The sequence below is a fragment of the Dendropsophus ebraccatus genome, chromosome 11 (assembly GCF_027789765.1).
Source record: "Dendropsophus ebraccatus isolate aDenEbr1 chromosome 11, aDenEbr1.pat, whole genome shotgun sequence".
Lineage (NCBI taxonomy): Eukaryota > Metazoa > Chordata > Amphibia > Anura > Hylidae > Dendropsophus > Dendropsophus ebraccatus.
Window position 1 is genome coordinate 26,324,927 of NC_091464.1, and position 59,160 is coordinate 26,384,086.

General features: G+C 42.1%; 2 protein-coding genes across 2 annotated transcripts; one reads left to right on the top strand and one right to left on the bottom strand.

Annotated features, from left to right (window-relative positions):
• Positions 1-20,090: 20,090 nt before the first annotated feature.
• Positions 20,091-41,770, top strand: IRF6 (interferon regulatory factor 6). Its single transcript, XM_069944831.1, has 8 exons — positions 20,091-20,275; positions 27,012-27,188; positions 31,589-31,793; positions 32,952-33,062; positions 38,774-38,920; positions 39,034-39,426; positions 39,651-39,769; positions 40,868-41,770. The coding sequence occupies exons 2-8, from the start codon at positions 27,015-27,017 to the stop codon at positions 41,153-41,155; spliced, it is 1,437 nt and encodes a 478-aa protein (XP_069800932.1). The 5' UTR covers positions 20,091-20,275; positions 27,012-27,014; the 3' UTR covers positions 41,156-41,770.
• Positions 41,771-48,862: 7,092 nt separating this feature from the next.
• Positions 48,863-53,726, bottom strand: LOC138768148 (interferon regulatory factor 6-like). Its single transcript, XM_069946249.1, has 8 exons — positions 53,691-53,726; positions 53,296-53,472; positions 52,015-52,219; positions 50,881-50,991; positions 50,411-50,557; positions 49,892-50,284; positions 49,648-49,766; positions 48,863-49,438 (listed from the first exon to the last, which is right to left on the bottom strand). The coding sequence occupies exons 1-8, from the start codon at positions 53,697-53,699 to the stop codon at positions 49,136-49,138; spliced, it is 1,464 nt and encodes a 487-aa protein (XP_069802350.1). The 5' UTR covers positions 53,700-53,726; the 3' UTR covers positions 48,863-49,135.
• Positions 53,727-59,160: the final 5,434 nt, after the last annotated feature.

Sequence of the window (59,160 nt, forward strand, 5' to 3'; positions counted from 1 at the left end):
GACATTGCAGCAAGCTAGATAACCACAGGTCTAATATTGTGCAGCTAAGCTCCCATGACTGAAGACTAAAGGGTGGCTGAACACATCTATAAGCATATCCTGGATTACAATAATAAAGAGAAGGTGATCATAGAAAAACCTGTGACAAAGAGCAAAGGAATTCTGGGAAAGAAGTGGAAAATAGTCATTATGTAATTTATACCGCTGTGAACAACTAGAGATGGAACAAACAAAGCTCCGGCAAGAATATAGGATTACAAAAGACTACAAAAGGGAGGAACGTATCGGTGTGGGAGACTGCAAGTCCTCTTCGAAATTTGATTCGAATAGCCCTCGATATTCGTATATTCAAACTATCGAATATCGAATCGCATTATAGTCTATGGGGGACATTTATTAAGTCCGAAGTTTTCTGCGCCAGACTTAAAAATGTCCCCGCAGCTTCGGCACTAGGGAGATTTATGTAGAGACGGACTGCCTCTACATAAATCCCGTGCACACCGCTGCGCACGGCAGGAAACCTACGCCAGCTGAGAGCTGGAGTAGGTTTCCTGCGTATTTTATGGCGAAACTAAAGATGAATCGCGCGGACTCTGAGTCCACACCTCCGTTCCGCCCCCTCCGCACTTCCTCCCCGTCCCCCTGGCGCCCCGTCCCCCTGGCGTACCCGGTGGAAAGTGCCGATTTGCGAATATTTTATTCGCAAAACGGCCATTTGCGAATAAAATATTTGCAAATCGGCCCTTTCCACCGAAAAATAAAATACGCTGCTTGATACATGTCCCCCTATGGGAGAAAAATACTTGGACCTGGAAATGAAGATTCGACCACTAGCAGGTCACCAAGTGCACAATGACACCTCAGGAAATTATGCCAACACCTCTGCAATGCATATGGGACAGCAGGTGAAGCATGCCTGGCTGCACCTAACACTAGTGATGAGCCAACATCCCAATTTTCAGTTCGGATCCTGAACACAAACCAAAAAAAAATGTTTGTGATCGGTTTGTGTTTGCGTACGCTGACGATTCACGAACAAATTACGAATGTAAAGTACAAGCATACATTTCGGTCTAACGGTGCGCACTTGCGTACATATCAGGTGCAGTGTAAAATACGTAATAACAAAAATTAACGATAACTACAAATCAGTAGTAGCAAGACAACAGAAATTTTCCCAAAATCCCAGTATACAGCCGTATACCAGATATATAATTGTTTTTTACAATAATAAAATTAAAGAGCCGTTCAACGCCTTTACAGGGAGCAGACTCAGCAAGACGCAGATGCAGCAAATCAGTAGTAGCAAGATAACATGTATTATTCCACACTCACAGTATACAGCCGCATACACTAGCAGTAGATGTCTGAACACACTGCCTGTCTCACAACAGCTTCTAAATATATGGTTTTTATACTTTTAGCCCTAACAAGGGCTTTTGGGGGTCCCTTCCTACCTAACTTCACCTAAAAGCTTTCTCTTCCTGGTATACAGTCAGTCCCTCTCTAGCTCCAACCAGCAACTGACACAAATCTGAAATGACTATTCTTCTATTCAGGAGGTCACAAGTTTAGCCAGCCAATCACAGTTTTGTTTTGATGTTGGCTTTTGTTTCAATAAATAGTTTGAGATGAGAAAATCCCCTTCTACTTAACCCCTAGATGACCCGCCTGTCACCAGTCGATCAGTGCCGTACATGTACGGCATGAGTGTCTAATGTGCTATGAAGCTCCGCCAGAGGTCTCTTACCTTCCTCCGTGCGGTCTGCTCAATAAGTCTGCTACAGGCAGGCTGAATGAGCAGATTGCCAATAACACTGATCAATGCTATACCTATGGCATAGCAATGATCAATGTAGGCAGTCTAATGATTTCATGTAAAAGTCCCCCAGGGGACTTTAAAAAAAAGTAAAAATGTTTTTAAAAATACCCCAAAGCCCCTCCCCAATAACATTTTAAATCACCCCCCCTATACCATTATACAAATAAAACATAAAAAAAAAAAAAAATAAACATATTATATACCGTAGCGTGTGTAATTGTCCGATCTATTAAAATATAACAATTGTCTTCCTGTACGGCGAACGGTGTAAACAAAAAGAGGGGGGGGGGAACAGGATTACTAATTTTTTGTTACATTATAAATAAATAAAAATTATAAAGTGATCAAAACGTCTGATTTACTCAAATATGGTATTAATAAAAACTAGAGATTATGGCACAAAAAATGACACCCCATACAGCCCCGTAGGTGAAAAACTAAAACCGTTCTAATCGTTACAACAGGGCCGTTTTATTAATAATAATTGCAACAAAAAAAAAGGTGTCAATAAAAAAAAAAAACATTAGAGAATCTGTGTAAACCTGCATATGGCTGTGTTTGGACTGACCTATGGAATAATGGTATCGTCACTTTTACCGTATAGTGCATTACATAGACACAGGAACCCCCCAAACGTTACCATATTGCATTCTTTTTTTACGATTTGATCAATTCATATTTTCATAAATAATATTTTGGGGTTTCATCGTACATGTTATGGTAGAAAGAAAGACGCCATTACAAAGTACACTTGTTCTTGAACCAAACAAGCCCTTACATGGCCCTGTAGATAGAAAAATAAAAGTGCTAGAGCTCTTAGAAGGGGAGGAGGAAAAAACAAAAAACCCAAAATGAAAATTGGTGCGGTCATTTGGGTCATTTTGATCCTCAAGGGGTTAAATGCCCTAATTTCCTGCTATATCATCACTGGAGTGTGAACTTTTTACATTTTCCATAAATTTTACCCGCAAGCCACAATTGGTTGCGAAAGTAAAGTGTCATATGGTTTGTCAGTATACACACACACCTTTTTTCAAAGACCTCAGAGGCTGCAACACCATTAACCAAGAGGAACCACTAACCAAACAACACCATGAAGACCAAGGAGATCTCCAAACACATCAGAGACAAAGTTATTGAGACATACAACTCAGGGTTATAAAGACATCCAAATCTCTGATGAGTCCCTAGAGCATCATCAAATCCATTATCCATTATATAAGGAACATATGAACCACAAAAAAAAGAGAGGGCGCCCACCAAAACTTTCTGAGCAGGCAAGGGGGACATTAACCAGACAGGCAGCAGAGGCCAAAGGTAACCCTGAAGGTGCTGCAGAGTTCCCATGCAGAGACTGGAGAATCTGTCCGTATGACCACAATAAGCCATTCACTCCATAGAGATGGGCTTTATGGAAGAGTGGCCATCTGTTTGAGTTTGCCAAAAGGCATGTAAGAGATTCCCCAAATGTATTGAGGAAGGGGCTCTGGTCAAATAGAGACCAAAATCAAACTCTTCGGCTACCAAGGAAAACGCTATGCCTGGTGCAAACCAACACGTCTCATCACCACAAGAACATGGTGGTGGCAGCATTACGCAAGGGAGATGTTTTTCAACTGCAGGGACTGGAAAACTGGTCCAAGTTAAGCGGAAGATGGAGGGTGGTAAATACAGGGATATTCTTGAGCAACACCTGTTTAGGTCTGTCACTGAGACTGGGACAGAGGTTTAACTTCCAACAGGACAATGATCCAAAGAATACTGCTAAAGCAACACTCATGTGGTTTAAGAGGCAACGTGTAATTTATATATAGTCAAAGCCCAAACTTTAATCCAATTGAGAATCTTTGGCTAGACTTGAAGAACGCTGTTCACCAGTGAAAACCATCTATCTTGAAGGAGCTGGAGTGGTTTTGCCTTGAGGAATGGGCAAAAAAAAGTGGCATGCTGTGACAAACTCATAGTGACTTATCCAAAGCGAATTGCAGCTGTAATTGCCACAAAAAAGTGTAGCAGGAGGAGAGACGCTGTGCTAAACAGAGCCGAGTCGGGGGAGTAGCGCCCAAGGCTGCTTTGGAGATGGAGAAGACCATGTGCTTATCTGACTGAGACGCCAGGGAAGCCTGGAAGATAGCCCAGGAGTGCTCTGAGATGGAATGGAGGAGCCAGACAGCGTCTATGCAGTAGTGGCATTTGGTTAAGGGGGAGAAAATTCTTGTACATGTATGTGCTAGCACTAGGAAGCTATGGATGGAATGGATGCAAAGGGATACCAGCTTTCTAGCCTGGCCTTTTGGATGGTATAAGGGAAGGCTCAGTGACTGGGTAATTGCGATTTGAAAGTAGTTGCTGTGCAGAAGCTCCAAAAAGTAGTGGAAAACTCCTGAGAACAATTCACTTAACTCTTTTGTTAAAACAGTACTATACATTGTTACTCTTGGTAAAAGGCCTTAGTGAGATGGAATAGGAACAAAGGGGGAGTCTTATGAAAACCAGCATACTTTTACGTCAGTCTTAAATTAGGCCCCACCCCCTTCTTTTCCCTGGACGCAGTCACTAAAAGGCCCACGCCGCAGGTGTAGATTTGAATCATGATTCATGGAGCATGCCTCCATGCCTCCTTCTCCCTACCTTGCTGCACCCCCAAACCAAGCCCACCCACCGATCGAGTGCATAAACGCAGCTGCCTGTCATTAGCTCGATCAACACTGATGTGTGTGGGACCACTCAAATTGGAGTGGTCCTGCACACATTTAAAGCCCCTTCACTATAGGAACGTATATGAATGTTTGTACTGCATGGGGTAAATATATGGATTGTAGACATGGAGGGGTTAATGAGTGGTTGGACAGGGTAAGAATATTAGGGGGAAAAGGCCCATCGTCTTTATGGCTGTTTATGCAGGGAGTGAACTGGATCCTGATACATACTAAGTCATATTCCTACTACAATAAATGAAAAGGTGCCCTCTCAAGAATAGATTTGGTAGTGGGTCACAGCTATTAGGTATGAACCAAGAAGTATCTCGCCTATGCAAACAAATATGAAAAGAGAGTTTGGAGGTAAAGGGAAAAGGAGCAGCAAGAGGTATAAGATTTAACCAAACTTGGCTGACATTATGGAAAGATAAAAAAATATTTGAGGGGGAAAATTCAGATGTTTTTTGTGATAAATCAAAGTACGGCAGCAGAAGAGGTAATATGGGAGGCCTTGAAGGCTTATTTAAGAGGGATGCTGATAGAGAGAGTCATAAGAAGAAGAAAGGGTAAAAAAAAAAAAGATGACAGAAAAGAAGGAGATAAGTTTCACCCAGACAGGAAATGAGGAGGATAAAAAAATGGGAGACTGCTGTCATAAATTATAAAGAATGATTGGAGGTAAAGGCTAAAGGCTCTAATACATGGGCTGATCTGGAAGAGCAAACGAGCGCCAACCTGTCAGGTCAGCACTCGCTTGCTTCTCGTTCCCCGTTCACTACTGACACTATTACATGCTCCGACCTCGAGCAGGTAAGAGTGGGGGGGGGAGCCCATAGGAGATAGTGGCGGTCTGCTGCCACCGCTCCTATTATGGCCAGCAGACTGTCGGTATTACTCTAAATTTTATCAATAAATTGGAAGACAAGGATCAGCCGACATTGTGCAGGTTGGCTGATCCTTGCCTTTTAATAGGAGCTATGACGCCAAGTGATTATCCGCCATATTGGTGTAATAGGGCCTTTAGAATTGGTTAAGCGCTATGGAGTAGAAGAGATTTTTTGAAAGTGGTAGACCAGGTAGCTTTCTTGCATCTATGATTAGAGAAAGGAAAGATCCGAGAACTATAGCCTCTATCAGGAAAAGAGAAGGGAGATTAGGGAAGAATATCGATAAGATGAGTGAGGTATTTTTAGAATTTTTTAAAAAGGTATATACATCAAGAGAAATAGGAGAATACGTCAAAGTATGTCATTTATCTAGCTTGTCTAAACAGATGAAATATGGAAAGTAGTGAAAGAGGCACCTAGGTTAAAAGTATCAGGGCCGGATGGGATACCATTTGAGATTTTCCAGGAATTTGATGATGTGTCCATACCAAAACTTGTTCCATTATTTCACATTATACAGGAGAAGGGGAGGTTGACTACTTCTATGTATGAGGCATCAATTATTCTACTGTTAAAACCTGGTAAGGATGAGCTTGAACCGGAAACATATAGACCATTTGATAAAAGTCAATAAATTTGATAAATGTGGATTTATGCCAGGAAAATCAACAGAGAATATTCGTAGATTATTTTTGAATCTCCAGATGGAGGGTGGGGGGGACCGTTTCATCCAGTTGTCGGACGAAGTTAAGGCCTTTAACAGGGTGGAGTGGTCCTTCCTCTGGGAAGTCCTGAAGAGATTTGGCTTGGGACCAAAATTTGTGAATTGACTTCAAAATTTGTATAAAGAACGGAGGGCAGCGGTATTGGTCAATGGGGCTTTGATTCAGTGTTTTGGGTTCACAAGGTGGGGGGGATACATAGTTGTCCTCTCTTCCCCCTTGTTTTTGCCCGCTTTATAGAACCCTTAGACAAAAAAGTGACTCTGAGGAGATAGTAGGGTTAGGATAGGGTGGGGGTGAGGACAAAGTCATTCTTTACGCCGATGATTTACTGTTATATTTAAGGAATGCTAAGGACTCCCTCGAAAATCTATAAACCTTATTGAAGAATACGGAAAAGTATCAGGGCTCAAAAAAAACTGGGCGAAGACAGTTTTAATGCCCTGCGATGGAGAGGTGGGGTTCGAGAAACTGAAAGCCCTACCAAGAGACGGGATATTTAAATACTTGGGGATAGAGGAGAAAAAGTAAAATGAATAGGTATATGGGTCTGAAAGAGATACTGAAAAGACAGAGAGGTTAGTGGCAGAGTTAGGGATATAATTATAGGATGTCAGTCAAGTTTGGGGGACCAACACGGCCTCAGTCTAAGGAGAACATTGGATGTTTGTAGACTTTGATAAAGCAGAATGACTAAAGGTAATAAGTGAAATCCAAAGGAAATGGAATTTGTAAACTTTAATATTATGAGATTTGTAATTTAACGATTCTCATTACTGATAAATATTCTCTTTTTGTATGGTATTTATAGTTAATAAATAAGACATTTTTTTAAACTTTTTTTAAATAGTTTTTAACAAAGTTTTGTGAGTTGTCATGCAATGTGTGTACTAATAAAGATGGTATTTTTTTTTAATTAAAAAAAAGAAAGAAGTTAGGGGCCAATACCAAGATCACGGGGGGTACAGAGATCAGACAGCCCCCCACCCCCACCCCCGCGATCCCTTACTTTTCCTGTAAATGGGGGGAAAGTTAATCTTTCTCGGACAACCTCTTTAAGTGCAGAGTTCTACTCTCTGAATTTGGTTGTAGTTTGCAGATCATAAAAGTACAAAAAACAAGATTATGTGAAGGAAGGTCTATCAGGTATGTGGCATGTGCTTGAATCAGGAAAAAACAAAAAGTGTAAACTAGTGGAATCATCTGAATGTATTTACATTGCCACATCACACTGAACACTTCAAGTCAGGACTTAAAAATGTCACACTTCATTTGTAGATCCATGGCATTTGTTGCCAGGCCAACTCCATGCATTTCCTCACTTTCTTCCACCCGTGAAAAACCGAAGGCGTATTGTCACATTTTTTCCTGTTTAGTTAATTAACTGATCCATTATGGAGCGTCTGTTCGCTACTGGTTGTTTGAGAAGAACTGATTTATGTAGCATTCGAGAACGCGTAAAAAGTTCCTATGAAATGTCCTGAGAGTTCCGTACCGGAGCATTACTCTTTTTGACAGAACTCAAAGCACTTTGATGGCAACCCAACCTTCCATCAGCAGCTATGCCCGCAGGGTGATCTAGTTATTATTCATTATTCTAATGCTACGTTTACATGAAACGATAATTGTGACTCGCTTTTATGGACCAGAAAAAAATACAGATTACAGATGAAATTTTTTGAAAAGATTACAACTATTTCGGACTTAATCACAGTCTAAAAAATTCAGGGAAGCGTGAATGTAGCCATAATCTGCTGGAGATTTCATGCTGTGGATTTTCCGCCCCCAGATTAGGTGTGAACAACCCTTAATCTAGATTTGGGTTTATCCCTCTGCATCTGCAAAACCTCTAATCCTGAAATCAAACAGGAGGCCTTTGGGTGCCCTGCTGTTTGGCCCTGGTAATCTCTATTGTTGCATCCTGTGAAATGGTACTGGTCCCCAAGGTTAGGGGAAAAAAAGAAGGATCTTACCTCATCCTATTTCCATTAACTTTAACTTAAATAGAGATTCCAATCTGCTACACATACCAGGCCCTGTCATAGGGCCCTATTCCACCAAACGATTATCGTTTGCATATCATTAACGATTAACGATCTCAAACGACCACTATTGCGAAAGACCTGAAAACGTTCACTCATTTCCATTGAACGATAATCGTTACTTATGATCGTAATTGCGATCGTTTTTTCTTCGCTATTTATTCGCTATTGCATTCGTATCTATTGCGAACGACCGAACGATGTCTTATTCAACGCGAACGATTTGCGAACGAGCAACGATAAAAATAGGTCCAGGTCTTTTAAAGCGATCAACGATTTCTCGTTCGGTCGTTAATCGTTAACTGCATTTCAACCGAACGATTATCGTTTAGATTCGAACGATTTAACGATAATCTGAACGATAATCGTCCAGTGGAATAGGGCCCATAGGCAGGACCCTCACCAATCACACAGTCACAAATACAAAGCAATAACGTACAAGGAGAAAAAATGCCAATTGGCCGTACCCAAAGCTGCCAGCACTGCCCCAGTATATACTGTAGACTGCAGATACACTGTATCTGAGGAAGAGAAATTGTTCCCGAAACGCGTAATACCTGTGTGCATTATTTTACAGCGAATTTTATTTATTTTTACATCCTCGACTCTTCCTATTGTTTTTTAAGCAGTACTGTCAACTTTTAGTACGACCAATTGGCATTTTTTTTCCATGTATGTTACTTTACAGGCCCCTTCTTGGGAGCCGGCTCTGGCAGCCCCACCACATTACAGGAAATTCCTTTGTTTGGAGATACCATACCCAGGATCACCTGTACCACCTACTACAGGATGAAATGCACAAAGCACAAGGGGTAGGTGGGTATAGGGGACTTCCTGGAGGACCGCTTCATATCAGGCAAAAAAAAGACCTGTGAAAGACAGAGCAGTCTGTATGGAGTCGGTAGCTGTCTGTGGTAGGGGAGTAGAAGTAGTCTGTGTAACAGATAAGGATGGGGGTCAGTCTTGTAACAGAGGTGACATGTAGGAGCAGTCTGTAAGAAAGTAACAAAACAAGCTGAGAGAAGCGCTAGGTTAAGCCCTTCTCTCCATGTCTCGCTGCAAGAAAGAGACTGAGCCTTTTTCCTTTAAACAAAAAAGGAGTTCTTTGACTTTTGAGGGGTTTTACATGAAATAGCTTTTCACCATATTTTATTTTTGTATGGTCCATTTATATACTTAAAGCAAATTTACCATCAGGTACATTGTTTTAAGATTTTTACGTCAATAGACTGGCGTCAACACAGGGATGCTGATGCCGCGGTCCTCTTTTTGAACAGTGGCCCAGTTCCTGCAAACAGCGCCAGTCTTTTCCGGGCATCATCATGGGAGGGCTGACCGTCACACTGGGGGCTGGTGGGCCCGCCTACAGTGCTTCAGGCCGGGCCAGTGGCTGCAAATAGGCCAGCAGCGTACATGGGAATCGGACCACAGTTAAAAAAAAGGAAAGCGGCATCGACATCCCTGTGTCGGCGCCAGTCTATTGACGTAAAAATCTTAAAGTGATGTACCTCAAAGTACATTCACTTTAAGTAATTTAATCATGTTCCCCCTTAAGATGCTTATACACCTTTAATAACTGTTAGCTGAACAATCACTTGGTCAGCAGTTATCTCACCCAGCCTCCCAAACAAAGCCAAACAGTTTTGGCTCTGGCCTATCCCTTCAAAAACAAAAGGGTCAGGCAGCAGAGGGTGCGGTATAGGTGTATGGGCACATTTTAATGTCTGTCCCCAAGACAGTTTAATTCTTTCCTCATAATTAAGATCCTTCATGTCTCTTATAAGTTTGGTGGCAGATATATTTTTCAGCTCCTTTTCTGAACCAGTACCTAAAACTGAACAGTGTACTCCAGATGAGGCTGCACCAATACTTTATAAGGCTAAGTTCACACAACTTTTCAATAAATATTGGCTGTTGCAACACCGGCCACTATTTATTGAAAATTAAAATAACATTGTGTCCTATAGAATCCCGGCCGGAGTGTATACACTCAGTATACACTCCGTCCGAGATTCCATGCAGCCGCATAGAAAACTGACATGTCAGTTTTGTGTGGCCACTATTCGCCCGCATTCCAAATGAAAAGAAGTGAAGTTCATTCAGCTGGTACTGCTGTACTGGCTGGCGTGAACTTCACAAACAGTGGTCGTTCTGTGAAACTAAAACAGCTAAATGATTGTAGACGTTTAGCTGTTTCAGTGCAGTTCAGAAATGTCACTCACCATACTTACCTGTCTTTGCCCCCTCCCCCAGTGTCACCCACTTCCTGACTGAGTAGAGATTCACAGCCTGCTCAGCCAATCACAATCCGTGGCGCTTTCCCATCTCAGTAAGTCACTGATTGGCTGAGCAGGCTGTCAATCTTGTCCCAGGAGTGACAGCCCGCTCAGCCAATCACTGACTGAGACAGCACCACAAAGTCCTTCTACGAGTCTCTCTACTTAAAACATAAAAGTGGGGACAAACCCAGTCTAGTATACCCAGATAAAAAAAAGTAGTTACATATGTTTTAAACAAACATCTTAAAGTGTAATATCACAAATAACATACGTAAAGAAATCTTTTTAGGAAAGCATTCCTATAATAAGATAATAGTGTATTGTTATATGATACTGTATATATTGTTACTGGTCCTATTTTACATATCAAACAAAAGAATTTGGAATAATCTACAAAACAATAGGTTAAACATTTAGCTCAGCAGTTCACAAGCTCCAGTGTAGTAAAAAAAAAAAAAAAAAAAAAAAAAAAAAGATCTTAATGACATTGCCGCCCTCTCTACATGTGTTAAGAACCCTTGTTGGCCTCTAGGCTGCTGGGAAACAAAGGCTGTTTACACCTCTTGCAGACCTAAGGATTAACATTTTGCTCATCCCCAAAAAGACTTGACACTTCATCAGTATCACCGCAAGGATATCAATTTCGTGTTAAATCATTGTAATCCCATGTAGATATAGATGAAAAGTCTGAGGATACCCATGTCCTCATAGATGTGTGTGTGCACAGTGTCAGGATGGGGCCTGAGAGGCGGGGGAGACCTAGCAGTTATGCCAAGCAACTAGGATGATGCCAGCAGACCGGGCACTAGTAAGTGAATGAGTGACTTCTCATAGTGTATTATTCACATAGAACAATAAGCTGGTGAGACACCTACAGATCAGTCTAAGTACAACCTCTGCTCTCAAACATGAAGCGCCAAACAGTGCCACTGTGTACTGTAGATGGAGGCGCTGACTGCTCACATTCTTCTCTTTCAGTATAATGCAAGTCCAAACAAAGAATACATTCACAGGCTGGACCTACCATAGCTTTAACTCCTTAAGTGACTGAATAAACCTAGGTAAATTATAGTATAAATTTAAAGATATAGCAGGTAACTAAAAGACTATGGGGGAGAGTTACTAAGACTGGTGTTTTATAGGTCAGTGTTGTACTGATATAGATTAGAGTCTATTAGGAGGCAGATCATGGGTTTTCTTATGTCAGAAAATGACAGGCTAGCTATCATCAGTCACAGATTGGTCTTTTTCTGGCATGAAATGTAATATATTAACCTCGCCCACTGTTCTCATCACTTTTAAAAAGTCTAGGGAACAGTTAAAAGTTTTCTTGTGCAAATATAATGTGCAAAATGTGACTTTTTCTACATCAAGAAATTCCCACCATTGTGTTTTAGAGGGAATCTGTCAGATGTAATTCACATTCCAAACTGCTGTCCAGTTCCATAGAGTTATGGTGCGTTTGCACAGAGAGATTTATCTGACAGATCTTTGAAGCCAAAGCCTGGAACAGACTATAAACAGGGAAGAGGTCATAAAAGAAAGACAGATTTCTCCTCTTTTCAAATCCATTTCTGGCTTTGGCTTCAAAAATCTGTCAGATAAATCTGTCTGTGTAAACTTTACATAAGGGCTGCAGAAACCCGTCTGTACATGGATGGTGTCCTGTTGAGTGGACCTTGGAGCTCCATGTAGTGACAGAGCCACGTGGCCGCTATTATGGGCCCTATGATACGGATTAATAATCGGCAGAATCAGACCAATTCGGCTGATTAGCACTCTGTATATTAGAGAGATTGATCAGTCGATCTGACGGCTGAGCGGACACGGCCTGTCAGTTTAGAGACCGGAACAGAAGGCAGAGATGCAAACACCGGGGAAGACCTTCGTAAGGTGGAACGGTGAGGTAATACTTTATTATTTTACACTAAAGGCAAGGGTGGCACGAACATCACTAACAATGCCCATACAGCCTTTGCTGCCCGATAGTCGGCCCATGCAATTGCTCAGTAAACGAGGGCTGATCTAGCAGATTGGCGCTTGTTTACAGTTTATGATCGGGCCGTATAATGAGGTCCTAAGGCGATTTTAACACACAGCTGTTTTGTGGCTTTATGAACGGCCGTCATTTTGAGGGCAAAAGATGGCAGCAAATAATGCTCATTATCAAAAAGCTATCTTTTTTGGATACGGTCTTTTGATAATGACGGCTGTCGACTGCAAAATGACCATGGACCTAGCCTAAATATGCACACACATAATTCAGGGAATTCTCAGGACTGGAGATTTATGAGGTAAAGTTATGATTATAGTAACCAAGAGATTATTTATGGACTCCTAGTCAATAATCCTAATGCAGAATAAAACTATTGATTAAAACATAGTTACTTTTTTCCAGGAACAGCACCACTCTTGTCCTCAGTATGTGTCTGGTATTGCAACTCGATTCCACTCAATTGAATAGAGCAGAGTTGTAATATCACACACAACCTGAGGACAAGTGCAGCACTGTTTTAAGAAGCAAACTTGTTTTTCTTATTCTGGATACCCCTTTTATATTAGGCCTCATGGAAGAATAGAAAAGAGTAGATTTAGGCCATGTTCATACACTGAATACTAAAAGTGCTCACCTATACTACCACTGCAATTCCAATAGGCACCACAGCAAGGCAGGGAGGAAGCGTGGCCTCATTTATCATGATTTACGCCTTTATAAGGCTGGGTTCACACACAGTATATTTGAGGCTGTATTTGTGAGGCTGTATAGCAACCAAAACCAGGAGTGGATTGAAAACACAGAAAGGCTATGTTCACATAATGTTGTAATTGAGTGGATGGCCGTCATTTAATGGCAAATTTTTGCTGTTATTTCAAAACAACGGCTGTTATATTGAAATAATGGCAGTTATTTACCGTTATATGACGGCCCTCCACTCAATTTCAACATTGTGTGAACAGATCTTTTCTGTGTTTTCAAGCCACTCCTGGTTTTGGTTGCAATGAGGACCTGACATGAGGACCAAATACAGCCTGAAATATACTGTGTGTGAACCCAGCCATAGGCTATGTTCACATTACGTGAAACATCCGCCCGTTCTCAGCCCGGATCCTCCCGGACGTTACTTAAGTACCGGCCGGGTGATCTTTCCGTCCGCGGAGCTCTGATGCGGGATGCCGGAGCCGCTTGCTTCACTGTGTGAACTGACAGGTCCTTCTGCGGCCGGAATTCACTGAATTCCGGTTGCAGAAAACTGACCTATCAGTTTTTTCCAGCGCCGCACAGATCCCGGCCGGAGCGTATACGATGTGTGTACGCTCCGGCCGGGATCCCATTGATCAGTAGGCATTGTTCCACCCCGCAAAACTATGGCCGTAGTTCTGCAGCGAGTTCTGTGCTTTCTCTAATTCTGGATAACCCCTTTCAGCATTTCCCATCACGTAATAATATACAATGCAAAGTAAGCACATGCCAAACCACAGTGCCTCAGCTCTAGGCCTGTGCCTGGACTATTATGCACATTTGAATGTGAATACCCTGCTTCCAGGAATTGGAGGTAAATTAGAAGTGCGCATATGGTTCACAGACAGGTGACACAAGTCTTCTCCCATCTCAAGTCTTTATTGTCGAAAGACAACAAAATATTCTGACAGTAAGTAGAGCAGAGATGACAATGCCCTGATATATCCCATTTTAAATATGGAAAAAGTAGAGGCAATGGAATATTTTCATAGAATCAGTCATTTATAGTATATAGCATATATAACTTCAGCAGCCACCGCTAATCAAATGCCCAAAGTTCGGGTTCGGATGGACTCGAGCATGCTCCAGGTTCGCTCATCTCTAATCTATAGACATTTAAAGGGATTGCCTTGATGTCTAGATTAAAATAGTTTATTGCATGCCTTCCATCACTCCAGCCTGTCATTATGGCAGACACTTGCTCATCATACATCACCCAATTGGGAGGTTGAATTTGTTTAATGCAAAATACCTAAGAAGTTGCTAAGGAAGCTGAGTCAGTCCTGTCCTAGTCATAGTATAGGGAAAGCTGTTCAGGCTCATTTATGGCCTCAAGCACATGTAAGCAGAAACGTCTTTGGGTACATGCCAGGTGGGCACATATAGCAATGTTTCAATCATAAAAACCAAGACGCAACAACCAAGAAGTTGTGCTATGTCATCCAATGTGAGCAACTCATGTCTCATCATGTGTGATATCATAAAGCAGTGCTACAGTTCTCTGTGTATAATCTATATACATGGAGTAATCGCCTGTCTAGCACGGAGGTGTTATTAGTAGCGTCATGTAGTCATGTAGTACTACTGAACACGTACAGTGAGGCAATGAGTGATATATGGGATTATTCCAATAGTGTGTCTTTTGCTCATACTGTACGGCTGCATTAAAGGGGTATTCCGGGAAAAATTAACTTTCCCCTATACACAGGATAGAGGGAAAGTAGGAGAATGTGGGTGGTCCGACCTCTGTACCCCGGGTATGGCACGTGACCCACAGCTCGGATCATTCCTATGGAGCTGACGGAAAGAGACGAGTACATTGCTCTTCCAGCGTGTTCACCTCTTTCCATCGCTCCATAGGAATAAATAGGGGAAAAGTTATTTTTTCCTGGAATTCCCTTTAATATGAAAGCTATATTTCGTTTTGGAAATGGTATTGGATCCTGTCAGGTTATTTCAAAGAAACCTTGGCAAACAAAACCTTTGAGAAAGGTTTCCAAGCTTCGCCCGGACAGGATCTAATCCCATTGCTGGTACACAGCACCAATGTGCTCACCAGATCGTGACCTCCCATCCCTGCAGATATAATATTTGGGTAGGTTCACACTACGGAACCTAAGAGGGGAATTTGCGACAGATTCCGTAGCTTGTACCGGTTCACGGTCGCACACCTTTTCGCCGACTCCATAGACACCATTCTATGCACGGGCAAATTCCGCATTCTGGCGAAAGAATTGACATGTCAATTCTTTCAGCGGATAGCGGAATGGGGCCGCCCATAAAATGGTGTCTATGGAACCGACGGAAAGGCGTGCGGTCTTAAACGGGTACGAGCTAGAGAATCCACTGGAAATTCTCCACTCAGGTTTCGTAATGTCAACCTACCCTTAGACTAGAAATAGTGCTGACAGGAACAGACCCAGGAACCTGACCTGGTTTTAGTATTTGGTAATTCTGTCCCGTAGTGGCCTCTTTTTAGTGACAAATCCATTATCTTACGGTAAAGTATTCCCCAATGTCCACAGGATAGGGGATAACTGGCTGTTCGCAGGTGGTCCAACCACTGGACCTCCCCCCCCCCCCCCACACACACACACACACACATACATACACAATCTCGAGAATGGAGCAACAAGTTGTGTATGAGCACCACTGCTCCATTTGTTTTCTGAGGGCGCATTCACACTACGGAATCTGCGCGGATAATCTCATATTCCATGTACTCACACCCCACTACCCCCCTCCTCCCACCCCCCACCCGCGTGAACATCTGACCATCCCATATGCTCCATTCTATGGTGAGGCGGATTCCGCCGTCCGCCCAAATTGACATGTCAATTCTTTTTTGGGTGGAATGCGGAATATGAAGTCTATGGGATGGGCATATCTTCAAGCGGGAGCGCACTGAGTCCACTGAATCTGCTGGAGCTTTTCCGTGCGGATTCCGTAGAGTGAATGCGCCCTCAGGGAGCTGACAGAAACAGCCTTACACCAGACTTGGCTGTTTTAACAGATTCCATTAAGAATTAATGGAATTGCGGCTTATTCTAACAGAATATTGGGGTCCCCGTTCTAGAGATGGTGAAGGGCTGCAGTGGTCAGACAACTCCCCCTTCAGCTAACTATGCCTTACCCTGTGGATAGAGGATAACTTTGTCACATGGGAATACCCCTGAAATATTATTTCAGACTATAGAGGTCTGCAGGACTGACCCTAGAGTGCAGAATGATGCCTTATGGAGTCCTTGGCTTGAGTCCACCGCTGACCCCGATCTCCAGAGAGCTCCAATGATTTCCTCTTTTGTGTTGATTATTTTCTAGCTCTGCGATATGCTCTTCAAATACACATTTATAATCCGTCACCCTCAACATCCCAGCAGGGGGTTTCTTTCACATGTACTTACTACTTGCACTTCAATAAACTTTCCTTTCTTTTCTTACATTTAGGCTATGCTCACACACAGTATTTTTGCTCAGTATTTTGCAACATAAACCAGGAGTGGATTGAAAACACAGAAAGGCTATGTTCACACACTGTTACAGTTAAGTGGATGACTGCCGTTTAATGGCAAATAATTGCCCGTTATTTTAAAACTGCCATTGTTTTGAAATAACAGCAATTATTTGCCATTAAATGAGGACCATCTGCTTAATTTTAACAGTGTGTGTTTAAACTAAAAGATGCCTTTACACAATAATGCATTGGATTTGGTGATTTCTAAACAAGTCACCATTAGGGTATGTTCACATGCTGCAGATTCATTGCAGATATGCCTAATTTACTTCAATAGGGAATTCAAAACCTGCAGCAAATCTGCAACAAATCTGCACAATGCGAACAAACCCATTCTATGGGCCGGCTGATTCCGCATTCTGCCGAAACAACTGACATGTCGATTCTTTAGGCGGAATGTGGAATCAGCCGGCCCATAGAATGGTGTCTATGGAGCCGGCGGAAAAGCACGCGTCCATGAACGCATACAGCCGGCGGAATTCGGCGGAGTGGAATTCCGCCATCCGTCCAAAGAACCTGTTCGTTCTTTGGATGGGCGGCGGAATCCACCCGACCATAGAATGGAGTCTATCGCATGGGCGGAGATGCGTGGCCATGAGAGGGGGTGAGCTGTGAAATCTGTGGCAGGTGATCCACCCACGCTCCTCAGTGTGAACATACCCTTTGGGCCTTTTTAGATGGCAGGATGTGCCCACAAACAAGCACTCTTTCGGGCCCTGAACACAAGTCTTGCACCACTGGTGGTCTACCAGAACAGTTATAAAGGAACACTGTCCTCCCTGCCCTCGCCCACAGTATGTTCTTCCTGCCATTTCTTCCTTGTGTGTTTTTGGCATTAGCCATGATCATCCACATACAGTGCCTCAGAATATATTGTCACTTTAGGAGGCTTCACACACACAGCTTTTTTTATCAGTTTTTTTCAGCAGTTTTTCTAGCCCAAAGGGTGCGTTCACACTACGAAATCCGCACGGATAACCTCCATCAGAGTCCAAGGGCGCTGTCCCATAGGCTTCATTCTATGTTCAGGCAGATTCCGCACTCCGCCCAAAGAACTGTCAATGTCAATTCTTTTTTGGGTGGAAGGCGGAATCTGCCCGAATAGAATGAAGTCTATGGGACGGGCATATCTTCAACCGGGAGCACACTTAATCTGCTGGAGTGCACTGAATCTGCTGGAGCTTATCCGTGCGGGTTCCGTAGTGTGAAAATGCCCTCAGGGAGCTGAAAGGAACAGCCTTACACCAGACTTGGCTGTTTCCACAGATTCCATAAAGAATGAATAGAATTGCGGCCTATTCTAACAGAAGACTGGGGACCCCGTTCTAGAGATGGTGAAGGGCTGCAGTGGTCAGACAACTCCCCCTTCAGCTAACTATGCCCTACCCTGTGGATAGAGGATAACTTTGTCACATGGGAATACCCCTGAAATATTATTTCAGACTATAGAGGTCTGCAGGACTGACCCTAGAGTGCAGAATGATGCCTTGTGGAGTCCTTGGCTTGAGTCCACCACTGACCCCAATCTCCAGAGAGCTCCAATGATTTCCTCTTTTGTGTTGATTATTTTCTAGCTCTGCGATATGCTCTTCAAATACACATTTATAATCCGTCACCCTCAACATCCCAGCAGGGGGTTTCTTTCACATGTACTTACTACTTGCACTTCAATAAAGTTTCCTTTCTTTTCATACATTTAGGCTATGTCCCCACACAGTATTTTTGCTCAGTATTTTGCAACAAAAACCAGGAGTGGAGTGAAAACACAGAAAGTCTATGCTCACATACTGTTGCAATTAAGTGGATGGCTGCCATTTAATGGCAAATAATTGCCCGTTATTTTAAAACAACCACCGTTGTTTTGAAATAACAGCAATTATTTGCCATTAAATGAGGACCATCTGCTTAATTTTAACAGTGTGTGAGCATAGACTTTCTGTGTTTTCACTCCACTCCTGTTTTTTGTTGCAAAATACTGAGCATAAATACAGTGTGGGAACATAGCCTAAGTTTAAACTAAAAGATGCCTTTACACGATAATTCATTGGATTTGGTGATTTCTGAACAAGTCAACATTAGGGCATGTTCACATGCTGCAGATTCATTACAGGTATGCCTAATTTACTTCAATGGGGAATTCAAAACCTGCAGCAAATCTACAACACATTTGCACAATGCGAACAAACCCTGAGGGTATGTTCACACTGAGGAATTTGCTCGGAGAAGTTCCATGCGGATTCTATTGCTCACGTCCTCGTGCATTTCTGCCCATCCCATAGATTCTATTCTATGGTGGGTGGATTCCGCCGTCCGTCCATAGGACCTGTTTGTTCTGTGGACAGATGGCTGAATCCGCCCGACCATAGAATGGAGTCTATCGCACGGGCGAGGGGGTGAGCTGCAAAATCTGTGGCAGATGATCCGCCTGCATTCCTCAGTGTGAACGTACTCTTAGGGCATTTTTAGATGGCAGGATGTGCCCACAAACAAGAACTCTTTCGGGCCCTGAACACAAGTCTTGCACCACTGGTGGTCTATCAGAACAGTTATAAAGGAACACTGTCCTCCCTGCCCTCGCCCACAGTATGTTCTTCCTGCCATTTCTTCCTTGTGTGTTTTTGGCATTAGCCGTGATCATCCACATACAGTGCCTCAGAATATGTTGTCGCTTTAGGAGTCTTCACACACACAGCTTTTTTTTTATCAGTTTTTTCAGCAGTTTTTCTAGCCCAAAGGGCGCGTTCACACTACGGAATCCGCACGGATCACCTTCGTCGGATTCCAAGGGCGCTGTCCCATAGGCTTCAATCTATGTTCAGGCAGATTCCGCACTCCGCCCAAAGAACTGACAAGTCAATTCTTTTTGGGTCGGATCACGGATTCTGCCTGAATAGAATGGAGCCTATGTTACAGGCGGATCTTTAAGTAGGAGTGTGCACGGAATCCACTGGAGGTTATCCGTGCCGATTCCGTGGTGTGAACGCGCCCTCAGCCAGAGGTGGATTAAAAAAAAATGGGAATATTGTAAAGGAAGGACTTACTGTATACTACTACTACTCCATGATGGATCGGCTCAAAAACTGAATGAACTACCACAAAAAAGTTGTGCGAGAAACCCCCCTTATTAGATCAGATCGAGTCAATCGAAGCTCTGTGTATGGAAACAAGGAGAACATTCTATACATTACAGTCCATTATAGTCCTTGGTCTAGCTCTTGTATCCCTATTTACACACATAGGAGATTAAGCAACGCTGCCTGCTGTGCGCTCTCATGGTGCCTTGACTCATGCTGTGAGGAACAGAGTGGCTGGAAGCACAGGCCTCCTCCCTCACTAGGTGTGTCCTGTAGCCCTGAGCTAAGTGACGTCAGCCATACCTGAGCCAGGCAGCTAGGCAGGAAGGGGAGAGCAGTCATTAGCACAGGAATCAAAGGGAAGAGGAGGAGGAGGGTCGAAGGCAAAAGGGGGTCATATCCAGGGGCTTCTCACTGCTTTCCCCATTGTCAGTCATTCATCCATTGCCTGCACATTGCTAATAGCCAGGGATAATCTGTGTGGAGCCAGGTGGAGGTAAGACACAGCTTCTCCATTATGTTGCTGCATTTCCTGGTTGCATATTTGTGGTTTGCTGGGATCGCTCCTGTGTTAACTGATCAGCTGCCATTTTGCTGTTTTAGTTTAACTTTGGAACATTCTGCTGTCAGGATCTTCTATTGGTTATCGATATAACGTTTTGTTACTTAAAACAATTCACGTGAGTTTTTTTTTTTTTTTTTCTATAATAATTAGTATTATAGTCATGCGAAACTCCATACAACGCCAGGTTTGTTTATTGTGTTGAGGCAAATATTTTGACTTTTTTTCATAATTTGTTTTGATCTTCTTTATCCCTTTAAGGGGTTTCTGTCGTTCATACTGTCCCGTGACCGGGAAAATACAACCATAAAGTTTAGTATTGTGTAATAAAGCGGAGTTTTGTGCACATTGTAAAACCAATCGGCTCACACCCCTCTGTGTTTTCACTGGCCAGTCATAGGTTCTTTCCATTTCACTTCGCATGTGTGCGTAGAGATACTTGAAGAAACAAATACTGTGACGTTTAGATTCACTTTGTACCGTGTTGGTATTTGATCTTGTCAGGTTTTTTTTCTGGTCTATTTAAAGTGCTGCATATGAGATGTGACCATAGTATTGAGGTACTGCTGCTCGTAGCATAGCGGCTTTGCTGTTTGTCTCTTTTCTGTTAGTTTTTATTTATTATGGCACCGTTAACTTGTTAGTTTTGATCCAATTTGTGCCCATTTTCCTTACTATTGATTTTCCCTACCCTGTTTTATGAGTCTTTGGGCCTCACACCTGGTAGCTGTTGTATCATTCTATTTACCTGACACATCACTATGGCTGTGTTCTCACGTTGCAGTTTATACTTCGTCATGATGTAAACATGCAGCGTTCTGATTTAAAATACCGACAGACTTGCAACATTGAATTGGTGATTAGTGTATTTTCTAATGGTCATTTTACACGGAGCAATAATTCGCTCTGTCGATCTTTTAACGATTTTGAAGCGACAATTTGGTTTTTATGCTGATCAGCATTTAGACGAAGAGAGAAATCGGTTAAAAAAAAAAATGTTTTTACGATTGCTTTAAGATCGCTTAAGGCCATCCAACACACTAGGGTGAATTTTTGAAAGACTGTTTAGACGAAGCGATCTGCGAATTATCAGCGAGCGACCAGCGATGATTTGAGAACACGTTGAAAGAAAGACTAAGATGGACGATTTCTCGCTCATCGCATGATCGTTCACTGTGTTTACATGAGCAGATAGTTGCTCAAATGCCATAGTTATTGTGAAGATTTAAATAATTGCACAGTTTAAGCGGGCCATAAAGGTGCGTTCACACAGACAGATTTATCTGACAGATTTTTAATACCAAAGCCAGGAATGGACTATAAATGGAGAACAAGTCATAAAGGAAAGACTGAGATTTCTCCTCTTCTCAGATCCATTCCTGACTCTGGCTTCAATAATCTGTCAAATAATCTGTCTGTGTAAACACACCCTTAAGCAGTTCTACTATCCACAGCTACACAGCAACTGCTAGCCATAAGCTTGACATCCCCCCATAATTGTGCCAGGCCCCTGGACTTTGCGCTGCTTATCCATACATACGTTTTTTTCCAAGATCATTGACGTCCTGGAGAAACCATGAGCGTGGCATCAGTTTTTGCGGATCTACAAGATGGATAGGAGGGTAATAATAGGCCACGGGATGAAGCCTGACTAGGACTTGCTAGGCAATGCTTCAGTAGAAAATAGACGGGACAAGGATGGTGTTTGTCATCCCTTAAAAGTGGACCCATTGACTTCTATTGGAGTTTCCATTATGCACAAACTGACCGTGGTGCAGGTTCTACTTTTTTGCAGAACAGATCAGTTTTCAAAACGGATGTGTGGATGACCACATTGAAATCAGTGTGTCCTTTTTCTGTCCGTGAATCAGGATCCAGATTCATGGACAGAAAAAACTGATGTGTGGATGAGCCCTAAAGCTGCGAGGGGCATCTGCAGACTATTACCACCATGTATAACAGTGGCCTTAGGCTGGCCTCACACAAGTATATTCCAGCCACGTATACGCATCCTTATTATGGACACAAATAGAGGCCTGACTGCGGGTCTGATGACAGGTGTCAGTTTGTGTCATCAAAAGCACAGTCAGGCCAGGACTTTCATCCATCCAGACAGATGCATATATGAGCTGAAATATACTATGTGCATTGCGGTCACTGCAAGTGGCTGAACTGATGCCCCCATGCAGTCATCAATAGCAATGTTACTATGGCTATTGGGGACTGCTGTGTGGGAATAAGACCTTAGGCCCTGTTCACACATTAGTAATTCTGTCCGTAAATTGTGAACCAGGAAATACGGACAGGATTTGGATATATATCTGTCTCTGTTCGCGTTTGCACTGATCCACTGATTGATATGGGTGAATCATGGCCATTTCATGAATCTGGAGCAACAACGGATGTGTAAAAGGGTCCATTCAAATCAATAGGTACTATACAGTCTGCAATAAGGTATCTGTAACTTCAGACAGTATAAGGCTATGTTCACACACCATCAAAATGACAGCCATTTTTATTAGACAGCTGTCATTTACTGACAAATAACAACCCTTATTTTAAAGCAACGGCCGTTAGCCTATGTTTCAAATTCATATAATATGGCCATGTTCACACACTGTCAAAATGATGCTCAAAATATTATAGAAATAACAGCTGTTATTTGCCATTAAATGATGGCTGTCCAGTAAAAACTGCCATCATTTTGATGGTGTGTGAACATAGGGGGAGATTTATCAAAATTGGTGTAAAGTGAAACTGGCTCAGTTGCCCCTAGCAACCAATCAGATTCCACCTTTCATTCCTTACAGACTCTTTGGAAAATGAAAGGTGGAATCTGATTGGTTGCTAGGGGCAACTGAGGCAGTTTCACTTTACACCATGTTTGATAAATCTCCCCCATTGCCTATACAGTAATACCTCGGTTCCCCAACACCTTGATGTTCGAACACTTCAGTATTTGAACAAAATTTCCTCCTGAAGTTTTGTTCAGTACTTGAATATTGTTCGCTATCCAGACAAAATCAGGGAAGATAACTGTAGATAACAAATAGTTCAGTTGTCAGTTATATGAGGTGTTCGGGAACACCAAGGTTACAGGAGCGGGGATTCCTGTCATAATGACAGAAATCCCCGCTATAAACGGTTGTGTTCCCCACAGTGGAGGCAGAGAGAGAGAGGCAGGAGCAGGCGGCTGTTTGAACTTGCCACGCTGCCCTTTTCCTGGCCATAAGGAACACCTCCTCTGGCCTTCCCCAGCTCCGTGGACACTTCTCCAGGTCGGCAGATGGGTGTCGGCAACTAGGACAGGCTGGAGGAGCTGTTTCCTGTGGCAGGGAGAAGCAGCAGCAGCCCAGAGAGATCCATGAGGGGATTAGGTAAGTCCTGGGTGGCGGCGGGTGGCCTTACTTTAGTGGATGTAAAAGAAAAAAAGATACAGCTCATTAATAGTTGACTCTCTGCAGCAAAGCAAATGGCATAGGAAGGGGGCTCAAACTTCAGGGCGTTGGTCATGCGCCGTGTGCAAGACTTTAGCAGAGGAGGAAGGTGTGTGAAGTCGGCACTCCAGGACGTAAACTATTAAAATTTAACTTTTATTCGTGCATGTTAAAAACTGGTGGTATGCATAGCAGGACCTACGCGTTTCGCACTACTGCGCTTAATCATGGTCATGCATGCATTAAATTTTAATAGTTTACGTCCTGGAGTGCCGACTTCACACACCTTCCTCCTCTGCTAAAGTCTTACTTTAGTGGGGTGCCCTAGTTTAGAGTAGGGGGTGCCTTACTCTTGGGGGGATGCCTTACTTTAGGTTAGAGGCTAGAGTAGGTGGGATGTCTTATTTAAGGAGGGTGTCTTATTTTCAGGGAAACACGGTATAACCTCTCATCATGCTTAACATAGAACAAGCTTGTTAACAGCATTAAGCATTTCCACAGCCTTAAAGGGGTACTCTGGTGATTTATTTTTTTTTTTTTTCTTCTTCTTCTATTTTCAAATCAACTGGGGTCAGAAAATTTACATACATTTGAAAATTACTTCTATTTAAAAACCTCTAGTCTTCCAGTACTTATCAGCCACTGTATGTCCTGCAGGAAGTGGTATATTATTCCAGTCTGACACAGTGCTCTCTGCTGCCACCTCTGTCCATGTCAGGAACTGTCCAGAGCAGCAGCAAATCCCTATAGAAAACCAATCCTGCTCTGGACAGTTCCTGACATAGACAGAGGTGACAGCAGAGAGCACTGTGTCTGACTGAAAAGAATACACCATTTCCTGCAGTACATACAGCAGCTGATAAGTACTTGGAGACTGGATATTTTTAAATAGAAGAGATATACAGATCTGTATAAATTTCTAAAACCAGTTGATTGGAAAAAATAATTTCGCCAGAGTACCCCTTTAAACCTGCTTACTGCTCATGTCTTATTTTCACTTTCACGATCAGCGGCTCAGACGGGAGATAGATCAGAGGAATTTTTGCAACACCTGTTATGTTAATAAAGTGTGTTCTGTGAGATAATGTGCTATTACTATGTTTACACATGGAATGATATGTGGCCATATCATAGTTTACACTGGGGCAAGTACATAGTGACGTCTTTCTCGTAGCATATTGTTACCCCGCTTATTGTCTGCATTTTTCCATGTCCTGCGCTGACCAGATATAACAACAACATAAAAAGGGTCACTGCAATTAGATAGGATTTCCTACTAGCTGTATGTGGTGTAGACATATTGGGTGATGTCCCACTTCTCTTTTTCAGGTTTCTATCACCAGCATTAGAATTTTCCTATAATTTCAATTTTAGAAAATTGGTCAGGATCTATATACATTTCCTGTTATTTATTGGAGATTTAGGGCTATTGAAGTGCAACTTTACATAGAGTTAATTGCTGGTTGCCTTCCATCCAGCAGTTGAAAACATCAAAGGACATTGGGGATGCACTTCTCAGCCTTTCATGTCTTCTATAGAGCTTAAGCATTCTGTTACCTGCACTTTATACCTAGCTTTTCACAAGTCACATGCCCCTGTTACCAGCTACAGTGCTACCTACAGTGTCGGACTGGGGTATCTGGGGCCCACCAGAGGAACCATTGAGAAACGACATGTCAGTCAATGTTAGTGCAGGTTCTAAATCTGGGGGCCCACCGGTGGATTCTCCGGTACTCCGGTGGGTCAGTCCGACACTGGCTACCTGATCACATCATTCAATCTGTTGGTTTGGTTTTATTTTTTAATGAACGCCTTTTAAATTGGCGATAAATTAGCTTAAGTTCACATCTTATTTTTGGTCTATGTTGACAGTATACGGTGGCATACCTGCAAAACGCAAACTAGACTAAACATAGTTTACCAGTGACTACATTCAGTATTTTTAACTTGTACTATTATTGTGTAAGGTTTTTGGTAAACAGTCGCTAGTAGGCTATATTCAGTCCATTAAAGTAAGGAAATGCCATGGTAGGTGTTAGAATACTTTATTGCTGACATCCTGCCTTAGGCTGCATTCACACGTCCGTGATATGCGGTCCGTAAGCTACCTGTATATCATAGACTGAACTCTTGAACATTTTTATTATGATGCCGGGAGCTCCGCAACAGCTAAAGTTCTTTGCTGCTGGACTGACACGGCTCCATTGGTCACCATTTGAAGGAGCGGGCCAGCTCGGCGCGGTGGGGGTGGTGCTGGTGCTGTGCTCCTAACGGTGCTCCAGACCGAGGATTACACTGCTAACAGCACTAAGGAGGAAGGTAGGACACATACATTCCTCCTCGGCCCCCTGTGCACAATAGGGACATATCAGCAGGTTAGTTTAATCTAACCTGCTGATAGTTCCCCTTTAATTTCCTTCATCCACTGGATATTCCATAAATGCCTGATAGGTGTGAATCCACACCTCTGTGACCCGAACCTACTGGGACAGAGGGGGCCCCACAACTCTTGTTGTTTGATTCGGGCCAGATGCTCTCCCCATGCAAGACAATAGGGTGGTGACAGCCTCTTCACTGAAGTCAACAAAAGTTCCTTTTGTGACACACAGTTTCCTTGAACTTCAACTTGACCAGGTCTGGTTGACACAATGGAGCTGCACATATCTATTTGCTTGTAACCCATTGTGTTCAAAAGGGGCTTATCCCAATATGTAAAGACACAACTTATAGCAAACATCCACTCTACAGGAATATCCGTGGCAACTAACAGTTCATTTTATATATGCGGTGTACAGCCGTTGGGTATATGCGGTGTACAGCCGTTGGGTATATGCGGTGTACAGCCGTTGGGTATATGTGGTGTACAGCCGTTTGTATTGCTGATAATAATGCTCATGACCAGATTGTGACTCTGAAGTGACACAGAAGAATGTGTGCCAGGTATTTGATAGCTTGGTGTTTTAGACCTGTCTGATGGGTTAAAGTCATCTAATTGATGTTCTGGAATCCATGACCCAGCTAAATATTTATTCAGTGACTAGTATGATAGGCAGCAGTAAATTATGGAGCTACAATAGCTAAAGCAGAACTCATCAGGACGAGACAAACCTTATCTCCTATAATCTCGTCTTCGTTGACCTTGATTGTTCTGCTGGAGGAATTCAGACTTAGCAGACAGTAAACAGAAGGCTCGCTTCTCACCAAACATCTTACTATTGGTTTCTTTATTACAGAATATGGCCCTGCACCCTCGTCGTGTTCGTCTAAAGCCGTGGCTGGTGGCCCAGGTGGACAGCGGGATGTATCCTGGTCTTATATGGTTAGACAGGGAGGCCAAGAGATTTCAAATCCCGTGGAAGCATGCAACACGTCACAGTCCTCAGCATGAAGAGGAGAACACTATCTTCAAGGTAAGGAACATTCCTAATAGCAATGACCTGCTGGATATGGGTGGAGCTGGATATGGGTGGAGCTATCATGATTGACAAGCACCATATAGGATAGTCTGCATACACTTCATGCTATGTAAACAAACTTAAAGGGGTTATCCATTGCTACAAAAACATGGCCACGTTCTTCCAAAGACAGCCCCACGCTTGTCTCCAGTTTGGTTGGGGTTTTGCTGCTCAGTTCCATTGAAGTGAATGGAGCTTAATTGCAAACCGCAGCTGAACTCGAGACAAGAGTTGTGTTGTCTCTGAAAGAAAGTGGCCATGTTTTTTTTTAGCACTGGATAACCCCTTTAAATTGAGGAATAAGGAATGAGCAGCGGTTTTCTGTTTACAGCATCACAAGTCACCAGCAGTGATGTTTCATCTGGGACTGTCACCTGGATTTGTTTTACTGAGAGTCAGATACTGGAACATGTTCTCTCTCTCTCTTTTTTTTTTTTTTTTTTTTTTTTTTTTATTACATTATCAGCCAATTTGTCTGATTTGTTTTAACAAATTTAGTGGCATTCTCTGTGGCAACATAACACAATGGACATCTCTTAAACCTATTCTTTGTGTAGGACATCCTTGTAGACACCCTTGATGTTCAGTATCGTCTTTGACCTGTGTACAGGGAGGGGAGAGCAGAAATGTCATTGTCTTTGCTTTCTACCTATTGCTATAATGCTGTACATTATAAGTCTCAGCTTAAAAGGCAACTCCAGCGATTTTTTTTTTTTTTTTTTTTTTTTTTTTTTTTTTTTTTTTTTTTTCAAATCAACTGGTGTCAGAAAATTCCAGAGATTTGTAATTTACTTCTATTAAAAAATCTCAAGTCTTCCAGTATTTATCAGCTTCTGGATGTCCTACATATCTATGTCTATGGCATAAAACAGCTGATAAGTACTGGAAGACTTTAGATTTTTTTAATAGAAGTAAATTACAAATCTCACACCAGTTTAGTTGAAAGAAGGAAAACATTGCTGGAGTTGCCCTTTAAGGTGCTATTACATTGGTCAATTATCTGATCAATTGGGTGGAATTAGACAGAAATTGTCCTGTGTAATGGTGCATTTACACAGGCAGATTTATCTGACAGATTTTTAAAGCCAAAGGCAGGAACAGACCATAAACACGGAATGGGTTATAAAGAAAAAACTGAGATTTTTCTTCTTTTCAAATCCATTCCTGGCTTTGGCTTCCAATATCTGTCAGATAAATCTCTCTGTGTAAACGCACCATAATGAATAACAATCAGTCGAAGAACCAATCATCAGCTGATCATTGTCTTACAACTGGTAAAAAAAAAAATCATCTCACCATGCATCGCACCATGTAATAGAAGGTGAATGGGCAGCGGCTAATGAAAGTATATAGAAAATAATAAAATTATTACTTGCCTCTTTACGCTCCCCAGTGTCCTCCTGCCTTTTCCTTGCTCACCACAGCTGCCGCTGAAGCTTCTGAAGCCATCTCTGAAGTTGTGATACTGTCCCGTCTCAGCCATTGGCTGGCTGAGCAGCCTGTGACTGCACCGAAAGATCCAGAACCTTTAGCGGTGGCTGTGGTGAGCGGGGGGAAATCCGCGAGGACACCGGGGAGCATCGAGAGCTATTATTTTCTATGTACGCAGGAAGGTCTGCAGGGACATTGCTAGCAACATTGCTCCACGATCATTGAGCCATTTAAGGGTGCGTTTACACAGAAAGATTTATCTGTCAGATTTTGGAAGCCAAAGCCAGGAATGGATTTGAAAAGATGATAGATCCCAGTCTTTCCTTTATAACCTGATCCCTGTTTATAGTCTGTTCCTAGTATTGGCTTCAAAGATCTGTCAGATAAATCTGTGTGTGTAAACGCACCATAATAGGCTCGGTGGTAATTGTTAAAATGTAAGTGCATCCAATACTTGTACAGTGGTGCCTTGGATTACAAGCATAATTTATTCCGGGACCGTGCTTGTAATCCAAATCAACTCTTAAACTAAAGCAAATTTTCCCTCTAGAAATCATTGAAATGCAGACAATTGGTTCAACACCCCAAAAACAATGATTTTTTTTAATTCTGAATAACATGTAGAACAGATAAAACAATGAGAAACATCTAAATATGTGATATTTATAAGTTACTGTACAGTATAGCAACAAGCATGTGGAGTATATTGTATAGTAAGAGCATAAACCTGAAAAAACTGCAGCAGTTTGTAGGTACAAAATGGAGATTCAGTTCCCCACAATGCAGTAGTGTAGTACAACAGGCTAGAATAGAGAAGCAGGGCTGCTGTCAGAGGGCTGTGTGGTCACATGACAGCAATGGAAAAGGGGTGTGGCTTACAGAGACTACAGGGAGCATGAAGGAATGAGCGGGGAATATTTCGGCACATACATGCAGCACACTCTGTCTGGGGAGAGACGGGTTACAGCTATGGAGAGATTACCTCCACAGTCCTGCCCCCTGAAGTGGATCTGCAATGATTTAGAAGATGGAGACTTCCTGGGTCGGAGTACAGGGTTGTAGACCACCCTATGCAGACCATGACCCTCCCCCTGTGGTGGGTGCGCGTGTCTCCGCCCGTGTCATAGACTCCATTCAATGCACGGGCGGATTCCGCCCTCCGTCCAAAGACAGTACAGTAATGTTTGATCAGTGTCGTTACCTGGCTTAAAACAATGTAATCTGAATCAAACCTGACAAGTTGATCATTTTATCTGTAGGTCTGTTCAAGTGGCCATACGCTTTTACTAACTCACAGACAAATTGACGGCCATCGGTTATCTCTCCTGTCCTCTCTATACACAGGGTCGCTGTTGGGAAGGCCCCATTACACAAAGCAATTATCAGCCTTACTTGGCCAATTACCAGCCATTCAGGTTGATAATTGCTTCGTGTAATATCACATGTTGAAATGCAATGATCAGCCAACTTACATAATGTTGGCCGATCGTTGTCTTCTAACATGCTAAAAGATCCCGATCATGTCAGTGGCGGTCTGCTGCTCATTGCTCCGTGTAATAGCAGACTGCCGCTGACTTCAATGTGGAGTAAACCGCTGGGGAGGTAGATGTTAGCGGTACCCGGGCTGCCACTCTTAGATGTTATGGCCACGGTATTGGCACAAGGGTGCAGGGCTAGACCACGGAAACTTGAGCAAGCGGGACCCCAGCACAACTCTTCGTTGCCCTTAGTCAAGACACCAATAACTAGACCAATGCCAGGGTTCAGAAACAACAGGAGTTGTACGTTTATTAACACGGTGGTTGTCAATAACAACAGTCTCTCTGGATGCAACCAATGATAGGCAAACTTGGATATAACTGAGCAAATGGGTGATGTTGCAACAGGCCGTTGTGTGATAGTGTCACTTTGGGTGAGAGGAATCTTAACGGAGGATGAGGGTAGTAGTTCCCTGAGAATGATGCTGGGTGGAATGATACTGAAGAGAATACTTGCTGTGGAGGATAAGAAGAAGATAGCGACTGGGTAACGGCACCCAGATCTTGAATAGGAGGGAGAATCTTGAGGATGAGACTGGTCAGGACTGGACCAGAGTATGTCTCTGAGGTAGTTGAGAGGATCACACTAAGTTGCGGCCTTGCTGAGGAGCAGCAGAGAACACGTCCTTCCCTCTTGAAGGTAGAGGGAGAACAACCCACTAGAAGGGGAGTGACTAACTGACCCCAGCCAAAAGCTCAACGGCTATTGGGGTTACTATGGCAGCCGGGGAAAGTCACGTGACACTAGGCCGTTTGCATCACCACACCATGTGACATGGACCCATATCCAAATCAATATACATAAGAGAATATGAGGAACACAGAGAATAATACCAAATTTGAACACTGGGGGGGCGCAACATAAGCTGAGCTCTTTGCAGTGGCCATTAACCCTTTCAAGTACTATAATATATAGAACCTTTCCTGTACTGGGACACTGCATATGCACCACCCAAACAATCAAAGGGTCATTCAGGCTGCTGCTTCCTGCCGCCCCTCCTGCTGCTCTCTACTCACCTGAAGAGCACTGGCACAAGCAGGGCATGTAGGGTGAGTGCTGGACAGACAGGTCGGTGCTTGCTTCCCCCAGATTATCGCTCCATGTAATATGGCCTTAACATAGGCCAATGATAACACACTGATGGGGATTCCTGGCATTCTGTGCATTCCACTGCCTCTTCTTCTAGGCAGTTTTGTACTAAGTATTGTGGCAGCAGAGAGCTGCAATACCAGAAATATCTGCTATGTCTCATCTGATCTGATACTGGTCTGGTATCGATGGCCTGTCATAAGGCTAGCCTATCTATATCAGACTCCTTTAATGTCCTATAGCTATATCAGATCAGATTATTATATTTTAGTCACAGATTTATTACTTTTTTACAGGCCTGGGCTGTGGAGACAGGCAAATATCACGAAGGAGCGGATGATCCAGATCCAGCCAAGTGGAAGGCCCAACTGCGCTGTGCGCTTAACAAGAGTCGGGAGTTCAAACTCATGTATGATGGCACAAAAGAAGTTCCCATGAATCCAGTAAAAATCTATGAGGTCTGCGACATACCTCAGTCTCAGGGATCCATCATTAACCCAGGTGAGAATAAAAGAAAAAGTGTGTATGTATGTATGTATGTGTATATACTTGGTAAACGCTATATCCCCATTTGTCTGCTCTAATTATAAATTCAATGAAAATAAACCGAACATTTCATGATCAGCGTTAGAGGAAGGAGGTTGTACTCCCATCCCACCAAGGGCAACATCTGCAAAGAGTTTGTAGGTTCTCTCCATCTTTATGTGGGTTTTGTCTGTGTACTTCAGTTTTCTCCAACACCCAAAACATACAGATAGGCAATTTTAAACAGTGATTCCCCTAATGGGGACAGGGACCAAACTATGTAAATTGCTGGGGAATCAGTTGGCACTATACAAATAAGGCATAATAATTATTATTATTATTATTTATGCCATCTGACTTCTGTTTGCTAAGGCCTATACTTTAGAGATTTTGGATGACTTCCTTTTTTTTTTACACTGACCAGCATGACATGCCAACTGAAAACAAATCCGCCATGTTGGATTTTATTTTTTTTTTGCTATTGGGTGCAGTTTTTGGAAAGTTGTTCATGCTAAACAATAGATCTTTCATTCATTAACCAAAGACCAGGTTAAGGCAGAGAAAATGGTGGATTTATTGTTTTAACTTATGGTCACAGACCAATTAGACCATGTCGGTCAACAGAAATTACTCATGTATTTCCGGCTTTAAACAAATAAAGAAGCAAAGCTGGCAAATGTTTGGTGAACCAGGATGAAGCTACTAGATGTATTTAGGCTTATAGGGGTTATCTAGAGACAGAAAAAAACTAGGTATACTCTCCTACCTCAGCCCCCTGCAGCTCTGGCTACTTCCTACTTCCAAGACAAGCTCTTTGCTGATGACCCACAAGGCCAATCACTTAATGTGGTGGCATCCCCATCACTCTGAGCGGTCATCACTGCAGTGAACGGCTCATCTAGGTAGTAGGCGGAGCTGCAGGGGAACAAATGACCCCACAAAGGGTGCCCCACAAAACTTAGGTAAGTGGGTGTTTGGTTTTCTTAAACTTCTGGTTGCCCCAAATAACAGTGATTTTTTTTATTTTTTTTTTTTTTTTTTATGTCTCTAGATAACCAGGGGTTGAACAGTGCAAATTTCACCTTGATGAGTGATGTCTGTTGCCATCTCTGATGTGTGGTTGTTTTATTACAGGTTCAACTGGATCCTCGCCATGGGATGATGATGAATATGACGAGGAAGATATAAACCAGTCTCAGCTTCATGTCCCAATCCAAGAGCCATTCAATGGATTAACTATTAATGGTAAACATTCATATCAGTTCCCCCACCACCACCACCACCTCATATAGACTATGTTCACACACTGTCAAAATGATGGCCACCATTTAACAGCAAATAGCAACCATTATTTTAAAATAACGGCCGTTATTTGCAGTTGAATGATGGCCATCCAAAGAACACCGCTTTCATATTCACAGTGTATGAACTTAACCAAATAATTTATAATATATGTTGTAGGCCAGTGGCGTAACTACCATAGACACAGACCACGTGACTGCTACAGGGCCCGTCCAGCTGGGGGAGCCTGGGCCCCCCCCAGTGAAGCAAGGTCTGCCTTCATGGTTGCTGCAGCTCCCTGCCCTTCCAGTCTCTTTAATGGCTGAAGGCGGCATTGCACCCTCAGCCACAAAAGCCCCCAACCCCATGATGCACAAGGACCCAGCAGCTGGTGCAGTCCCTTGTCTTTCCATTCTCCCAGCTCCCCAGCACGTCGTTGATGTCAGGTCCTTGCAGGATTCCCCTGTACAGTTTCTTGCTATGGTGCCCCATGAATCCTAGCTAGGCCCCTGTTGTAGGCTTTGTCCCCATAGTAAGCTGCATGTGTGTGTGGGAGGGTTGAACGCAGGGGCGGTCTTGGCATTTCTGGGGCCCAAAGCGAAGTTATGTCTGGGCCCCCCCCCCCTCGACACGCACTCCACAACAATAGACCGCTGTGTGCTGCCCCCAGTAGAATATACCCCTTGTGCGCAGCCACCAGTAGCATATACCCCTTGTGCGCAGCCACCAGTAGTATATACCCCTTGTGTGCTTCCCCTCAGTAGTATACACCCCTTGTGTGCTTCCCCAGTAGTGTATAGACGCCTGTGTGTTCCCCTAGTTACATATAGCCCCCCCGTGTGCTCCCCCAAAAGTATATAGACCCCCTGTGTGCTGCCCCCAGTTGCATATACCCCCTGTGTGCTCCCCTGTGTGCTCCCTCAGTGGTATATAGCCCCCGTGTGTGCTCCCCCACTTGGATATAGACCTCCTGTGTACTCCCCCACTTGGACATAGACCCCTGTGTGCTCCTCCAGTAGTATAAAAAACCCCTGTGTGGTTCCCCCAGTAGTATATAGACCCCCTGTGTGCTCCACCAGTATTATATAGATCCCTGTGTGCTCCCCCAGTAGTATATAGACCACTATGTGCTCCTCCAGCAGTATATACTTGGATATAGACCTCCTGTGTGCTCCCCCAGTTGTATATAGACCCCATTCTGCTGCCCCAAGTAGTAAATAGACCCCCTGTGTGCTGACCCAAGTAGTATATAGACCCCTCTGTGAAGCCCCAGTAGTCTATAGCCCCCCTGTGTGCTCCCCCAGTTATATATAGCCCCCCTGTGTCTTGCCCATTATATAGCCCCACTGTGTGCTCCCCCCATTTATATAGACCCCCGCTGTGTGCTCCCCCAGTTACACAGGCCCCTGTGTGCTCCCCCTCCCATATAGTATATAACAAAATAAAACAAACACTTATACTCACCTGGATCCGGGCGTCTTCTCTTCACTCTTGTGGCCGCAAGGGTTTTCCCTGCGGTCACAAGAGGCCGCACTCCCCTTCTCCTGGTGCCAATGCTCCAGTGATGCCACTGCAGCACCGGCACCACAAGGACAGAGCGGCCACTTGTGACCGCAGGTAAAAGACTTCCTGCGGCCACAAGAGTGACTGACAGGAAGGGAGCCAATGGCTCCCGCCCTGTCAGTGCTGCTGCTACATGTAACTGTGAGCACTCATTACGAGTGCTCATAGTTACAGTTCAGATCACAGCAGCGAGCGGGCAGCGGCCCTGTCTAGTAGTCTTGAGCACAAGAGAAGAGTGGGGCGTGGGGGCCCCCCTGGATGTTGGGGGCCCCAAGCGATCGCTTGGGGTGCTTGGTGCCAAAGACTGCTACTGGTTGAATGTAATGACTTTCTGTCTGCTGACAGCTATCCTATGAGTTTCACCAGCTTTAAGGATACTTTTCTTGACTATGTATATCCATGTGTCATGGAAATTTTCATGCAAAAATTCAGTTTTGTTTTGAGGTGAAAGCAAGTGCACCGATGAAAGTTGGAGGCAAGTCACTGTTGTAAATGCAATAGAATTATAACACAATTCACACCAAAATGACTCCACATTTATTAGTACATAGAAACTAAATACTGTTTGCACCCATATTGTCAATCCTCTGGATCCCCCAGGGTTGTTCTTAACTGGCACGTGATATTATGCAGTGATCCTTCAGGTTACAATATTTTCAACATATAATAGTCCTTTCTGGACCATCTTAACTTAAGACTACAATCAACATACAATTATAAAGACAGTCCGGATGTGCCACACATGTGAACATCTAGATGATCGACCAATAAAATCAACCAATATACTGGTAAAACCCCAGTATTAGTGAAGTATATGCAGTGATTGGCTGTCTAGTATCTCCTCCCTACAGTATAGTGTGATACTACATGTCCTGTACTGCTGTGTGTGTCTAGTATCTCCTCTACAGTATAGTGTGATACTACATGTCCTGTACTGCTGTGTGTGTCTAGTATCTCCTCTGCAGTATAGTGTGATACTACATGTCCTCTACTGCTATGTGTTTCTAGTTACCTCTATCTGCAGTATAGTGTGATACATGTCCTGTACTGCTGTGTGTCTAGTATTTCCTCTCTACAGTATAGTGTGATACTACATGTCCTGTACTGCTGTGTGTTTCTAGTATCTCCTCTCTACAGTACAGTTTGATACTACATGTCCTGTACTGCTGTGTGTGTGTCTAGTATCTCCTCTCTATAGTAGAATGTGATACTACATGTCCTGTTCTTCTGTGTGTGTCTAGTATCTCCTTTCTACTGTATAGTGTGATAATACATGTCCTGTATTGCTGTGTGTGTCTAGTATCTCCTTTCTACTGTATAGTGTGATACTACATGTCCTGTACTACTTTGTGTTTCTAGTTACCCCTATCTGCAGTATAGTGTGATACGAGACACACACAGCAGTACAGGACATGTAGTATCACACTATATACTGTAGAGAGGAGATACGAGACACACACAGCAGTACAGGACATGTATCTCCTCTCTACAGTTCTGTGTGATACTACATGTCCTGTACTGCTGTGTGTGTCTAGTATCTCCCTTACAGTATAGTGTGATACTACATATCCTGTACTGCTCTTTACCTGGGCCAGGATGAGCTGCTCCTTTGGGCACCATGTGAGGGTGGCTTAATTTTAGTTTTCTGGGACCCTGTGAACATAACCCTGAAAAAACAGTTACATAGTTAATAAGGTTGAAAAAAAAGACAAGAGTCCATAAAGTTCTACCTATAACCCTACTGTGTTGACCCAGAGGATGGCAAAAACCCTTATGAGGCATCCAGGCCTCCCTTGAACTTATTTTGTGAATCAGCCATGACACCATACATAGAAAGTAATTTACAGCTTCCACACGCTCTTACTGGTTGTTGTATGTAAGGACTAGAACCAATTAATATTGTAACTTGAGGGACTACTGTATGTGTATGTGTAATATAGTATTACTTGTGGGTGCATTTGCGATTATTTTGTCTTTTGAGGTAGTTTATGTAACTAATTCACTTTCAGTAGGAGAATATGTAAGGCTCTGTAAAGCCTTACACTAAATCTTTTGTTCCTTGTGGTCATAAAGCTTTAGCAATGTTGTCCAGCCTGTCTGTCAAGGTTTAGGAACTATGTTACAAGTACATGTCCTGTATTTGCCTCCAATGAACTGGGAGTTGGAATCTTTTATGCGTAGGTTATTGTTTCTTTGTAAAAGTTAGTTAGGTTTAGATGGCCGGTATGTGATCAGACAGTCGTAGGTATGCCAACAACATATAGACTCTTCTAAAGTAGGTATAAAGTCCAACCTACCAGGGGATGGATTTCTTGCATGGACTTGTAGGCGTGGGAACACCAAAGGAAACAAAGGAAGTCCTGCAATTTATTGTAAACCACAAAACCAAATACAGGAAAAAAAATCTTGGCGCATTTCGAGCTAATTATAGCTCTTGCTCATAAGTATAACATACAAGCCGACACCGAACTCAAATAGGGAGGGATGGCGGGAGCAGCCCATACTCGCAACCTCCTACAATGACATAGGTGACTAACTAAGAACAACATGATAGTAGGAAACCTAAAACCAAAGTGTTACACCATGTCATACTGTGAACATGCCATGTGAACAACTAGATGCAATGATACATCAATAGATAGATAGATAGATAGATAGATAGATATATATATATATATATATATATATATATATATATATATATATATATATATATATATAATTGATATTGGTCCAAAGGTAGGTGGACAGTATGTGTAATAGGGTTATAAAGGAGATTTATAAAACATGGTGTAAAGTGAGACTGGCTCAGTTTCCCCTAGCAACCAATCAGATTCCACTTTTCATTCCTCACAGACTCTTTGTAAAATGAAAGGTGGAATCTGGTTGCTAGGGGCAACTGAGCCACCATGTTTGATAACTCTCCCTCTTCATAACCCTATTACACATACTGTCCACCTACTTTTGGACCAACGTGTGTGTGTGTGTGTGTGTGTATAATATATATATATATATATATATATATATATATATATATATATATATATATATATATATATACTATTGCATAGTATACAAGAGCAGAATGGAACTTTGGTGTAATACAAAGTGTGTAGAACACAATAATAAATCAAGGCTCTTTTATAAAGCCCATTAGGGACTCTAATACCAAGAGACGTTCTGTCTCTTTATTTAAACAATTAATATCATTGGTCCCCTTCTTGTATAGGCATAGGCACTCCCATTCAGAAAAATGAGAGAGGCTTCTGAGCATGCTCAGTGACCTTTTTATAGAGGTCATTCTATGGGGGGATGCTGAGTTGTAAACAGCAGCTGCTATTGTGAAAGGAAAGAAAGTCTCCACTTAGTTTTAGTGGCCAGAATGGACACTGCAAGATTTAGGATAATATTAAAACGTAGATAGTAACATGAAAAATTTGAAAAAAAAAACATCTCCAAAAATGCTTTAAAAATATGCATGACGTACTTTGCAGTGGTGTCTATAGGCGCACATGAAAATAAAAACACATTGTTATACTGTAGATGGAAAGAAGTTTCCTGTAAAGTACATGTACTCAATCACCTTGATTCTGGCTATACGTGGGTGATAAGAGGTTGGCAAAATAAGTTTTGACTAAAGCCCCTGTTACACAGGGCGATGGAGAGGAGCAAGCGAGTTGGTCTTCGGTCACCGCTTGCTGCTGCCGCCGCTATTACATGCGTCGGCAGTGAGCAGTTGAGAGCCGGGGGGGAGTTGCGGGAGGGCTGCCCAGGTAATTGCTAGATTGTCTGGGCGGCCCATACAAGATAACGGCGGTCTGTTGCCGCCACTCCTATTCAACGACTGCAGATCGCTGCTATCCTGGTCATTTGTCTTTTAATATGTTAAAAGACAAACAACAGCAACAATCAGCCGACATCGTTCATGTCGGCTGATTGTTGTCTTCTATTACACAAGACGATTATCAGCTGTAACAGCCGAATACGACCAATAATCATTTAGTGTAATAGGGCCTTAAGCTTTGGATATGACTAAATGTATTCTTAATGCCCTTGAGCAGGTTTATTTGATATATGTATCTAAATGGTGAAAAATAAACTTAATTTTTCAGATTCCCCTATGGCCCCTGCCAGCATTGGAAGTTGTACGCCAGAGCCAAATTGGCCCAAATCGGAGCCACAAGATATGGAGGTCCCACAGACCCCAGTAGCAATGGAATTTTTTAACACTCCCGAGATGTGGATTAGCTCTTTGCCAAGTAAGTAAACATTGTTATAGTGTTTGCATTCTTTAATTTTATTAACTAAATTTTTGATGATGCAGGGAACTAGCATTGTGATATCCTGATGTTGAAGTTTCTTTCTTTTACAGTGACAGATTTAGAAATCCAGTTTTTGTACAGAGGGAAAGAGATGGGCCAGACAGTGAATGTTAGTAACCCTCAAGGCTGCCGACTATTCTATGGAGATCTGGGTCCAATGCCCAATCAGGAAGAGCTCTTTGGTCCCATAAGTCTTGAGCAGGTTCGGTTCCCTGGTCCAGATCAAATAGTCAATGAGCGGCAGAAACTGTACACCAGCCGCCTCCTAGATGTCATGGACAGAGGCCTTATCTTAGAAGTGAGCGGACATGCCATCTATGCCGTAAGACTATGCCAGTGCAAGGTATACTGGACCGGACCCTGCTCTCCTAGTCCGAATGCTCCGAATTTGATCGAAAGACAGAAGAGAGTTAAACTTTTCTGTTTGGAGACATTTTTAAGTGGTAAGTTTTATTTATTCATTTTAGTGTATGTGTGTATACTGTTTGTAAGTATGTATATAGAGATAATAAATATAGATAGATATAATATTTCTATGGAGATTATCTATTTATTATTATTTTGTTTTTGTTTTTTTTACATAATAGTCACAATCCTGTGTGACTTCTAGTTATTCTTGCAAAACGGGTGACACCCACTAATTTATTATTTTATTTATCTGAAACAGAACTCATTACACATCAGAGAGGAGGTGGAGCTAAGCAGCCGCCTTATGAAATCAACTTGTGTTTTGGAGAGGAATGGCCTGACGGTAAACCAAAGGAGCGCAAACTCATCATTGTTCAGGTGAGTTGTATTCTGCTGAGTAGAACTTCAAAAAACATCGCTTTACAGATTGCCACAGTACTCTTAGTACTTTACTACTATGGCTGGTTCTTTAGGGGCCTATTCCACGTAGCGATAATCGGCTGAATCGGCCCGATCGCTCCGTGGAATAGAGAGAACGATCAGCCGATGATTGTGTCATCAGCTGATCGTTCATTTAGGTTCAAACCTAAAATCATCAGTCGCCACCCGCGCATTGCTACGTGGAATAGCGGGCGCAGCGGGCGACCGACTATTTCAAAACATCATACATTACCTGTCCAGGCGCAGGTCTTCTCCTTCACCCGGTCCTGCGCCGCAACAGCTTCGGAGCGGCCTGTCTGAACTGACAGACCGCTCAGCCAATCACTGACAGGGACCGACTCAGCCAGTGATTGGCTGAGTGGTCTGTCAGTTCAGACAGGCGACTCCGAAGCTGCTGCGGCGCAGGACTGGGAGAAGAAGACCTACAGCCCGGACAGGTAATGTATGAAACAAGAGCTGCATGGACATCGATAACAATGTCCTTCCAGCCCTTGCTAAACGATTGTCAGGCCGTGGAATAGGCCCAGTAAACGTTTGTTTACATAGTTGATCGTGTGGATTTATTTGATCGTGTGGATTTGAAATGTGTGGATTTATATTTCAGCTGAAATTTTTCTTTTGTTGTCTGGGGGACTTGGCACCTTTTTGTTTACAATCGCACATGAGGAAATATTATATGAATGGGACAGCATGTAACATTGCTTTGGTTTACTTTTCTTCATGGATTGACTGACCGGGCAGATAACATAGAGTAACATAATGCAGGAATTTTAAAAAAATTATTATACGCAACAAAAAATTCTAACAAATGATCAAAAATGCTCATAATATACTAACAGGTTATAGTAATGATATTTAAATATGTACAAGAGAAGTGAGAAATGGAATATTTTCTGTGTGATTTCTCGTTGTATGTGTATATATAATATATACAATGTGTGTGTGTAATGTGCTGTACAAATAAATATTATAATTTTTATAAACTGTAATAATAATAATGATATTATAAAAATTGTATTTCTTTATTTTATATAGATTATTCCAGTGGTGGCCCGGATGATCCTTGAGATGTTTTCTGGAGATGTTACTCGCTCCTTTGAAAGTGGAAGTGTCCGTTTGCAGATTTCTGTTCCTGATATCAAAGACAACATTGTCGCCCATCTCAAGCAGCTTTACCGCCTTCTGCAGAACCACCAGGGTCCCGAAGGCTGGCCAGTTATGCACCCCAACATGCAACAACCAAATCTCCAACAAGCAACTTTGCAGGCATCAAATCTGCAGGCACCAAACCTTCATATGGCTCAGGCACTGCAAGCTCAGTGATATCATGTGGAAACTTGTTGGACCTTGAGGAGTGTCTGAGGAGAATGAATCTTCTCCTTCGTGGCTGGACTATCGGGACATAAAGTTCTCTGTTGCCTAAATATATACTTTATCAGTCATTCTAGCCCTGGAGAAGATACGAGAGTCTGTATATAAATGCGGCCACATGGCGTATTGTTTCCTTGTGCACAAGTCACTTACAGTACTTATCCAATCTTTATAATAGTACCTACTCTTATAGCTAAATTTTTTTATTTTATTTTATTTTTTCTTGTAAATGTTTTAATTCTCCTGATAATAAGCGTCAGAATATAATATACCTTGCAAGAAGTGCCTCGAGAAAGCTGGAATTTCTATGGCATAAGCAGCAATAATCGCAGATTTAGCAGCCATGTAGTAGTCAATACTTATTTATTATTTTAAGGTGTCAGACGCCATTATAACCTTTGACTGACTATTTTGTGAAATCTAAAATAAAACAAATGCTTTGTCATCACGTTCGCTGCTGTCAGTACAAGCTTGGCTGCATAATAGGCTTTTGTACAAAATTGCTTTCAAAAATACTACTCCTTTTTATTCTTTTATTTTGTAAAAAGTAAATTTTCTTATTGATAACTCAGATGTGTTATTTTTTATTTTTCTTCTTGCTGCCTCATTTGGTACAAACAATAATTGAAAGTCGTATTGGGTGACAGCTAGGGATGAAAAATTTACAGTAATAGTTAAAAGAATCAATTCGCTAGGCTTGACGGTCGGCTTCTCAGCCGGCTGCCTTTGGACTCCATGCCACTCCGTACTGCACTGCTTTAGGTGCCTGAAAAATCTGGATCCAGTCCCAAGAAACTGGGAGAAGTTTCCCAGGACTGGATCCAGCTTTTCCAGACACCCAGAGCGGAGCGGCTTAAAGGCCGACAAGCTGACTGCCAAGCCTAGCGGACCAATTGGCTCATCCCAATAGACAACACACTTCATTACTACTTGTGTTTACATATTCTATGGGTCTATAATCTATGATTTTATTAATGGAGACTGCAAAGAAGATAAAAGGATATGATGGTTTATGAATTCTTGCTTGTAAACTATGGAAATATTGATGTTTTTGTTTTGTTTTTTTTTTCCTTACTTTTTTGTCTCTTCAAGACAGCATGGTTAGAAGAAGAGCGGGTATGATAGTGAATTAAGGCAGAAATTTGAGTACGATTTTATTTTATTAAATAAAAGGTTAAAGTGTAAGTATCATTGGTAAAGACTTCTGACATGTCATATCGGTGGGGGTCTGGGTGCTGAGACCCCCACCAATTGCTAGAATGAAGGGGCTCCATTCATTCCATAGGCTGCATTATAATTCAGTAGTCTGCAGTTATAGTGGAGATGAAGGGAAAATATGGCCAAAGGCTGTATTCATGTTTTCCAGGACTCCCTAGGGCTGCATCCAACTTCGTCAGCCACTGGTATTCAATACGGAGTGATCTGGCTCCAGTCGTGCTCCTCTCTAAAATAGACCAAACATAATCGCTAGTTGACTATGTTCAGCCTAATAAACTCAATGGATCTGTACAATGCAGAAAGAATGCATCCAGTATACCCCAAAAGTATTGTCGAATCACCGTTTGTAAAAAACTTTTTTTTTTTTTTAATAAGTTTAAAAAAAAAAAAAAAAAAAAAACAAGCTTGCAGAGACCTATCCAAAGTAGCAATTGTTCTTTCCTACTGGTTTATTTGTTCTTTTATACAATCTGTTCTTAATTCTCCTTTTTCTTGACTGACCATCCATCATTACCGCGTCTTAGACATGCTGATAGGGTCATGCAGAGATAAAACAGCCCTCTGGAAACTTGCTGAGAAATTTTATGGCTGACCTGGAAAAACCAGTTTAAGGCCTCGTTCACACTTTGCATATTGATGCAGGCTTTTTGTTACAACTAAATTGAATGTTTTTGAGAGAACCACAGCTGACTACAAATGCTGTATATGAGAGGAATAAAAAGTGCTGATACTATTGCAATATATTTTTATGTTTGCTACTTCTCTGTAATGTAAAGATGCTTGTAATGGTTTTTAGCAGCATGGAGGCTTAGATCTTTGAGAACTGTAACCGTGCAGTGTCAGACCTTGGGCCCATCCGAGGAAATCATTGTTGGGGCCCACCCTTAACACTTCTATTAAAATAGGTAAGACAATTTCCCATGCATGGAAACTATGGCAAATATTATGACCATACTGACCAAATCCAGTATACCAAGCTCAATATTATTAATAGTACCAGTATACAAGGGGCAAATATTACTCGCACACCATGACCACTACCATTATAGAAGATGGCTCCAACGTGCAGCTCCATACAATCGATGTCCCCCTCTCTGCAGCCTACATATAGTATTAGGCCCCTGTGTGCAGCCCCCATATAGTAGACGCCCCCCAAAATAACATTAAAAACCTCTCCTAACTCTAGCTTTAATGGTACTGCACCTCTCCCAGTGCGACTCTCCACACTTCCCTTTTGGCACAGGTGGTGTTTAAGTGATGCTGTCTGCTCCGGAAATCCCACGGGGAGAGGTAAGTTCATACTTATCAAATGCCGGCTGCCGGATTTTCAAAATGGCTGGACTTCTTTAATTTTAATGGATTAATTGAAAGCAATATTATAAGGGTGGTTTCAAGGGTTTTTTCCTTTTTACCACAGGCCGCTGTGTTTGTGGGTTAAGTGTATATCAATATATGTTGGGACCCTGAGCCTACCTCTTAGAGGGGTGTCATAAACAGCACCAGGAACAACACATTGAACATGTCAAATAGCAATGCATCACGGAACATTCCAGATTGTTGTTACAAATTTCTATACTGCATGACCTTGATCGAATATGGCAGCCTTAAAGATGGCAGCCATAGTTCGGGCATAGCCTAAAAGATAAGTTGGGGTATTCAGATATGTTTTTTTCTTTAGTTTCTAAAATAAGAGTGTGCTGAAATGTTTGCCTCACCGTGCATAAGTCAGAACAATCAGCAGTTCTGTAAGAGTGTCTCCTCTGGCTGACCCAGCACACCCATGCAATAGATGTAGGAACCAGCAAAGGGAATTGCAGCAAAGTTCGCAAAAGTTTACTTAACAAAACATTTGTGCGGAAAAAAGTGCTCACCTGTCTGGATTGCCCAGACAAGAGTAACAGCCTGCTCAGCCAATCACTGGCCGCAGCACTCTCCGGTCTTAGTCACTGATCGGTTGAGTGGGCTTTAACTTTCATCTCTGGAACGACAGCCTGCTCAGCCAATCAGTGACTGCAGTGTGCAGTGTGACAGCCCATTCAGCCAATCGCTGGCCACAACGCTGTCCCGTCTCAGTCAGTAACTGGCTGAGCAGGCTGGAGGCAGTTGAAGACAATGGAGACACTAACAGGTAAGTATTGATGAGCGCACATCTGAACGATTGTTTAGTTGTTTTAGTGGGGTTCGTTAATGTTTGGTTCACAAGTTCGCAAATTTTACACTAAAAATTTGTGAACCTGAATTCTGAAAAACTTTCTTCATCTCTAATTATAATATATGAATAACAGTTTATCTGAAATGCAAGCCTAGATGCAGCTTCCTCCATCAATTGTAGCTGGTTAGGTAAACTGTACGCACAGAGGGGACCTAACTACTCTTAGCAGTAGTTAATTAACGTCCTATGATGGGTCCTATTACACAGAGCGATTTTTAACGATAAATGATTGCAAACTAATTTGTTTATCATTAACCTGAAATTGTCCACCATATTACACAGAACGATGGCCGTTAGTCACGATCGGATCGTTACTATAATCGTTTATTCCTTCTGATCCCAGCACAACGATGAACAATGTGCAATTACACTGAACAATTAGTGAAAAATGCGGAACTTGAGCGAACGAATGTGGAGTTAAAGCGAACGATTAGCGATAATTTTAGGATCAGAACTAAATCAACGATCAACGACATATGAACGATTTTTCAATAGTTGCCTGCAATTGGGATTATCGTTTAAATTCGAACAATATAATGATTTTTCGCACAATAATCGTCCCGTGTAATAGGGCCCTTAGACCCCCCATGCTATATCAATAGTTCACACATATAGTAATTGCCACATATGCTACTTAACCCACCAATACTGCCACCTTTAGTGCCCCTTTATGTTCGCCCACATATGTCCAACTGTGGGAAAGCTCCCCTATAATTCATTGTATATGAAAAACTGAGAAATATAAATGGGGCCAGTACTTCCCAGATTGGGCAGATTTTAAATTTTAGTTTAGAGTGGTTGTATTTAAGCCCATGACTAGACAGGACTGGTCATCATGCTTCTAGTCACACTAAGTAACTGGAACAATGATGGACGCCAGCAATCTCATTGATGTCCGCGGCCCGCCATTAACCCCCTAAACGCAGTGATCTATAGCAATCACAGTGTTTAAGTGTGTCAGTGACTGGAGCAGCTCCTGGGACTTTGGGGGAGGGGGGTGATGAGTGTCCCTAAAAAACTGGAGATCGGTTTCTTACCTCTGTGTTCTCTGATCGGCATTCTACTTCTAGTCTGCATCAGGCAAACTCTACTAGCAGAAGGCCGATCTCACTGAACACTGATATGCAATAGCATAGCCCTGCCCACTATTATTCAATCCAGTGGTTGCCTACAAAAGCACCCTAGGGAAATTTATAGTGTAAAAAGAAAATATTTAAAATGTTTATATTTAAATATTTAAAAGGCCTCTCCACCACTAAAAGTTGAAATCACCCCCCTTTTCCCATTTACAAATAAAAAGATGTTAAAAATGAAAATGTATGAAAAGCAATCAAGAATTTCCATCTACACCAATATGAAATATGAAACCACTAAAACTATAGATCATGGCGCAATAAAAGGGCCCCCAAACAGTTTAAAAGAGTTACGGCTCTTAGAATGTGAAGAGAAATAAATTTAAAGCACTGCTTCAGTGTTACCTTGAAATATGTGCATCAATGACCTTTGATATTGAAGGGGTTAATTTCCATTGTCCTTTCCGGTGCCGACATGTAAACCTTTTTTGTTAATATGTTCACTGTTTCTGTACCAACTTTCAGCCACTAGATAAAAATAAAATAGGCTGGGCTTTAGCCATGATGACAAACACCCCCTGGGCTTTTGAGCCTCATTAAAGGGGTTGTCCGGCGATAAAAAATTATTCACAGAATAACACACATTACAAAGTTATACAACTTTGTAATGTATGTTATGTCTGTGAATGGCCCCCTTCCCCGTGTTTCCCCCCACCCACGCTAGACCCGGAAGTGTGGTGCATTATACTCACCGCATCTCGTGTCGTCCACGGTCTCCGATCCTCAGCAGTGACGTCTTCTTCGGGAGGCCAGCGGATCTTCCCGAGTGCCGGCCGCCCTCTGCAGCGTCATCCGAAGCTCAGCCGCGATTGGCTGAGCATAACTGTGCTCAGCCAATCGCGGCTGAGCAGCTGATGACGTGGCCGCGTCATCAGCCGCTCAGCCGCGATTGGCTGAGCACAGTTATGCTCAGCCAATCGCGGCTGAGCTTCGGATGACGCTGCAGAGGGCGGCCGGCACTCGGGAAGATCCGCTCGCCTCCCGAAGAAGACGTCACTGCTGAGGATCGGAGACCGTGGTCGGCACGTGACAGGTAATGTATAGTGCACCACACTTCCGGGTACACGGGTGGGGGTGGTGGGACACGGGGAAGGGGGCCATTCACAGACATAACATACATTACAAAGTTGTATAACTTTGTAATGTGTGTTATTCTGTGAATAATTTTTTATCGCCGGACAACCCCTTTAACATATTAACAAAAAGGCTTGTATCTTGCAGCTAAAAAGCACTATGGAGATTGAAAAAAAAGGTATGCCAAAACCCTGATGTGAAGCCCTATTTAGCCATAAGTTTATGTATACCCCTGTTTCCCTGCTGACAGTTCCTCTCCAACCAAGCAGCAATACCTAAAGGCCCTATTCCTCCATCAGATCTGACAACAGATTATCTGCCAAACCCAGGAGTGGATTTGAAAAGAGGAGAAATCCAGTCTTTCCTTTACGACCTGTTCTCTGTTTATATTCTATTCCTGGGTTTGGCTTAAAATCTTTGGCAGATAATCTGTCGTCAGATCTGTTGGTGGAATAGGGCCTTAAGCATGAGGACTAGTAAACCACAAACTAAGCTGATTAAATTAATTATATTAAATTAATATGGGAACTGTCATAGCCATAGTGTTGTCACCCAATTATAACTTTCTATTAATTTCTGTACCAATGAAGCAGTGTGAATAAAAATGTAAACTCACACATCTGAGTTATTAATAAGAAAGTTTACTTTTTACAAAATAAAAGAATGAAAAGGCGAGTAAAAATTGAGTACTTTAGGAAGTAATTTTTACAAAGGCCTATTATGCAGCCAAGCTGGTACTGACAACAGTCAATGTAATGACAAAGAGTCTACTTTATTTCAGATTTTACACAGATGGCTGCCGCCCTAGGGAGTCCTGAAAAACTTGGATACAGCCATAGGCCACAGGCTGTATCCATGTTTTCCTGGCAGCCATAGGGCGGCATCCAACTTCTGCAGCCACAGGGAGTCAAATGCTGAGCATTCAGGTTCAGAGGACATTGCTGAACCAGGACAGTTTGACAGGTCCACTCAACACTAGTTATACCACCTTAAAAGAATAAATAAGCATTGACTGCTACGTGGCGGCTAAAATCTGTAGAGTGATTATAGTTACTTATGCCACAGAAATTCCAGCTTTCTCATGGCATTTGTGATAATATACATACATTTTGATGCTTACTATTGGGAGAACTACACATGTATATAAATTTTGAATACATTTGATTCCCCCGAGGCCCCATTCTAGCATACTTACGGACCCCTCACCCATTCTCCCTACTTCTGAGACAAAATCTCTCAGCAGGAACTATGCACTTAGACCAAGAGTAGACACCACTGCAGCCAGTGATTGGCCAAGACGGCCAGTCCTGCCCTGTCATCTAGTCTATTTTTGAGGTGACATCAGCCCAAGCAACATATTGAACATTTTTCCATACAAAAATACCATTTTAAATCAGTCCCCACAGCTTTTTTTCCAGCATCCTTCCGGTCATCTTCAGCTGCTTATCATTTCCCACTGCTTCCAAGAAGAGACATTGGAGCAGAAGCTGCTAACTCAGCCCATCATTGGCCGCAGTGGATCAGTTATGTAAAAGAGTGCCGATCTTCTAGATCGGGACTCGTTTAACAATCGTTAGCGATGTCCTTGCAGCCCTTGCCCTAAACTGTATACATTACAGTCAAGGTCAGCGGCCAAGGATTTTAGGTGAGGATTAAAAGACACAATGGCCAATGATCGTATCCATCAGCTGATTGTTGTCTCTATTACACAGACCAATAATGGACCGAATTAGCCCTATTTGGCAGATTATCGCTCCGTGTAATAGGGCTCTTATGGTGCGTTTACACAGGCAGATTTATCTGACCAATTTTGGAAGCCAAAGTCAGGAATGGACTTGAAAAGACAGGGAATCTCAGTCTTTCCTTTATGACCTGCACCCTGTTTATAGTCTGTTCCTTGCTTTGACTTCAGAAATCTGTCAGATAAATCTCTCTGTGTAAACGCACCATTAGTCTTGGAAACAGGGAGAAGCAATGAAGGGTGGGGAACTGGAAGGACGTTAGACGTTGGCTGTGGGGAGATTGAGCTAGGTTAGTAATTTTGTATTATTAATATTATTATACTTCTTACACCAACCCCAGCAACATATAAAACATTTTGTTATAATGGAATACCCCTTTAAGTACTCTAAGTGACTTGTGCAAAAAAAACAAAAAACCAGAAGACACAATGTGGCCACATTCATCCAAAGACTCCCATATCTTCTCCATACATTTTCAAGCCACAAATTAAAGTCAGCGAACTTTAGTCCAAATAGTCCAGTCGCAAAAGAGAACACTCATTCTTCTCAGGTCCTACAAGTTATTTCCACATGATATCACTGAGCTTGTAGCCATATGAAGGTTTGGTGGCTGCAGATTTGGTGCCTGCAAAGTTCCTTGTTGCAGATCTGGTGGTGGCATGTTTAGTTCCATAGCTGGCCAGCCATCGGGACCCTGGTGGTTATGCATATAGCGGTAAAGCTGTTTGAGTTGGGCAACAATGTTGTCTTTGATATCAGGAACAGAAATCTGCAAGCAAACACTCCCACTTTCAAAGGAGCGAGTAACATCTCCAGAAAACATCTCCAGGATGATCCGGGCCACCACTGGAATAATCTAAAGGAAAAAATATATATGATTATTAAAATATACATATCATACACTAGTACTAGGAGTTCTTTAGTACTACCTTGCTAACTTCTAATGCCCTTCCTTAGGAAACTTGTCTTTGTCTGGCTTTATATACTAAAGAACCAGTCTAGGTGGTGAAGTACTAAGAGTACCGTGGTAATCTGTAACGCTATGTTCTATAAAGTTCTACTCACCTGAACAATGATAAGTTTGCGCTCCTTTGGTTTACCGTCAGGCCACTCCTCTCCGAAACACAAGTTGATTTCATACGGCGGCTGCTTAGCTCCAACTCCTCTTTGACTTGTCATAAGTTCTGTTTTGGGTAAATAAAATAATAGATGAGTGGGTCTCACCAATTTAGCAAGAATAACTAAAAGTCACATATGCCATATTAATATTTTATTCCAAACTTTGAAAAGAAAAATATAATAAACTTACCACTTAAAAATGTCTCCAAACAAAAAAGTTTAACTCTCTTCTGTCTCTCGATCAAATTTGGAGCATTAGGAGTAGGAGAGCAGGGTCCTGTCCAGTATACTCTACACTGGCATAGTCTTATGGCATAGATGGCATGTCCGCTCACTTCTAAGATAAGGCCTCTGTCCATGACATCTAGGAGGCGGCTGGTGTACAATCTCTGCCGCTCATTGACTATTTGATCTGGACCAGGGAACCGAACCTGCTCAAGACTTATGGGACCAAAGAGCTCTTCCTGATTGGGCATTGGACCCAGATCTCCATAGAATAGTCGGCAGCCTTGAGGGTTACTAACATTCACTGTCTGGCCCATCTCTTTCCCTCTGTACAAAAACTGGATTTCTAAATCTGTCACTGTAAAAGAAAGAAACTAGATTAAAACTTAATCAGGATATCACAGTGATGGTTTCCACCATCAGAAATTAAATTTGCTAAAAAAAAAAACAAAGAAAAAAAAAACTATACAAAATGTATACTTACTTGGCAAAGAATTAATCCACAACTCAGGGGCATTGAAAAATTCCATGGCTCCTGGGGTCTGTGGGACCTCCATATCTTGTGGCTCTGATTTTGGCCAATTTGGCTCTGGCGTACAACTTCCAATGGTGGCAGGGGCCATAGGGGTATCTGAAATATCAAGTTTATTTTTCACTATTTAAATACATATTAATAATGATATATACTTATATCATGAGCCTATAGGCAGTGCTGATCAAGTAGTCTTAGCCCAAACTTAATTAATCAACAATTTTTAACCCAAATATACAAAGGATCGATAAACTTGAGTACATAAACTCTAGAGTCTTGCCATCTACAGTATAACCATATTTATATATTAGAGACTATATGGTGTCTACATAACTCCTACTATGGACAGTACATGAAAGTCTAATAACACAGAGTCTTTACATCTATATAGCTTTTACCAAGAAACAGTAACATACACATACCATTAATAGTTAACCCACTAAACGGCTCTTGAATAGGGACATGAAGTCTAGATTGGCTTATATCTTCCTCTTCATATTCATCATCGTCCCATGTCGAGGATCCAGTTGAACCTTTAATAGAACAGAACAGACATCAGAGATGGCATTTGCACTATCCAATAAAACATCTAGTAGTTCCATCTTGTAGTACCTAAAATTTGGCAACTTTTTTTTTCTTCTTTATAGCAGGCCATACATGACTGATTTCTGGTAACCAACGTCTAATTGATCCATGACGTTTGTTTTTTTGAATGATGACATCATAAATTGAAACGATAAATTGCCCATTGCTCTCTGTATTGACCCAGGGTTCTATTGAGGAGACAAGCATCTGTTGCAGGAACAACTCTCCACAAACTTCACTTAAAAAAGCCCCAAACAAAATCCAAGATGGCTGATCTGTTTCCATTCAGCATCCATTACACTGGTGGTGATCCAAGAATCATCTAAGCCACCTTTTCAGTCTTCCAAAATCTCTTGTGTATAAATGTTATACAAGTGAAGAAAGGATATGCAAATAGCTCTCACACCACTTAGGCTAAGTGGTGTCCCTTTAAGCCAGTGTTTCACTCCATCTAGGAGTCTTAGAACATTGACAGGGGATCTAAACCAAGCCAAGCATCCATCTTTCCTTTTGGAGAGATTTTTGGCTTGGCATAGATCCCTAGTCAATCTTCTAAGACTCCTAGATGGAGTAAAACACTCACTTGAAGGGACATCACTTTGCCTAAGTAGTGTGAGAGCTATTTGTATATCCTTTCCTCCCAGAATTCCCAGTTGAGCAGGAACGGCCTTTAAGCCTCCACATATTGTTATTGTTGTCTCTTCTTTATTAAAACTAGTATCCCTTTGACCTGGATAGTACACAAAAAAAAGTAGGCAAGTGGCTACTATGTGTGGTTTCCTCCAATGTCATGAATCATGAAGGGGGCAGGAAATTTATATAGAATTTACAGTTTAGAGATTTTTAACACGCCAGACAAATACTGTAAATGCAACATCCCTTCAGCTTTTATGATAACTTGGCACCATACCACAATTTTCTACACTATAAAAAATACAATTTGATTCTAACTTTCTTTCTTTTATTCTCACCTGGGTTAATGATGGATCCCTGAGACTGAGGTAAGTCACAGACCTCATAAATTTTGATTGGATTCATGGGAACTTCTTTTGTGCCATCATAGATGAGTTTAAACTCCCGACTCTTGTTAAGAGCGCAGCGCATTTGAGCCTTCCACTTGGCTGGATCGGGATCGTCCAATCCTTCATGATACTTGCCTGTCTCCACAGCCCAGGCCTGTAAAGATAAATCTGTGACTATAGTACAATATAGAAATCAAACAGTAAAATATTAAGATCTTTATAGCAATTATTCTTAAAGGGTAACCCATTTACCATAGCCATCAGATATCAAAGACAACCAGGTCTTCATGGTCGCACCCACCACCGCCTGGACCTAATAGGGGAAAGTGTTAAGACACTGTTCTCCTCAGTCCTGTGTGATACTATATAGCGCTAAAAACAAGAACTTTCAGCAGGTCACGCCAATGCTGGTATTCCCTCATGGATGCGGGAAGATGGTGGCATTGAGTCATGCTTGGCACACCATCCTCCTGTCTTTAAGAAAGGCAAACAATACTAGATTACTGGGGGGCTGACCCTAGGTACTCCCACCGATCAGCTCACGAAAGGGATGAGTGCTGAAGCCTCTTCCTTCCAGGCACAGTTGCGTACATGTTGCAGTGGCTATGACCTGTACCTATGGGCTTAACAGCCCCACAGATAAGGTGATAACCTTTCTAAATTTGAATCAGATAAAAACAGTTTACATTGTTTCAAGTCAGATAATGTGACTTATTGGCATCACCGTACGCCATTGAAACAATCGTCACTGCTTTGATTTTCTTTTTGTTCCCAAAGTGCAGATTACATTTGTACAATTGTATGTCTGGGGGCAGGTGCGGTAGACACTTTCTTTATCCCACCGTGCCCTTTCATCAGGTAAACAAAGATTAGGAGAACAAGCAATGAATAACGTCTGGGTAAACATCAAGTGTAGAAGTATGGAAGAGGACGGCTCCGCCCTTCACGTTAAATGAGGTTTATCCTTCTGTAAACATGCTGTAAAAGTCTGACTGCAAGTCGATCACCATTTAATGCATTTAATACTTTCTCAATGACAATCAGTGGGTTCAGACACTTTATTATGTACAACCAGCTTAAAGGGATATTTATGACAAAATCAACTTTTCCCAAATCCACAGGATAGGGGAAAAGTAGGAGATCACAAGGGGGGGTCTGACCTCTGTACCCCCATCCCTACCCCCACCCCCTGCATTGGGCCTCGGCTTCTGTATTAGGAATGTTCCTTACCTTGAAGATAGTGTTCTCCTCTTCATGCTGAGGACTGTGACGTGTTGCATGCTTCCACGGGATTTGAAATCTCTTGGCCTCCCTGTCCAACCATACAAGACCAGGATACAATCCGCTATTCACCTGGGCCACCAGCCACGGCTTTAGACGAACACGACGAGGTTGCAGAACCATTTTCTGTAACAATAAAACCAACGATAAGATGTTTGGTGAGAAGCGAGCCTTCTGTTTACTGACTGCCTAGTCAGAATTCCTCCAGCAAAACAATCAAGGTCAACGAAGACGAGATTATATGAGATAAGGTTTACCTCTACCTGATTAATTCTAGCTTATTAGCTGTTGTAGCTCCATAATTTACTGCTGCCTTTTAACCTTTGTCACTGAATAAATATTACCTGGGTCATGGATTCCAGGACATTAGATGACTTCTCACCCATGAAAGAGGTCTAAAACAACAAGCCATTAAATACCAGACACACATTCACTTCATCTGTCTCTAGGATTATACTGCCTTAAATGAGGGCAGGATAAACTAGTGCTTAACAGATCAGTGTATTACTTCCATCATTCTGTTGAGCTGTTCTCCTAATATGCAGGAGAATAGGATTTTTGCCACATCCCTCCCCCCACCCTCCAGCTGCTGATTGACAGTTGACTGGCTATACACAGCATGGATAGATAACTGCCAATCAGCAGCTGGTGGGCGGAGCTTTCTGATTCTCATGAATCTTGAGGACTACTTGGCTCATGCACATAATAGAGAGGAACACTTATTGTCCATGTTATTCAGGAGGAGATCTCTGGATCAGCTGCACAGAACAATGTAAGTGATACATCATTCTGTTCAGCTTCTCTGTCACTAGTTTGTGCTACCCTGAGATAGGACAGCATAATACTACTGACAGAATCTCTTTAATATTACCACAAAATTAGTCACAAAATGTAATGTATTGGCTGTCATATTGGCTGTCATAGATTCTCCTGTAAAATGGATGGTTGGTATAATCTGTGAACATACTGGAATTAACTTATGTGCGCCTAAACCCATATGTGCAGTTCATTTGTGTCAACCACCCCTGATCAAGTTGAAGTTAACAGGAAGTCTTTCTGAGTCCCAGCAACAGCTGACCAAATCTTGTTGACTTCAGTGAAGAGGCTGTCACCACCTTATTGTCTTGTATGCCCCCACTGTCCCAATAGTTGAGGTTACAGAGGTGGGGCCCACACCTATCAGGCATTTAGTGAATGTGTCAAATATTTATGAAGGGAAAAGATTAGAAAAAGTGGGCCTATTCTTTATCCAGAAATAGTTCAAATGTCTTGTATGCGGATTGTGTCTTTTATTGAAGATTTTTCGATTTTTATAATATTATTACATTTTATTCACATAATGTTATACAAGGAAACCACCTGACTTATTAGGCCAGGTCATTTCATTGTTTAGATTCTGAAACAAAGCTATATCGAATGTAAACCCATAACATATAAAATACTTCTATTTAAATTCAAATTCAAGTCTTTTAGTACTTATCAGCTGCTGTATGTCCTCCAGGAAGTGGTGTATTCTTTTCAGTCTGACACATTGCTCTCTGCTGCCATCTCTGTGCATGTCAGGAACTGTCCAGATCAGCAGCAAATACCCATAGAAAACCTCTCCTTCTCTAGGCAGTTCCCGACACCGACAGAGGAGGCAGCAGATAGCACTGTGTCAGATCGGAAAGTAAATCCCACTTCCTGCAGGACATACAGTAGCTGATAAGTACTGGAAGGATTACATTTTTTTAAAGGAAGTAATTTACAAATCTGTAAAACTTTCTTGCACCAGTTGATTTAAAAACTTTTTTTTTCAGAGTACCCCTTAAATTTAAAAAGAGCTCATGAAAGTAATAGCTTCAAATGTTTTTAATTCAATTACACAGTCATAAGGTTATATATAAGGCACCGGTAGCAGTAATTCCTTCTGTCTGTAGTCCTTTACATTCACTATACACTAGAGTCCTTTCTCTGTGTGAATTGTCTCTTTAAACTAACACACACCATATCCATCCAGTCTGGAGCTCCCTATACACCTAGGCTTAAAGTCAATGAACACAGACAAATCTAAAATGATTGTTCATCAAGTGAAATCCAACAACAATTGTTTTATCTGGTTGGTCACAGAGCCATCATCTGAAATGTCTGAAACTTTCATCAGATAGGGATTAGTGAATGATAGTTCGGGAATGAAAAGTCTTGGACTCTTTGTCTTTTGCTTTGTGCCGAGGATCTCATACGGCCAGTCTGACCAACCAATGATCGCAAATGAGATCGTTTATCGTTAACCTGAAATCGTTTACCATATTACACAGAACGATAGTCGTTAGTTACCATCGTTACTACGATCGTTTACTCCATCTGATCCCAGCAAAAGGAGGAACAAAGTGCAGTTACACTGATCAATTAGTCAACGACTAACGATGATTTTAGTGTCAGATCTAAATGAACGATCAACGACACACAAACGATTTTTCGAACGCTGCCTGCAAATTCACAGGACGATTATCGTTTGATTCAAACAATATAACAATTTTCCGCAGGATCATCGTCCCATGTACTAAGGCCCTAACAGTGGGTCTCGGAAATGGGGCTCTCCAAACTTTAAACCTTCTAAAGACAAAGGGGAAAATTCCTACTCATCAGTACATGCCACAATATACAAACAAGATCTAACTCCAACATAAAAGCATAAGACATTACTGGGAGTATCTCTGCTCAAGCAACTCCATACAAAGATAAATTAAAAGATTCTACGACTAACCAGTGAAAACACAAGAATTATTGTTTTTTTCCACGGTGAACAAAACTCTGGTCTACCTACATGATATTAATGCTCTTACTTTCCGTCACCAGACTGTAAAAACAACATAAACTCCAAACGTTAAAGTGCTAGAAATGATAAGAAAGATCAAAAGAAAGTATAAAAGTATATACTATATAACAAAAAAGTATAAAAGAAAATCAAATGTTTTATCCCCAACACTGGAAACTCTTGCGTTATATCATGTGTATAAACTATATACATATATACATATATATATAGTTAATATGGTAGAAACATAAAACTACAGATCTGAGCCAATATATAGGTCCAAAATATTGAGAAACCTGCAGTATGGTACCTGATCAGTTAATATGGGATCCATCCCAGCAAACCCACAAAGATGCAACCAGGAAACTCGTCCAGAGTTGTGTCTTACCTCCACTTGGCTCCACGCAGATGATCTCCGGCTATTAGTGGTGTGTAGGCGACCAATGTGTGAATGATAATGGGGACAGCAGTGAGAAGCCCCTTGGTCTGACCCCTTAAGCCTTTGACCCTCCCCTTGTGTTTCTTGTGCTAATGACTTGTGTCCCCTTCCTGCCTGGCTCAGGGATGGCTGACATCACTTGGTTCAGGGCTATAGGACACACCTGCCAGCCACTCTATTCCTCACAGCATGAGTCAGGACACTATAGGAGCACACAGCAGGCAGCATTACTTACACTCCATTGTATGTAAATGGGTAAGCAGGAGCTGTCTGTCTGCTGCTGGAGACAGCACTGTCATGTATATACACTGCACCTCAATAGACTTGGGTTAGGATGTGAATTGTGGCTAAATCTAATAAAGCTGGGCCATCTGGCAGAGCATTGATTACTTTGGTCAATGATTTCCCATTCAACATATACTTCAGGATTGCACCTAGATTATCGTGATACTATATGCGATCATGGAGGAGCTCAGTACTGATGTTGTTCCACCCCTCCTCACCAATCGCTCCTACAGAATACCAGTGGTGCTGGATTTAGGGCCCTATTCCACCGGACGATTATCGTTCAGATTATCGTTAAATCGTTCGAATCTAAGCGATAATCGTTCAGTTGAAATGCAGTTAAAGATTAACGACCGAAAGAGAAATCGTTGATCGCTTTATAAGACCTGGACCTACTTTTATCATTGCTCGTTCGCAAAACGTTTGGTCGGTCACAGTAGATACGAACGTAATAGCGAAGAAATAGCAAAGAAAAAACGATCGCAAATACGATCATAAGTAACAATTATCGTTCCATGAAAATGAGTGAACGTTTTCAGGTCTTTCACAATAGCGGTCGTTTGAGATCGTTAATCGTTTACGATTATGCGAACGATAACCGTCCGGTGGAATAGGGCCCTTAGGGTCCTATTACACTGAGCAATTTTTAACGATTAACGACTAACGATCGAAAACGAGATTGTTTATCGTTAACCTGAAATCGTTCACCATATTACACAGAGCGATAATCGGGAGTTACTATGATCGTTATTGCGATCGTTACTTTGATCGTTTATTCCTTCTGATCCCAGAAAAACAATAAACAATGTGCAATTACACTAAACGACCAGTGAACGAATGCGGAACTTGAGTGAACAAACGTGGAATTACAGCGAACGATTAACGATAATTTTAGGTTCAGATCTAAATAAACGAGCAACGACATACGAACGATTTTTCAATCGTTGCCTGCAATTACGCAGAACGATTATCGTTTAAATTCGAACGATTTAACGATTTTTCACACAATAATTGTCCCGTGTAATAGGGCCCTTAAAGGGCCTGTTTTGAGCCTTAAAGGGTTTTCCCTAAATTTCCTACAGGCTGGGACAGTTAAAAAGAAACATAAAAATTCCGGCCATGATGTGCCGTACATCATCGAGTTAGGATCCTATTAGACAAAGTGATTTATAATGATTAACGATAAACAATTGCAAACGAGATTGTTCATCGTTAACCTGAAATCGTTTGCCATATTACACAGAACGATAATCGTTAGTTACAATCGTTACAGTGATCGTTACTACGATCGTTTACTCTATCTGATCCCAGCGAAAGAAGGAACGATGTGTAATTACATTGAATGAATAGTGAATGAACGTGGAATTGCAGCGAACGATTAACGATGATATTAGGGTCAGATCTAAATCAACGATCAAAGACACACAAACGATTTTTCGATTGTTGCCTGCAATTATACAGGATAATTACTGTTTAAGTTTGAACGTTATAACGATTTTCCGCACGATAATCGTCCCGTGTAATAGGGCCCTTATCTCTACAGCATATTGCTGGCCTCAGTGGTCGCTTCCTGCATGTAAGTACTTGTACACAACCAGAAGAGATATGAAATCTTGATCACACATATTCAGGTACACAGCGTTGAATGCAATCTCTTGTTTGCCATGAAATGTCCAGACAATGTCCAATCCCGTTCCTGGCACTAAATATACAGCTTTAGGCTATGTTCCCATTTTGTAAGAGACTAGCAGTTCCATGACCTGGCCGGATCACGGAACAGCCAGTCTCAGAGAAGATCATCCCGGCCGTTACTGCAGTACTGGCCGGATGACCTTTTGCGCCGCTGAGTTCTGATGTGAGCGCATTCATGCGTGCCCGCATCAGAACTCCCCACTGAATACAATGGAGCGTGCGGCCAGAGCTGGATGCTCCATTGTGTCAACTGACAGGGTTTTCTGTGGCCGCTATTCATCGAATGGCGTATACTAGGTGTATACACTCTGGCCGGGATTCCTTCAGCCTTTAGCACAACGTAAGTTCCGTACTAATCACAATTACTGTTCACACACTGTATTTTTTCAATAAATTACGGCCATTATTGCAGATTTCAACAATGGCCGCTATTTATTGAGAGTCTGAAATAACATTATTTGCTATGGAACAACGGCCGCAGTGTATACACTCTGTATACACTGCGGGCGCACAAAAAACTGACTTGTTCATTTTGTGCGGCCGCTATTCAGTGAATAGCGGCCTCACAAAAGAAGCAGTGCAGACAATGTAAGTACGGCTC

What these genes read in the sequence shown, in the direction of transcription:
- IRF6 (XM_069944831.1), top strand. Translation starts at nt 27,015, where the DNA reads ATGGCCCTGCACCCTCGTCGTGTTCGTCTAAAGCCGTGGCTGGTGGCC. An exon ending in GTGGATTAGCTCTTTGCCAA is followed by an intron (nt 38,921 to 39,033) that starts GTAAGTAAACAT and finishes TTTCTTTTACAG; the next exon opens with TGACAGATTTAGAAATCCAG. An exon ending in GCAAACTCATCATTGTTCAG is followed by an intron (nt 39,770 to 40,867) that starts GTGAGTTGTATT and finishes TATTTTATATAG; the next exon opens with ATTATTCCAGTGGTGGCCCG.
- LOC138768148 (XM_069946249.1), bottom strand. An exon ending in AGGAGAACACTATCTTCAAG is followed by an intron (nt 52,220 to 53,295) that starts GTAAGGAACATT and finishes TTATCTTTACAG; the next exon opens with GCCTGGGCTGTGGAGACAGG. An exon ending in TAGTGGGTTAACTATTAATG is followed by an intron (nt 50,558 to 50,880) that starts GTATGTGTATGT and finishes TTGATATTTCAG; the next exon opens with ATACCCCTATGGCCCCTGCC.